This window comes from Podarcis pityusensis, assembly GCF_964106645.2.
Source record: "Podarcis pityusensis genome assembly, chromosome: 3".
NCBI classification, from domain to species: domain Eukaryota; kingdom Metazoa; phylum Chordata; class Lepidosauria; order Squamata; family Lacertidae; genus Podarcis; species Podarcis pityusensis.
The window spans coordinates 93,859,059-93,920,006 of NC_138026.1; the positions used below are offsets into that span (position 1 = coordinate 93,859,059).

Consider the following 60,948-nt stretch of genomic DNA (forward strand, 5'->3'; position numbering starts at 1 on the left):
TCGGTGAGGGCTCTTGAGCTAGCAATATACAGTGGTACGCCGGGTTACATACGCTTCAGGTTACATACGCTTCAGGTTACAGACTCTGCTAACCCAGAAATAGTACCGCGGGTTAAGAACTTTGCTTCAGGATGAGAACAGAAATCGTGCTCCGGTGGCGCGGCAGCAGCAGGAGGCCCCATTAGCTAAAGTGGTGCTTCAGTTTAGAACAGTTTCAGGTTAAGAACGGACCTCCGGAATGAATTAAGTACATAACCAGAGGTACCACTGTACATTACTTCACCTACTTCAAGATGAGAAAGAAGCCTGCCCTATTGGACAGCCGCTGCCCTCAAACCCAGCCCTGGGCTGAAACTGGCTTCCCACTGGCTGTAGCGCTGCTCTCTGCAAATCAAATTCCATTGGATTGATTCGTTTGGGTAATCCTGAATTCTAGTACTGTATTATAGAAGCAGGAAGTCAGGGAACCCTGTCTCTGTTCACATTATGATTTGTCAGATTGATAGCTCCAAGGAGCTCAAGGTGGCTTACATGATTCTCCCCACTCCTCCACAACAACAACCCTGTGAAGTAGGTTAACCTGAGAGGCAGTGACTGGTCCAAGGTCACTCAGTGAGCTTCACAGCTGAGCGGGGACTTGAACCTTGGTCGTACGTGAGTATCCATCAGTGCTATTTTTCTAGAAAAAGAAATGCCAGAACAGCAATGGTGCCCACTAGAGAGTTCTGGCTGAAAAAAAAGCATTATTGTTGTTGTTGTTGTTGTTGTAATAATTATATTATAGTAGTGGCACTTGCCCTGTGGAACGCCCTACGCCATCCCACCAGATATCAAAGGGAACAACAACTACCAGACTTTTAGAAGACATCTGAAGGCAGCCCTGTTTAGGGAAGCTTTTAATATTTGAGGCATTACTGTATTTTAATATTTTGTTGGAAGCTGCCCAGAGTGGCTGGGGAAGCCCAGCCAGATGGGTGGGTTATAAAAAAATATTATTATTATTATTATTATTATTATTATTATTATTATTCAGCCATTTGAGTTTTTCCTTGTGGTGAAATTGTTCCAGCTCCTTGACTTTAACAGAGAGCTCTATCTAGTTTAACTGGACAGGAAGACAATTGTTAGTGGTAAGAGCTGCAGGCAAACTGTTCCTTTAAAGCACATTTGAAGCACATTTTCCACCTCAAAGAAATCTAGGCGCTGTAGTTTATTTATTAAGGGTTGCTGGGAACTAAAACAACTCTACAAGCTTAGAGATCTATTACTACATCGTCTTATGGACTTGTACCTCCTTAATATTTTTGAAATATAATCATTTTTTAAAAAAATGGCTCCTGGAAATCGTAACTCTGTGAGAGGTAAACTACAGTGCCCACTGCCCAGAATTCTTTGAGGGAAAGAATTGCAATTTCCCGGTTAATATGCACACCTGTCCCCAAAGAGAAAGGTCACGCTGGAAAATGAATGTTCTGGCGCCGCCTGCTGGTCAACCGGTAATATTACAGGGTGCAATTCTAATACTGCTCTGTTCTATCTCGTTGTGCCGGCGGAGGGGAGGGATAATGTAAGAGCCTCTCAGTGTTAGTTTGGATGCAGACGGTTTTCCTCTGCAACAGAAACAAGAATGGACATTTCCTTAATGGCTAAGCAATGCACAAAAGGTCAAAAGTTCAGATTTGCTTTACTATAATTCAGGTTTATTAGACTTCAGAAGGACCTGAGATGCTGTCAGGTTGCCAGTGAATGATGGCATATGTTCAAGGAAAAGAACAATAGATGGAGCCAGGTGGTGGCTGCACTGTGCTGTTTGATAACCCATTACAAAAAATCAAAAAATAAAAATAGAAGAAGCCAGGTCATCATTTGCGGTTTCTGCACAGCAGAGCTCACCTGCCTCTGAAAACAGACAGTCCAAGAGTGTTGTTGTTGTTGTTGTTTAGTCATTTAGTTGTGTCCGACTCTTCGTGACCCCATGGACCAGAGCACGCCAGGCACTCCTGTCTTCCACTGCCTCCCGCAGTTTGGTCAGACTCATGTTGGTAGCTTCGAGAACACTGTCCAACCATCTCGTCCTCTGTTGTCCCCTTCTCCTTTCCCAGCATCAGGGTCTTTTCTAGGGAGTCTTCTCTTCTCATGAGGTGGACAAAGTATTGGAGCCTCAGCTTCACAATCTGTCCTTCCAGTGAGCACTCAGGACTGATTTCCTTAGGTTTGATCTTCTTGCAGTCCATGGGACTCTCAAGAGTCTCCTCCAGCACCATAATTCAAAAGCATCAATTCTTCGGCGATCAGCCTTCTTTATGGTCCAGCTCTCACCTCCATACATCACTACTGGGAAAACCATAGCTTTAACTATACAGGCCTTTGTTGGCAAGATGATGTCTCTACTTTTTAAGGTGCTATCTAGGTTTGTCATTGCTTTTCTCCCAAGAAGCAGGTGTCTTTTAATTTCATGACTGCTGTCACCATCTGCAGTGATCATGGAGCCTCCATTGTCCAAGAGTGTAACACAGATTAAAAATCATGCAGCTCTGCATCATAAGATAAGCTAGCTTGTAGTGCAACCCTACACATATCTAGTCAGAAGTGAGTCTCATATGGAGCTTCATGCCGGGTTGATGTGCATAGGATTGCAGCGTTAGAGAAGCTCAGTAGTACGACACATGTCTTGCCTGGAAGAGAACCCAAGTTAAAGCTCTGGTATCTGCAGGTAGGTCTGGGAAGGACTGCTGTCTGCAACCCTGGAAATCCACTGCCGGTGGATGCAGAGTGGAAATATTAAATGAGATAGCTGGCACAAGGCAGATTCACCTGGCAAATCATTCAGATCAGATCCCAGCCTTGCAAAGTGGTGCAGGCTGCCAGGGTGGCATGAGGAGCCAAATGCATAATGTCCCCTTAAAAGATGTGCCCAGGGCCATTGCCCTGGCAGCCTCTTCCACCACCCCACCACCCCCAGTACATAGAAGAAACTCATCCAAGCCCAACATAACGACGGCCCTTTAAAATGTCCTATTGCCTCCCCTTTTGCCTCATCACAGTCAAAACACAGCCAGGCTTCCTGCCTCCACTGGGACTCTTACGGCTTAAATTAATAAACATGTATGATTGTGTAGCTCATATACAAGCCCCTTAGGGTTGCCTTTGAGCTTGAATCTACTGAAGGGTAGATCAAGTCCTCGAGCAACTGTTTACCGCCTCGGCTCTTGTGCCGTTTCCTCTCCTCAAGCTCCTGTGGGCTTTGAAACACTTGAGCTCCCCCCCTGCTCAAAGGCAACTAGGAAGGAGGACGGAGAGACTCCCCCTTAGCGCTCACGTTGATTGGAGCTGCCACGGTGTGGTGTGTTGGTCTCCAGCTTGTAAAACTGCAGACCGCTGGCCTGGTGCTCTCTCAACCTCTGCGCTTCAACAGGCAGCACACAAAATGCCGCTGCAGCAAATTCCTGGGATCCCACGCCTTGGAAGCGGGGCTTGGGGAATGGCTGCACAGTCCATTGGTCTGGTACCTTGCCTGTGGAAATATTCATGATTCAAAGAGTGCGGTGCAAAAAGAATAGAAGGACAAGCTGCGCGCCATCTGTGATTAAGCCCTGGAGCAGGCTTCCTCACCCTCGGCCTGCCAGATGTTTTTGGCCTACAACTCCCATGATCCCTAGCTAGCAGGACCAGTGGTCAGGGATGATGGGAACTGTAGTCTCAAAACATCTGGAGGGCCGAGGTTGAGGAAGCCTGCCCTAGAGCAGGCAGGATAGCTCAGTTGGTAGAGTATGAGACTCTTAATCTCAGGGTCATAGGTGAAAGATTCCTGCATTGTGGGGGGAGTTGGACTACGTCACCTTCATGGTCCCTTACCATTCTGTGTTTCTATGACTATTATCCCTGCTTCTTCCTCTCCAGCCTCTTTTGATTCAGCCCTGATCATTTGCTCCAGACTCTTTCTGAAGACCTCATTTGACTACAGTTAACCCCTCACCTCCATTACTGACATTCCTATAGTCATGCAGGTTTATCCTCACTCTAAGTCTTAAGGATATGGTCTTGGGGCATGTCATGCAGCTGTTCTGCTGAAACTAAGCAGGTCTGGATCTGGTCAGTGTCTGGATGGGAGACTGCTTGGGAATCCCATGTATGCTGCCTTAATCTCCATAATGGAAGAGGGGAAGGATATGCATGCAATAAATAACTAGCTGATTGGCTGTCATTTCATGATGCGATCTTATTCTCATACTTGCAAAAGAGGTACCGGTATATTTTCCTACTTTCATTGCTTGCTTCTCTTCTTTTTTCCTTTGGTTGCAGTAATCTCTCATCTACATCTAACTCCTTTCTCAGTGGCTGCTGCTTCATGTCCCAGGCCTCCCCTCATTTCCCTTCTTCTGTGGCCCTTCTTCTATGGCAGAGGTGGAGAGCCTGTGGCATTGTTTGACCAAAACTCCCATCCTTCTCAGTCAGCATAGCCAATACTCAGGTATGATGGGAGATAAGCGCTGTGGGTTAAACCACAGAGCCTAGGACTTGCCGATCAGAAGGTCAGCGGTTTGAATCCCCACAACGGGGTGAGCTCCCGTTGCTCGGTCCCTGCTCCTGCCAACCTAGCAGTTCGAAAGCACGTCAAAGTGCAAGTAGATAAATAGGCACCACTCCGGCGGGAAGGTAAATGGCGTTTCCATGCACTGTTCTGGTTTGCCAGAAGTCATGCTGGCCACATGACCCGGAAGCTGTATGCCGCCTCCCTCGGCCAGTAAAGCGAGATGAGCGCCGCAACCCCAGAGTCGGCCACGACTGGACCTAATGGTCAGGGGTCCCTTTACCTTTACCTTACCCTTAGGAAGGAGACCATCTTTATTTCTCATGTTCAGTGGGCTAGGAACTTTTAGGCGACACCACTGCTTTTTTTCCAGATAAATAGGTACCAGCACTCACCATAAAGATGTTACAATAATTGTCATACTTTTTAACCAAAAAAAGGAGAGGTGACAGGACTGCATACCCTTGAGGACCCCTTGAAAAAAAAGCACTGGGTGTCATCAAGCCCTTCTTTGATCAAGTAGACATTTGAAGATAATTTTCAGAGGTCTATGTAACTTTACAGAGCTTTTGAGAAAATATTGCTGAACTTTGAAAAAAACACACAACAAATAATAAAGAATCTTCTGAAACTAGGCTTGAAATGTGTGGACGTGATTGGCGTAGGAGGGAGGACTACTTGGTTTTCAATGTGTTTAAAACACTTGGATTTTTACAAAGCCACTGTTTAAAACCATACAAAAACCTAGCTTTTTCCAGTCTTAGTATATGAGCAGCTCAGTGAAAAATGACTTTGTGTTGCTAGTGGGAATTGCATGGTTGGTGTTCGGAAGGCATGTGTAATGTACGCTCTGGGTTTCTTAGGACATTCAGACCCAGATGGAAAAGTAGTGGCTTTTATTTATTCTCTTGGTTCTCGGTGGCCTTCCCTTGCACATCTAACCAAATGTGCCAAGCGGAGAAGTCAACAAACTGTTCTTCCCTGTGAATGAAGAACAACCCGGCTGCTTTAGATGCCTATTTTTACACCTTCTGTTTGTTCTTTGGGGTGACGTTGTTCCACACGGTTCCACCAGCCTCCCATTGTTCCACTCCTCAAGAAGAATGTGGCTGTATTGATTGTTTGTGCGTCAGCCCAGATCTCTCTGGAGCTGCGCTCGGATGAAATTAGATAATTTCCATTAGTGGGACACGCATTATTAGTCCCCAGTGCCAAATGGAAAAGCGAGCCAAGATGACTATTTCTGGCCATGTTCACCTCAGGAAGGAACCTTCTCAGCTTTAATGGGCTTGTGCTATTGTTGGTCGCCTTCTGTTTGACAGAGAGCCAGCAAGGGTTGAAAATTGTTTAGAAAGCTGCATGAAATATAATACAACCTCAGCCATTTGCTGCAGCACATTCCAGGGCGATGTTTATTTTGAAAGAAGGGGGGGGGATTATTGTCTTTGGCAGGGATGGGGAAAAAACCTCTCCTTCATAACTCAGACTCAAGAACATAAGCTTCTCGTTGCTGTTTTCCTCAAAAGTGCTTTGCAGATGTCATTGAGCAGGGATGTCTACTGAGGTGGGCCGAGGTTACTCACAGAGTACCTCCGCTCATATAAGCCTCGATGTCCTAATTACTTAATTAATTAATTAATCAATTAATTTTATATACTGCTGAATTGATGAACCTTTCTAAGCTGTTTACATACAGACCCAAACTTTAAAAATAAGTAGACATAAAATTTATTGGAATATCAATTAAAACCAGCAGTTATAGAAACAAACATACCCGATACAATTATGTATCTGGGTAAAAGGTAAAGGTAAAGGACCCCTGAATGATTAAGTCCAATCAAAGGTGACTCTGGGGTTTCGGCGCTCATCTCACTTTTCAGGCCGAGGGAGCCGGTGTTTGTCCACAGACAGCTTTCCAGGTCATGTGGCCAGCATGACTAAACTGCTTCTGGTGCAATGGGACACTGTCATGGAAACCAGAGTGCAGGGAAACACCGTTTACCTTCCCACCTCAATGGTACCTATTTATCTACTTGCACTGGTATGCTTTCGAACTGCTAGGTTGGCAGAAGCTGAGAAAGAGCAACGGGAGTTCAACCTGTAGTGCGGATTCTGGGTAGGCTTGCCTAAACAAACCAAAACTTCTTAGCAGAGATAAAAAAAACAATACAATGAAAGTATCTGCCTAATATCAACAGGGAGGGAGTTCCAAAGAGCAGGTGCTTCCATGCTGAAGGACTGATTCCTTGCAAGTGCAGAATGAACCTTATGTGACACTGGTTGAAGTGCCAGTTTCCACACACCGAGTGGCTGGGTGGGCACAAATGGGCTAAGATAAAAGGGATTTACATACTAATAGTGGCATCTTTAATTTGGCCTGGATGACAAATCGGCAGCCAGAGAAGATCTCCAAGCAGGGCTGTAATACCTTGACAGGGTCTCACTCCTATTAGTGCAGAATGCTGCAATTTCTGGACCAAGCCCAAGGGAAAGCACCACTGAAGTATAAGTGGGTTCCCACGGGGCAAGACACAGTGATGACAACAAGAACCTTTATTGAACTAACAGAACTGGACAACATCAGCAAAACAACTGCTTATATACATTTTTGAAGTCCTGGGCCACTCCCACTCCCAACGTGATTGGCTGTCTAAACTTCCAAGCTGCGAATCATGACTCAGAGTTTAAGGGCCAATGGCAGAGGCCCAAATACTGAAATGTTCTGTGACTGGATATCATGTATTGAATCAAAACACAGGGGCTCAGAATCCTTAGTCCAGACTCAAGCTCAGGCAAACAGACCACTGAATACATAACAACCACACAGTGTGCATCACTGTCTTGCCATTACCAGTACATGGACTACTGTGGTAAAGCTTTCCTGATGCAGGAATGGCCACAGCTGTCATACCAGCCAAAACTGCTAAAAGGTGCTCCTGACCACGGAGATGGGTTCTTCCTCCAGGTGTCTTCCTTATCAGGAATTAAACTGGTGTTCACTTTCAACAATAGTGTGTCAGGGACTCAGGGCTGAACACAGGGCAATGAATGATGTGGAGTCAGAACGGTGACTGGAACAGGGAGTCAGGACCAAAAGGACTCTGGAACGAAGAGCAAGACCAAAAATGCAAGACACACTAGAGCTCAGGAAGACCTTGTTGCTCAAGCAACATTCAGTGAGACAGGAAGCCTGACCAGAAAGAGCCAGCAGCCAGCTTGGAGAAAACCAGTCCGGAAGGTTCTGCACTGAGATGCTGTCGTGATATGACTCACCACATGGGGGCAGCACTCAGCAGTACTGTGCTGTACGATAGATATCTAGCCTTCTACTGAGAGGCTGCAATGATGCAGCTTGCCACACAGAATCATAGAATCATGAGTTTGAAGGGAAAACAAATAACAGAATTAATTAATTAATTAATTAGTCTCCTAATCACCTTTCACTGCCACTTGGCAAGTCTGGGTCAAGGCAAGATGCGAACAGTGCAATCCTAGATGCTTCTTCCCAGAAGTAAGTCCCAGGAAAGTGGGCATTGGATTGCAGCATAAGGGATGAGCTGTAGGCTTTCCAAGACATTTGTCTGGCCACTGTTGGAAAGAGGATGCTGGACTCAATGGAGCCTTGCAGCTGTGGCTGATGCCCATTGTGGCTGGTAGGGTGAAAGGCAGGGAGACCAACAGCAGGGGGAGCCAGAGCCAATGACAGGCAGTGTCTGTTCAGTCTAGCTTTGTCCCCATCCTCATCCCTGCCAGGTTCTACAAGGGCAACACGGAGACTAAGTAGGAGGAGGCTGACAGCCAGGGCCATCCCTTAATCTGGTTGTAAATAAGGCAGGTAAGCAGGTGGGAAGAAAGAATGGCTGAGGGCATACTGAGGTTGGCCCCAGTAGCCCTAACAGAGCAGCCTTCTCTGAAGGTTTATCTATGATCTGACCTGCTCCAGCTGTTTGGTGCACAGGAATTTCCTTGGTTGGCCTCCTTTTAATAATAATAATAATAATAATAATAATAATAATAATAATAATATATTATTTATACCCTGCCCATCTGGCTGAGTTTCCCCAGCCACTCTGAGCGGCTCCCAATCGAATGTTAAAAACAATACAGCGTTAAATATTAAAAACTTCCCTAAACAGGGCTGCCTTCAGATGTATTTTAAAGGTAGGATAGCTGCTTATTTCCTTCACATCTAAAGGGAGGGTGTTCCACAGGGTGGGCGCCAATACAGAGAAGGCCCTCTGTCTGGTTCACTGTAACCTCACTTTTCGCAATGAGGGAACCGTGAGAAGGCTATCGGCGCTGGATCTCAGTGTCCGGCCTGAACGATGAGGGTGGAAACACTCCTTCAGGTATACAGGACTGAGGCCGTTTAGGGCTTTAAAGGTCAGCACCAACACTTTGAATTGTGCTTTGAAATGTACTGGGAGCCAATGCAGATCTCTCAGGACCGGTGTTATGTGGTTTCTTTGGCCCGAGCCAGGTGGTTGCAAAGACATGATTTCAAAATGGCAGGGTGGAATTGCAGAATCTGAATGGGGTTGCACTTCCGGGGTGGACCAAGATGTTGCAGCTCCTGAGGCAAAACACCCATTGCCATTACCATTTCACAAAGCTCCCTTCCCGGCCAGCAGCAACACTGGGTAATGGAACACCTCTGGCTGCCACTGACTCAGTAAGTGGGAAGCTTTGCCATGGGTCTTTCTCTAGACCTCGGAGGGGGTGAGACCAGCAGCAATGCTAGTCAGCAAAACACTCTGCTTCTCTGCCGCTGTCAAAGCCTCCCTTACCTGGGTTGCTTCTGCAGCGGTGGTGGGGTGGGCAAGGAGTCTGCAGGGGCGCCCCCTCTTCTGTTTTTGCCACCTGAGACCGCTGCTTCACTCCGACTTATGTGGACGCCAGCTCTGTTGCCCTTTTCCAAGACTTCCCAAGGTCAGGGAATGCCATGGGACAGGAGAAACTTGCCATGTCTTGGTTCCTGTTGTGAACCCAACCACTGTAGTGAGGATGCACCAGTCCCTTGAGAGGACAGATCCAAATAGCCAAGTTAGAGAGTCGGGATCATTGGATACAAATAAAGGTCTATAATGCAAGTGCATATTCAGATCTTGCTCTTGGTCTGCTGCAGGGGTTGTTAACATCCATGGAAGGAATGCAGTGGGTTCAGTATCAGCCCTCTAAACATTCCCCATTAACCCCATTTCATTTCCCTTCTCTCTCTTCCCCCCACCCAGCCTACTCTCAGCATGTACCTCGGTGGGCTCCCTAGACGCTAGTTTCTGAAAATTATTTGGAGCGCAGAGATGCTGGGAATGAGCTCGTTCTCAGCCTTGACAACTCCCCAAAGATCTATCTTTGTTCAATATAGCGTGGTTCTGCTCTGTAAATGTCATCTTATAACAATTCTTAATGAAAGCGGGATTGACTTTGGAAGAGAAAGTTCCTGATCTTGTGGCTTTTCCAACGTTTAAGGTATCTAAAGATATGCCAGTGCGGTGATTGGGAGGGGAGAGAGAGAACGAGAACCACTCTTTTCCTCTCCATGCTATGCATTTTGGAGAGTTTGCCTGAAGGAGACATTGTAGGCCCCTCCAGAGGCCCTATTTATTGTGCTGTCATGATGATTTGTGCTCATGATGCTATTATTATTATTATTATTATTATTATTATTTATTATCATCACTGATTTATTAATTGCCTTCTAACCCGCCCTCTCAAGGCAATTTATAAGATAACTAAAAAGAGAAACACTACAAATACTTTTTAGAAAAGACTGAAACCCTAAGAACTGGTCACCCTTGCTAAAGAACCATTTGCCCAGCTGGGAAAACTTGTCTTCAAAATGCTCCTGGAAAGTACAGATAGCAAGAGCCTGTTGTATCTCAGCAGGAAGCTATTCCACAGAACTGGAGCTGCAGCAGATATCAGGCTGTCAATACTGTTTACACCTGCAGAAGTTCCAGGGTGGTCACGCTGCTTCATTTCCAATCAGTGCACGTACCCAAACATTCTTCTGGAATCCCGTAACTCTTTTTGTTGTTGTTGTGCCCCTTCAATAGCACCATAGGACAAGATCCTCCTCCAGATCGTAGTGATGCAGGGACATTGGGGAAGCACCACGGAACAACTAATGAAACAGAATGATGTGTGGCTGGATCGTGATAAATCCACCATTAATGCATTCTTGTTGCTTAAAGTGTAATAGCTCAGTTGGTTAAGAGCACGGTGCTGATAACAGAAAGGTTGCAGGTTCGATCCCCATAAGGGGCAGCTGCATATTCCTACATTGCAAGGGGGTTGCATTAGATGATCCTCAGGGTCCCTTCTGATTCTATGATCAATGACATGTTGCAAAATACAACACCCCCCCCCCAAAGGCCACTCTGGAACGGCCCTGTATCAGTGACCAAACAAGCTTTTTTAAAAAACAACAACCAACAGGGATAGGTTTGAGAAGTGGACTACATTTCATTTTACAGCAGCCTCTTCCATTCCCATTGGCATTAATATTATATCGATGTTTGAGGCAAAAGGTGGAAGTAAAAATAGAAGAGATACACAGGATGAGGAATTGGAATAAAGACTTTTTCCCATATCAACAATCACCATAACTGGTTAGGAATGGTCAGCCAGCCAAAACATGCCCCCCCCCTCCATCCTCTGGTGTCTCAATATGCTGTGCTGCTTAAATAATAAGGATGATGAGGATAAAATTAGAAATTGGGGGCAGGGAGGAGATTGACTGTCATAAATCATCCAATTTTTAAGGTTGATGGGAGCAAATGTCCTCCAATTCTCAAAGGTATTGAGTCAGAAAAACCTCTTATGGGATGTTAGTGTTTGAGGGGGAAATAACTGAGGAAAACACAGCAATAAATCCAGAGAACGTGCAGTTATTGGGGCTTTAAAAATAATTGTCCTGGTGAGGAAAGAGAGCAACATAATAGCTTAATGGCCGTCTGATTCCTTATGCTCTGCCTCAATCCCCAAGATCTTCTGGGGCCAGGGGACATCACCTTCCACTCCCACAGAAAGAAAGAAAGAAAGAAATCCATCTCCACCCACAAGGTGTGAATCCTAGGAAAATATATTGTTGTGAGTTTTGGAGGGGGGGCAGTCTGTCTGTTGTCCTAAGCCCCTTCCAGTTATTGGGTTCCTGTATCTGTGGGGGTAGGTGGAAGGTATGAAAGCAGGTCCCTTGTTTAGGCAGTGGCTGGGGGAGACGAGTCAAGCACCATGGTTAGCATAAGCCAATAAGTTGCTCTGTGCCATAGGGCTCTCCCTCCACCTGGCTAGTAAAGGTAAAGGGACCCCTGACCATTAGGTCCAGTCATGACCGACTCTGGGGTTGTAGCGCTCATCTCGCTTTATTGGCCGAGGGAGCCGGCGTACAGCTTCCAGGTCATGTGGCCAGCATGACTAAGCCGCTTCTGGCAAACCAGAGCAGCGCACGGAAACGCCGTTTACCTTCCCGCCAGAGCGGTACCTATTTATCTACTTGCACTTGACATGCTTTCGAACTGCTAGGTTGGCAGGAGCTGGGACCGAGCAACGGGAGCTCACCCCATCACGGGGATTTGAACTGCCAGCTTTCTGATTGGCAAGCCCTAGGCTCTGTGGTTTAGACCACAGCACCACCCGCATCCCACCTGGCTAGTAGGTAGAAGAATAACAACCTGGGCCAGATCCAAAGTTGTGATGAATGGAGGAGCAAGATATTTTGGGGTGTTAATGCTGTGAGCCCCTCCATCTCAGGCTCAGGTCTCTGCTGACCTTCATTCCAAGGAAACTGAACCCTGCATAAGTGCCGGGAGCTCTGGAATCTCTCGCTGCTTGGAGATGGGGGTGGCGTGCAGCAGCAGACCCTATTTTCCAGATTTACAGAAGCCATCCCAGTTTCTGATTTGATCCCAGAATGTCCCTTATTTTCATCAGAGAAAAGTTGGAGAATATGGAGTTATCCGACGCCCGAGCCATCTGAAGGCAGTCCGGTATAGGGAAGGTTTTTTCAAAATGTTTAATGTGTTATTATGTTTTTATATATGTTGGAAGCTGCCCAGAATGGCTGGAGCAACCCAGTCAGATGGATTAAACAGTAAGATTATTATTATAATTATGGAACAGGAGGGCCCTACTTTCAACAGAGAAATGTTGGAGGGTACGCAACTGTATGCAAGATTTTTCTGCAGATGATCATTATTATCATGGATGTGTTCTGAATATTTCACCCCAGCACTGGCCGAGTCAGTTAGCCCCTCTTTGCTCTTCAAATGTTCCCCATCTGCTAAGTGGAATGGGGGGAATAACTTCCCTTTCTGGCAGGGATGTGGTGCAGGCAGCTGGAAGAGAACAGCAGAGATTTTCAAAGCCAGTGAAACGTTGACCCGCCAGATGTGGCAGGCCATGGAATCTCACTGTAGCCCAGAGTCCTTTGGGGCTACTTTCCACAGACTGTCTATCAACTTGTATCTACCAGTATACAAGGTCCATTCACCAAACTCGTTTCTGAGGCCCTTCTGGAAGCCGATGGAAAAGCACATAGTAAAACAGACATTTCTAGTGGAATAAATCTACAGTTCCTTAAGCCAGCGGCATGCGTCTTATTTCCTGCGCAAAGATGAGAACTAGAAGCATAAGCCTCCCTTTTGTGTTTACATTGCACGTGGAGTCAATGGACTACACTAAGGTCTCCATCTGGAGTCATTTTACGGTACAAGAGCTGGTCTCTTCTTAGAGGGAGCTAATATAAAAATACCAGTTTGAAGGAGGAGGAAAAAAGCAATATGTTTTATAGAGCTGGTAAGGGGGGGGGCTTTATTTGAGGGTCCCATGAACTTTCATGAATATATCCAAAGAGATTTATATTTTTGTAATGACTTCAAAGTCGTACGGTAAAACCGAAGTTGGTGGTTGTTTTTAATGCTGATGGTGGCAACATCATCGGTTGAAAAATTCAGTGCATTCGAAGGCCAAAGCTTTGCTCACCTACCTTCATGTAAATAGTGCTATTCAAACCACCCGTAAAGGATAGTGGTATATTTTTATAATTTTATTATTTATTATGTATACTGCCCTTCATCAGAAGATCAGAGGGCAATGCACAACACAAAAATACAAAATCAAAACACAAGAATACATAATGAAAGAAAAACAAGAATAAAAACAAACCAATAGCTCCCCTTCCACAAACACATTTTTTTTGGGGGGGGGGGACCACATAGAATGTTAATCAACCAAAGGTCTGGTTGAAGAGGAACATTTTCACCTGGTGCCTAAAGATATATAACGAAGGCACCAGGCAAGCATCCCTGGGGAGAGCATTCTACAAATGGGGAGCCACCACAGAAAAGGCCCATTTTTTGTTACCACAAGTATTTGTTTTCATGTATGTATCCCCTAGCTATAACTTTTTGAACCTTCAGAAGGGACTTGGGCTGTGATCCTGTGCATACTTGGTGAAGGGAATCACTTAGACTGTGTACACATGACCATTTGCTCCAGGCCTAGTGCTCTCCCACCATTGATGTCAGAAGCCAATTTCACATGGCCGTCACATCCACGCCATTTAAAGCACATGGCTTACCTCCGCAAAGAATTCTGGGGACGTTTACCTCTCAGAGCCATGATTCCCAGCACCCTTAACAAACTACAGTTCCCAGGATTCTTTGGGAGACATCATGTGCTTCAAATGTAAGGGGCGGATGTGACCTTTAGCCACAATTCATATGTACCTTTTCATTTCCTGATAAATACTCACATTTGATATGTTTTCCCTCAAACCAGCTTCCATCCCCTTTGAAAATGGAAGCCATCCATTGCACATGCACAGATGGTGCCTTCGTTGCCTGGGAGTTTGGGGAAATTGCAGATGCAGGGAAACAACCCAGGTAAGGTAAAAAAAGGTAAAGGACCCCTGGACAGTTAAGTCTAGTCAAAGGCAACTATGGGGTTGCGGCGCTCATCTCGCTTTTCAGGCCGAGGGAGCTGGTGTTTGTCCACAGACATACTTTCTGGGTCATATGGCCAGCATGACTAAACCGCTTCTGGCACAACAGGACACCGTGATGGACACCAGAGCACACGGAAATGCCGTTTACCTTCCTACCGCAGTGGTACCTGTTTATCTACTTGCACTGGCGTACTTTCGAACTGCTAGCTTTGCAGAGGCAGGGACAAAGCAATGGGAGCTCACCCCGTCGCGGGGATTCAAACCACCGACCTTCTGATCAGCAAACCCAAGAGGCTCAGTGGTTTAGACCACAGCGCCCCCCACTCCCCATAACCCAGGTAGTGGTGCACAGAACAATGTAAAACATGGCTTGAAACGCAGCGGAAGGGAACCAATCTGGCTGTGTTTTAAACTGCTAATGCACAATGCCCTTACTAGTAAGGCACATGCGGTGCCTGCAGATGTTGCCACCCCACCATTCAATCCCTGACATCTTTGGTTAAAAGGATTGTGCAGCAGGTTATAGGAAGAACATTTATCTGACTCCCTGGAGAGCTGCTGCCACCGCAAGTGGACCCTTCAGCTGGTGGGTCAGGATTCAACACCATGTGGCAGCTTGATCCAAGGTGGGTTGCAAGAGCAGCATGACCACCATGCAAATATGTAGCCAAAAAAAAAAAAAACTGGATCCCCAAATTCATGTTGGGCAAAAAGGAGAGTCTGAAAAAGTTAAAAGCCTGCTGGAATAGGTAATATTGGGATAGACAAATAGCTTGACTTGATGTAAAGCAACATCTCAAGGGTCTTCCTATATACTTGGGATTAAGGTGCACTGAATAAAATGGGGCTTGCTTCAAAGTAAATGGGCATATGCAGCTGATCATCTTGAGCACTGGCATATAGGTTGTATTGGTGGATTCCCCCAGATATATGGCTCTCCAGTCTCTTTGTGAACGTGTCTCAGGTGGCATTTGTGGCAATTTCTTTTAAGAATGTTTACAGGCATATTTATAACTTTTAAAAATGTGAATTTGCTCAGGACAGCCCCAGGAGAAAAGATTTGAAGAGTCCAATATGTTCTGTCTGCATAATTGCAAACACATGTTTTGAATTCCATGGTGAAATCAAGGGGGTGAATTTGGCTCAAACAGCAGATTATATACCATCTCCCACTTGCTCCTTCTACTTCCCTGGTCTAAAATCCCCCTCTCAAAGTGGCTTGGCTTTTCTTTGCCTTTTTTAAAAGGCACTGTTAACATGCATTAGCACATAATGTATAGCTAGCTCATTAATCACTAAACTAGGCTGGCGGTACCTACAATTTTTCATGTAATCCTCAACCTTTGTTATGCAAACCTAACTGTTCATTGACTATATTTTTGGAGCCATAAGTCTAAGAACAACAACAGCACCAACATTTTAGTGTAAGCTGTAATTCACAGAAGGTTGACATCTGCAGCCCATGTCAAAATTCTGTGGGGGGTTTTCTGCATTGCATAGGATTTCAAAAGACTCATAGTCTTGATGATACCCTTAAAAGAGCTGAAAAAGCAAATTTAGTACAAGGCCAATGCATGGGAGCTAGAATTTGTTGCTCTGATAGAAACTGGCGGGTGGGGACCTCAAAAACAACTGAATGATCAGTGGCCATAGAATGCTGATGTAGAGAGGGAAACAGAAAACCAGACAGGGAGGGAAAATGGAGTATCATTAAATAAGTCATGGCTGGCTGGCTGGATCGCAGAACAGGAGCAATCCACATTCTGCAACATTTTGTTGCAGTTCTCGTGTGTCTTTTATTAAGAATTGCATCACTGTGTCATCTGATACCACAGGCAGGATTAAGGATCCCTTACCTCCAGCCAGGCAAGAATCAGGGCCAGCAAGGATCACAGGTGTAGAATGTTAATATCTGATCATAATGCCAAATGGGTTCCAAGAGAAATAGGTTACACCCTGCACACTGCAGGCCTCCTGCAGCCCGACTGGAAAGGAAGCGGCTGTTGCATGCCTTTTAGCTCAGTGCCTGTTGGCTTGCAGAGAGCTGTGCCCCTGACGTGTCAGCCATAATGCATTCTCCTCCCCCTCCCCCCCACCTTTTAATTTTGTTGCCCTGGTTATTTCTTCAGTCCAGATGTTCACAAACTGGGATCTCCCACGATTAGAACAGGCAACAAAACAAAATTATCACACCGATTAATACATTTGCAACAGCTGGGAGCAATTTCTAAATCAGATTATAAAGCCGCCTGGGGAGCAGTTATAGCTGTCCAAGCTGTCAAAAGCTTTCGCAACATCCAGTTTTATAAGCTGCATCCCTGTAAGGAAAGTTCCCTGCAGAACATTCTATCTGAATAAAGGGTTCAGGCCTTCGGAATCCTGAAGCAAGAAGTCCCTACGCCATTTTGTCATCTCTGGCTCTCTCAGGCCAGACCTGCCAAATTAAATGCGCTGGCCTCAGGCAGCTGCTTCTCTCTGCCTAGTGTTAAGGCTGGACTGAGCACCCATCTTCCCCAGCCCTGCCTAGAGATACCAGGGATTGAACCAGGACCCTTTGCAGGCAGAGTCCGTCCTCTACCACTGAGAAGGAGGAGGAGGAGGAGGAGGAGGAGGAGGAGGAGTTTGGATTTGATATCCCGCTTTATCACTCCCCTTAAGGAGTCTCAAAGTGACTATCAATCTCCTTTCCCTTCCTCCCCCCCAACAAACACTCTGTGAGGTGAGTGGGGCTGAAAGACTTCAAAGAAGTGTGACTAGCCCAAGGTCACCCAGCAGCTGCATGTGGAGGAGCGGGGAAGCGAACCCGGTTCACCAGATTACGAGTGCACCGCTCTTAACAACAACACCACGCTGGCTCTCTGAGCTGCAGTGAATCCCCTTTACACATGGAGCTGGGAGTAAGGGTCATGGAACTCGGTGGATTCTGCTCCTGTGAAGGAACTCCCCCTCCTCCTCCTCCTGTGCACCTCCTCCCCAAATCTGTTCTGAGGGGTCCCCTGAATCTCCATAGCAGAATCAGGGGTGCAGGCCCAGGGAGAAGGAGGGAAAGTTCCACTGCATGAGCAGAGGTGTATTTATCTGGGGTCACTGGGATGTGTGTATATATGTTAAAGACCTGTTGCTCTTTCTGCAGCAGGTCTTGCTACCCCCAGTGTCCTAAAGCTGCCCAATCAGCATGAAAGGGGAGGTTTTTTTGAGCCACTGAGAACAAATCTCCTTACCTTTTGTGCTGACTGGAGCCAATCAGAGTGAAAGGAGGCTTGTCAGCCACTGAGGATTGGCTCCTACGGTCACTCTGGAGAAGAAGGCATGCAGGAAAAACCGTGAGGAGTTGTTGTTCGGCTTGCTTTAAAGCTAAGCATTTAGGAATACTGAAACCACAAGGTGCTTCTGTTTCAAGAGAAAGGTGTGCAAGTTCTGTTACATGCAATGGAACTTCAAGGAAAGCACAACTTAAGTCACGCAACTTAAGAAGATATTGGAGCACTCCAAATCATATAGCCATATACGTGCACAGAAAATAGAAGATATAGCTGATCTTCATTTATCATTAAACAGCATATTTAATTATGATTATTGTATAATTAGATGGTTATTGCATAACTTTAGGAGGTATAATCTTAGAAGGGACATGGCTATGAGGTGCTGTGGTTGGGAAAGAATGTGGCTGTGGCTATTGTGAGGGCACCCTGCACTACTGAATTCATCGGTAAAAAGGTGAAGGTAAAGGGCCCCTGGACGGTTAAGTCCAGTCAAACTTGACTATGGGGTGCAGTGCTCATCTCACTTCAGGCTGAGGGAGCCAGCGTTGGTCTGCAGACAGCTTTCCGGGTCATGTATCCAGCATGACTAAACCACTTCTGGCACAAAGGGACACCGTGACGAGTGCCAGAGCGCACACAAAAGCCATTTACCTTCTGAAGTAATCACTACACTACTGTCCATGGAAATAACTCATTTCATTTGCATAATGTCTTCACTGGATTCAACCCAATGGGGCATAATCGAGTAATAGGTATAGAATCATGCAGTCTCCTTCATTCCCATGGCAGATTGCTATTGTTCTTCATCAAGTCCATATCTATGCAGTGGACTGCAGGGAAAGAGCTGTATTCCCGAAGAGAATAATTTCGTATTAAGAGGTGTGAAACAGGACAATATTCAGCAGATGGGATGAAGTCTTTCCCGAGATGGAGTTTGTGAAAAGGGATCCTAGCAACCCTTGATACCTGGAGGTCCAGGCACCAGCCTAGGTGATGCAGCAGCACCCCAGGGCTGCGAATTTAGGAGCAAGAGGGGGGAAATCTTTACATGCCTGGTGAACCCCTTCAACAGCCTCTAGTGTGAGAAGATGGGCCTGACCTGCTATAAACTTGTCTCCCAAGAAAGCTTTGTTTGAAATGTGCAGTTGTATTTATTTTTTTGCAAAACCTCCGATGACATTTCTTTGCTTTACTTTGAGCAGTTCTGCTGAGCTTGACTGCCCTCTACATTTCAATAAGAGGAAAACACTGTAACTTGAATTAGGGACACACACACACACACACACAAACACACATCCTGTGATATCTATGTGTGCAGTTGACATTCATAATCAGAGATCTGGAGGATGCCTTAAAACACATAGGGTTGGGCACCAGCAGAAATGTGCCACCTTTTCATAGCAGCTCATATATCTTCGCATTCTCCACAACACCAGGTATGCACAGGAACCTTATGTATATGTATTTGGTCAGCTCACTTTATCAACTACAGAGACCACAGTGTTAACAGATTCCTTGACTTCTGAGGAAGAACCCTCAGGGGTCAAAACACGTTTGCTCTCTAATATAAATCTATTCCTTGTTTGTTGCATCAGTTTAATGCTCAGGCATTATTCAAGATAGATGAGAACATAGATTGTATTTCATCCACATCTGTAATATACTGTTACAAACAACCCCAGGTTTGAGTGGTGCGAGATTCCAGAAGCCCAGGAAACGAGGCACAATGAAGGTCGTGGTGCCTTTATGATATGTGGTTTATTTACACATACATACAAACTGAGCCTACAATGGAGGGGGCTGACAGCATCAAAACTCCAAGGGGGTATTGTTTCTCCCATAGCCGCAGCCTAGGATTCAAACAGAAATCAAACAAGCTCCAAAACATAGCTCTCAACCTCTCTCCAGCTTGTTGACTTTTACAGACTGTCACCTTTCCGCAAAAGGCAACCCTAAACTCTCCTCTCTTTGTCCCTGCTAACTTTCTTGGAGCTCAGTGAAAAGGAGAGCCTGTGACAATTCTGTTGAAATCATAAAGAGAGATCTGCATTGGCTCCCAGTACGTTTCCGAGCACAATTCAAAGTGTTGGTGCTGATCTTTAAAGCCTTAAACGGCGTCGGTCCTGTATACCTGAAGGAGCGTCTCCACCCCCATCGTTCAGACCAGACACTGAGATTCAGTGCTGAGGGCCTTCTGGCGGTTCCCTCATTGCGAGAAGTGAGGTTACAGGGAACCAGACAGAGGGCCTTCTCGGTAGTGGCACCTGCCCTGTGGAACACCCTCCCTTCAGATGTGATGGAAATAAGCAGCTATCTTCTCTTTAAAAGACATCTGAAGGTCTTTAAAAGACATCTGCTTAGGGAAGTTTTTAATATTTGATGCTGTATTGTTTTTAACACTTGATTGGAAGCCGCCCAGAGTGGCTGGGGAGACTCAGCCAGATGGGTGGGGTATAAATAATAAATTATTATTATTATTATTATTATTATTATTATTATTATTATTATCATCATCATCATCAATGTATGCAAATAATATGCTTGTCATGACAAATGGTGTGTTGTGAGAAGAGCCAGAAGACACAGCGATACCTTAATGCACAGGTGGGCGACCTGTACCCCTAAGGTTGCCTGCAGCCGGTGGAGGCAGGTCCATTAAAGCAAATGGGACACTGTCTGCCCAATTTCCATCTGACCTCAACGATCAGCCCCCAACACCCCTGTCCTCTTACTTACCTCCCATTCAGAGATAGCACTGCTGCCTGTCAGCTTCCTCCTGCTCAGTCTCAGTGTTGTCCTTGTAGAACTCAACTGAGGTGATAATGGGGGCAAAACTAAAGACACATTATGGCCAGGTAAAATCACTAGAGGAGGGTGGGGTGTGGCTGGGGGGGCCTGGTCTGGCCAGAGCTCCAAATACCAGATAGAGAGACTTGGAGGATCATGTATAGCCCTTGGATCTAAGGTTCTCTGTCCAATGCCTTAATTTTTCTTGGATTTCAGCTTGCATGTGTCTTCTGAATTCAGGCTTCCAGATGCAGCCCCAGAGTTTTGGCTGACTCTACGCATCTTCTCTTGGAAGCAGACGTAGCTATTATCCTGGCTCCACGAAAAGTTCAGGAATCTGAAGATGACATCCATGCACACCTATTACCTTCCAAGTGTCATGTGAGAAATGGATGCAAAGTTTAAGAACCTGGAAGCCCGTCTTCCCAAATGTTATGCCAAGATGCCCCCATGTAGGAAAAATATGCCATTGTAAATGTTTACACCGTCTGATTTAGAGCTATACAGTTTCCCTTCAGCCATAAACCAGAACAAATACTTAAAGATTTATTACATCCTTCCCTCCAGAGACCTAAGTAACTGTAGTTAAATAATTGAGCAGTTAAACAACACAGAGTACCATTATTCTACTTCCAGGATTCCTGAGAGGCATATTGTTTTCCAAAGGGATTAAGGTCTAAAAGCTGAGCCTCTAAATATGTCCTTTGTCATTCCCATTGAACAAAGGGCACATGTGTAATTTTTCCCCTTATGTGCTCCATCACATTACACTGTGCTTCCCCCATCCCCATAAACAGAAATGAGCTGATCTCAGAGAGACCTGAAAGCTTGCTTAGGGCTCATCTACACACTTTCTTTAACCATATGAAGACTGCTTGAAACTGACACCATATGAAGGGTGGCCTTGGCAATTATACAATAACCTTGAGCCAGTCACCCACTTTATATTTTACTGCGCACAGGGGGGGGGGTATTTGAACCAGAACAGTGCATTCCTGGTGGCAGCTGGTGCTGGCCTAGATAGGCTACATTTGATATGGAAGGGTAATGATGAAGAATCACCCCACAAAAACCACATGTGTATTCCTCATATTGATAAAGCATTTGCGAGGGCTGAACAGGGCCATGGTCTTTGCTCTCCTGCTATGTGATGAAGCATCAGAGCATAAAAGATGTAGTGTTGCATTCAACCCTGTCCTGCTCAGAGTAACCCTACTAAAATTAATGGGCATAAGTTAGCCACATCTCTTAACTTCCATGGGTCTGCCCAGAATAGTTCTAGCATTGAATGCCACCCACACTTTCCCATCTATCTCCCACAATGGGAGGTCCACTGAAACTGCAGGTCTGCTGTATAACAAAGTGCTATAAATGTTGACCAGGAATAAGCATTGCCAGCCATGTTGGCCATAACTTTTGACGGGCAAAATGCATGGTAATGACCCAGGATGTTCAAGGAATATCTGTCTATGGAAACTCATTGTTAAAGTATGGTATGTGTGTAGAAAAGGAACATAAGAAAAATGGGATGCTTTGCAACAGAGAAATGACTGAAAGACACAGAGTGCAAGCAGATCTGGGAACTGCTAAAGAAATGGCATCTGGGGCTGCAGATGTCTCTCTTTGAAGATCTGAGGTGTGGCAATGAATTTGATGGTTTTAGGAGTGCTATGCTAGCTGTCTCCTCCTATGCTCAGCTTATGTATTTGTAAATAAAGCAAATACTGGGAAATTGTAAGTTCTCAACGACCTTTCCTCCCAAAGGAAGCCAAAATCAGAGAAGCTTCACCCACCGTCACCCCTGAAATCATTCACCTCTCTGGGAAGTGGACACTAGGGCTGGGCGATATATCAATGTATCGTCCAACACTGGTTTGAAATTTGCATCATGATAATTGTTTCATAATATTTGAGCTGGCAATATACTGCGAATCACAATGTGTGTAAAAGCTAGGCGATATCTGGTTTTCAACATTGCAATAACTCACCAGCTAAACCTCACAATATCATCAGCTTAACATTGCAATCTAGCCAAAGTCTGAAATAAGGATGGGACTATACAGAGGTGAACAGGACAATGTCCTGGCAACTGCTACTACTTAGAGGTCTAAAACAGATAAATGACAATATTATCAATCATCACACACACAGTTTCATCAGCAGGCAAACTGAAATGCATCCCAACAGGACTTTTGGTTTGGGATGCATTTTGGCTTACCTGCTGCTGAAAGTGACCATGAAGTGATTGATAGTATCATTTATCAGTTTTAGACCCTTAAGTAGTAGCAGTTGCCAGGACATTGTCCTGTTCGCCTCTCTGTAGTTCCTTCAATATTCCAGCTATCGTGATATATCACGATGTTTAGCTGGTGATATATCACGGTATTGAAAAATCAGTTATTGCCCAGCCCTCGTAGACACTGCATAGAAATATTCAGTATGAGGGCTAAGTCAAAACTGAATGCCATAAGAGCTCACAAAAATTTGTATTCAGTACATAGAAGCACTTAATTTTATGCATCTGAAGTATACTTTTTTGTAAGTGTTTTTATGTATTTACATTTTTTAAAAAGTAGTTGATTTTCTGTTATGCGAAGTGGAGAGGTAACTCTTTAGGCTTTCAACTTGCTTTTTGTTGTAGGGTATATTAAGGACTATTTAGCTTCAGGAAGAAAAATTGTGTTCCAGACATCAGACATATACACTCAAGTTGCACCTACTTAAAAAAATAAGAAGAGTCCAGCTGAATGAGACCAAAGGTATATCTAATCTAGCATCCTTTTCCACCATAGTGGCCAACCAGGTGTTTATAGGAAGACCACAAGTCGGACATGACTACAACAGCCCTCTCTCCACCTGTGATTCCCAGCAGATGCAGACTGCCTCTGACCCTAAAAGCAATATATACCAATCATGTCTAATAGCCACTGATAGCCTTATTCTCAATTAATTTGTCTAATCTCCTTTTAAAGCCATCTAAGTTGATGGCCCTGACCACAATTTGGAGAACTGAATTCCACTGCTATGAACTCTCTGAAATACTTTATCTTGTCTGTCCTGAATTGTATACCATTCAGTGACACAGAATGACCTCATGTTCTAGACAGGGGTGGAATCACTCTACTCACTTTCAGCAGGCAAATTGAGGCAACACTACAGGTAGAGACCCTCTAAACTGAGCAGAGGAAGGGAGAGACACTGCTTAGGAGCCATGTGAAGAACATCAGGCACAGGGTCCAAATGTGGTGCACCAGCCCTATCTGACCCAGAAGACTCTGCCCAGACCATCCACCTCAGATGACACACCCTCATTGGCTCTGCACTTGCACCTGCCCCTACCTGGATGGAATGTGTCCTTGAGCTACACTAATACCTCTTGCTTGCCTTGAAGGAGAGTGGCTTGTGTCTAGCCACACCCACTTTTGCAACACCAACCAGGGCTATGTGACCCCTGGAAGGTTGTCCATGGGAAATTATCATAGACTTGAAGAGCTTGAAGGGGCCCTAGTGCAACCCCCTGCAAGGCAGGAATATTTAGCTGTCCCATATGGGGATCAACCCTGCATCCTTGGTGTTATCAGCACCACACCTTAACCAACTGCGCTAGAATGTGGCCACCAAACTGAAAAAGGTTCGCCACCCTTAACTGAGGGGAAATAGTCTAATGTGGAGTTTTTGCTGAAGGACTTAATATTTCACCCCCATGGAAGCATCTTGCAGGACTATCAACAGCCACTATTCCATCAAGTCTGAAGCTTTGGTCAGATATTGTCTGAGGTATAATCTTAGCGGGGACATGGCTATGGGAGCTACACTTCTAAATCTAGCACCACATCACTGCCTATCAGTGGTCTTTTCCTTAGCTTAAAGATTTGTGTTCTCCTTCCAGAAATCCAAAGGCCTCAAGTAGATAATTACTGCTCTACAAAAAGAAAAACAAGCAAAGGCGGAATCATGTTAACAGCCATTTGACAATAGTGTGTTTTTCAGCTGACTCACACATTCTCTCTCTCTCTCTCCCCCCCCCTCTCTCTCTCACACACACACACACACACACACACACACACACACACACAGCCTCTCTTTCTGTGCGCTTCAATTGGTTTGAAATATAGCCTAGCATTTATCTTGGCTGCATTAACAAGATCTGTTTTACCAATACATTTATATTTATGATGACTAAGGGCAGATTATAGCTGTTAAAGTTGGTCCTCCTGACATGAAAACACTACTTTGTCATTAATACATTTTCTAGTATAAACTGTGATGTCAGGTCAATGGAAAGGGTGAAAACTTTCCTAAAGTATGCACATGTCTTTTTTCCCTTCTTCTCCGAGCAATTGAGCCCTAATGGAATAACAAAAGGTCATAATAACAAACCATTACAGCTTTGGTCTTGGCAACGAGGCCTACAGAAGAATCTCCAAGAAACAGCCATCATTTCTCCAATGTTATGGCATGAGGGTGACAGGAACGGTACACAGATGTGGGCGCAGCATGGCGGTAGCTATGTGAAAGCTGAGCGATCAATTAGTCAGTTGTTTACCAAAAGCTTTCCTAACTGACGCTAACCAGAGCTCCAGGAAAGAAAGAAGATCCCTGCAGCTGTCATAGGGAGCCCACAGAGCATGCGCTCAAAGGCTAGCGAGGCTGCTATAGCCAGCCTACTCTTCTGAACACAGACCAACAAGCAAGAAGCTAAAATGGTGGCCCCTTTTTTATCTGTTTCTCCTGCACCAGCATTTCTTGGGTGTCACATCTATAGCTAAGGAACAAAAGGAGGGGGCCACCAGGTACAAATACAATTGATGAGACTTAACAGTGTTTCCATTTTGCAATGGGGGCACTTCAGAATATGGAGCATTTTTGTCTTGCAAAGATCTAAATCAGGCATAGGCAAACTTGGCCCTCCAGATGTTTTGGGGCTGCAACTCCCATCATCCCTAGCTAACAGGACCAGTGGTCAGGGATGATGGGAGTTGTAGTCCCAAAACATCTGGAGGGCCGAGTTTGCCTATGCCTGATCTAAATACCTTGGGCATATAAATTAATATATGGTGTCCATACAAAACTTGGAGGAATGCTACCATCACTGTGCTGCAGTGATTCCTTCTTAACCACTGCATTCAGTGGGACTTATACCTAAATAAGTGCTTTGGAATTGCAGCCAAACAGTGCAGTCCTATGTAGATCTACTCAGAAGTAAGCACCATTTGACCTTCAAGGGACTTACTCCCAGTTAATTGTGTAGGATTGCAGCCTCACAGTGTAACCCTAACTGTATATGCTCATAAGTAACTTGCGTTGGATTTGATGGGGTTTGCTCCCAGGTTAAAGTGGATTGGAATTGTCACCTCAGTCTACTTATGCAAGGACTAACACCTGAGGCTAATGCAATGCCATGCATAGATGTCCCACCTGCAAAGTCCAAATCCCAGGGTGGAAGTAAGAATGAGCATATTTACTTCATTCTTTTATTGTTTTAGGGCAGGGGTGCCCAAACTTTTTTCAAAGAGGGCCAGATTTGATGAAGTGAACATGTGTGAGGGCTGAACAAAGTTGGTTTTTAGGACTGAACTTTTTGAGCTTTTTGGGCCAGATTAGGCCCCCCAAACAGACTTTGGACATGCCTGTTCTAGGGGTTCACTCTATCTGGTATTTCACTCCATCTGCCTTCCACTTTAACTTAGATCACTAAAATTAATATTGGAATTGGCACATGAGCATTTTGCCATTTCTGTTCGCACCTTCCCCACCCCCAAACTCCTTACAGATTGATCTGAGTGTCCATCTAATAGTTTAAGCAGTGTGCCACATTTTATTTAGATCTGCCCTTAATTTTAAAAAATGTCTCTCTGTGCTGGGAGGAGCAGCACTGGGCTGCTGATAAAGTCAGTATCAGCTGAATCTAAGTAAGTATCAGCTGAATCTACTGTTCAGGTTTTCAGGAAGGACTCTCAAAGTTAGGTCTTTTCACAGGCGACACTAACAGTGTAATCCTACACATGTCTACCCAGAAGTACCTCCCAGTTCAACAAAACTTACTCCCGAGTAAATGCAATCACAAGCACACTTACTAGGGAGCAAGCCCCAATGAATTCAATGAGAATTACTTCTGAATAAACATGTTTAGGATTGCACTGCAAGAATGCCTTTTACAAAGTGCCTTCAAATGTATATATAACACAAGGATCACATGTTTTTTAACTGCAGTCTCTCTAATTGTGACTATTCATTCAAATCAAATGAACTTGCAGGTGGGTGCCATCTGTTCCCATGAACAAACACAGTCTTATCAAGCACATCATTGATCCATCAGTCTACCATTTATCACAGATTAACTCAGATTGCCCTCCAAGCACCATGGCCTTCCCTGCAGTAAGAATTATGAGCTGTGGCATGTCTAAATCATTAGGCCTGGACACATTTAACGTAGTTCATTATGATGCCATGTGCAGATACAATCAATTAACAGATATATATTTATTTATCTATTTTAAATGCTGCCTTTCCAAAACAGTGACCAAAAAACAAGAGAGAGACACTAAGGATAACACCATGGGTATAACAAAGTGATCTTGCCTAAAAAAAAAATCTGTTAGTCTTTATAGTATACCACAGAATACTCCTGTTTCCACCCCCATAAAGTTTCGGCATCTTTCGAGAGTTCAGTTCAAAATGTTGGTAATAAACAATTATCTGGTAACATTATACTAATCTGAGTTACAAATTACAATGCAGGTCTTTTTCTCTAAGAAGCCAAGTAAAATTATAACCGGCAGGAAGTATGGGCACAAATTAGCCAACAAATTAAACACTTGGCAAATGAATGAACAAGACACATAGGCGCTTAAATTTCTTTCACTGATATCAGCGGGAATTTTTAAATGCTGAGATTTGGCTGGTTTGTGCCCTATGATAACAACATTGCAACTGCTGAACAGACAAGCACTTTAAGGCAAAGAGTCCTCTGACCCCTCCCTAACATTCGATTATCTTATACACAGGGTCTCCAACTTTAATGGTTCCAAGTTTAGATACTGTGAAAAAGCTCCCAAACAAGGGGGCAGATTTGTAGAGATGCTTGTCCGCTGGATCACACATGCGGTAGCTGCAAAGAAAAAAATAGGACATTTATTAGTGAAATTATGGCAAAGGACTGTTAGTGTGTGAAGAAACGGGTTACATTGTGAGAAAAACACTGTTACCTTTAAATTTGCCCACACAGTGTGACTGTTTCTTCACACAGCTGCCCCACATTTTAAAACTTTTGAGGGGGCTCTTAGGACCCAGTTTTACATTTATTTATTTTTATCCTGCACTAAGGAGGGACCATAGCTCAGTTGCCAGGGCACCTGCTTTTCACACAGCAGGTTTAATCCTGGCAACAACACTCAAGAAAAAGTATTTCGCATGGCGACGTTCCAAGTCTGTAGCTGTAACAGTGGTACTTTAAGTGACGTGCAGAGTCTTCCATCTTTTGAGAATAGCGTCTCATTCACTTTCCTAAGGTGTCTTACAAAAGTGAATTGTGAAGGGAGCTGAAAGAGTTAAAATGGCTTTTAAAACCTCTTGGGTACTTTGAAATTTATTTCCCTGGCTGCTGTGGGCTTGTCAAGTAACTGATGGGGGGCATGGAGGGGTAGGAATCACTTTTGCTGTTTGGACATTGTGGAGATAGAGTGGTAGGAGAATTATTTTCTTTTCACCATTTACTTGGCTGAGATTTAGTGTCCTGTCATGCTAAACTCTCCCCACGCAGACAAGGAAGGCACTTTGCATTTGCCAGATGAGTTCTTGGGATGATTGCGGAAGACCTTCTCTCGCCCAAATTTATGGTGCCCCCCTTGAAAGTTTACACTTAGTTGTATTTATAATGGCTTAAAGGCTTAGCAAAATCCTGGACGTTGGCCGTCCTGCGTAAGACCTTCAAGCTTTATTACTGCAAATTTAGACGGATAATGTTATATGATAGACCAGATTATGGGACAGAAACCTGTGAGATCCTCTGTGTTATCATTAGAGCAGTCAGCCAAGCAAGACTTATTGGTTGATTAATAGTTTTAGAGGAAGATGATTAATTAAACAATACAATTAAATACATTTGTATATTACCAAAATATCAATAGTGCTGCCTTTTCGAGATATTGAGGGAAGCATGAGATAACTTTCAATTAACGTTCATTGCAAGAAAGTAACTGTTGTTTTTAAGGTACTCTTTTACATTTCCTATTATGGTAACCTGCTGGAACCAAAACTGACTTTTAAAAAACCCAAGTTTCCCCTTAATTTTCAGACCTGGCCTGAAATGGTTAATCAAATAATGCTTAGGACTGCAATCCTAGCTCCACTTATGTGGGAGTAAGTCTTGCTGAATTCAGTTAAAACTTACTTCTTGTTCAAGTTGTACTGTTAATTAATTAATCAACAAGCTCACACGAAATTACTGGGGAGCAGTATAGAAATGTAATGCAATGAGTGAATGAATTAATAATTGTTGCAGCACAATTTAATTAGTGTTGCACAACTGTACTACAATTAACTAAGAAAATGCCCTTCATATTCTGCTCTTCTAAGGGTACTATACTTCACAGAACTAAGAGGCATTATTGATGCTAAATAAATTTTTACAACGACAATATTAGAAGAAGTAATAGCAATAGTACTCCGTGCTGTTTCAGTGGGCAACACTCAGGCTAGTTTACATGTTAGGTTATGTAAGTGAAAGGCTACCTCTCCCTGTTTGTTGCATCTAGCATGGCTTGCCACATGGAGCCTCGTGTTTGCATCAAGTTTCCCATCAGCTTCAACTGAATGTAGAGATTACCAGTGCTGTCTTAGACATTCTGTATCAGGGGTGGAGAACCTTTCCAGATGCTGTTGGATCCCAACTCCCATCAGCACCAGCACACATGGCCTATGGTCAGGGATGAGGGGAATTGGGAGTCCAGTAACATCTGGAGGACCACAGAAAGCTTTAAGAAAGCCGACTTCATAAAACTTAGGGAAGTGCTGGGTGAGATCCCATGGACAGTAATACTAAAAGGAAAGGGAGTTCATGATGGCTGGGAGTTTGTTAAGAGGGAGATAGTAAAAGCACAACTTCAGGCAATACCAATGAGACGGAAACATGGAAGGTGCCTAAAGAAGCCAGGGTGGCTGTCTAAAGAACTTTTAACTGAGTTAAGATTAAAAAAGAATGTGTACAAAAAATGGAAAAGGGGGGAAACCACCAAAGAGGAATTCAAACAAATAGCCAGCACGTGTAGACACAAAGTCAAAAAAGCTAAAGCACAGAATGAACTCAGGCTTGCTAGAGAGGTTAAAAGCAACAAAAAAGGCTTTTATGGGTATGTTCGTAGCAAAAGGAAGAACAAAGAAACAGTGGGGTCACTCAGAGGAGAAGATGGTGAAATGCAAACAGGGGACACAGAAAGGGCTGAACTCCTCAATGCCTTCTTTGCCTCAGTCTTCTCCGATAAAGAAAACAATGCCCGACCTGAAGAATTTGGAGCAAATGATTCAGCAGAGGAAACACAGCCCAGAATAACTAAGGAGATAGTACAAGAATACTTGGCTAGTTTAGATGTATTCAAGTCTCCAGGGCCAGATGAACTGCATCCAAGAGTATTAAAAGAACTGGCAGATGTGATCTCAGAACCACTGGCAGTCATCTTTGAGAATTCCTGGAGAACAGGCGAAGTCCCGGCAGACTGGAGGAGGGCAAATGTTGTCCCTATTTTCAAAAAGGGGGAAAGAGAGGACCCAAATAATTACTGCCCAGTCAGTCTGACATCAATACCAGGGAAGATTCTGGAGCAGATCATTAAGCAAACAGTCTGTGAGCACCTAGAAAGGAATGCTGTGATCACCAATAGTCAGCATGGATTTCTGAAAAATAAGTCATGTCAGACTAACCTGATCTCATTTTTTGACAGAATTACAAGCCTGGTAGATGAAGGGACGCAGTGGATGTAGCCTACCTTGATTTCAGCAAGGCATTTGACAAGGTGCCCCATGATATTCTTGTAAAGAAGCTGGTAAAATGCGGTCTTGACTATGCTACCACTCAGTGGATTTGTAACTGGCTGACTGACCGAACCCAAAGGGTGCTCATCAATGGTTCCTCTTCATCCTGGAGAAGAGTGACTAGTGGGGTGCCACAGGGTTCTGTCTTGGGCCCGGTCTTATTCAACATCTTTATCAACGACTTGGATGATGGACTCAAGGGCATCCTGATCAAATTTGCGGACGACACCAAACTGGGAGGGGTGGCTAACACCCCAGAGGACAGGATCACACTTCAAAATGACCTTGACAGATTAGAGAACTGGGCAAAAACAAACAAGATGAATTTTAACAGGGAGAAATGTAAAGTATTGCACTTGGGCAAAAAAAAATGAGAGGCACAAATACAAGATGGGTGACACCTGGCTTGAGAGCAGTACATGTGAAAAGGATCTAGGAGTCTTGGTTGACCACAAACTTGACATGAGCCAACAGTGTGACGCGGCAGCTAAAAAAGCCAATGCAATCCTGGGCTGCATCAATAGGAGTATAGCATCTAGATCAAGGGAAGTAATAGTGCCACTGTATTCTGCTCTGGTCAGACCTCACCTGGAGTACTGTGTCCAGTTCTGGGCACCACAGTTCAAGGAGGACACTGACAAACTGGAACGTGTCCAGAGGAGGGCAACCAAAATGGTCAAAGGCCTGGAAACGATGCCTTATGAGGAACGGCTAAGGGAGCTGGGCATGTTTAGCCTGGAGAAAAGGAGGTTAAGGGGTGATATGATAGCCATGTTCAAATATATAAAAGGATGTCACATAGAGGAGGGAGAAAGGTTGTTTTCTGCTGCTCCAGAGAAGCAGACACGGAGCAATGGATCCAAACTACAAGAAAGAAGATTCCACCTAAACATTAGGAAGAACTTCCTGACAGTAAGAGCTGTTCGACAGTGGAATTTGCTGCCAAGGAGTGTGGTGGAGTCTCCTTCTTTGGAGGTCTTTAAGCAGAGGCTTGACAACCATATGTCAGGAGTGCTCTGATGGTGTTTCCTGCTTGGCAGGGGGTTGGACTCGATGGCCCTTGTGGTCTCTTCCAATTCTATGATTCTATGATTCTAGGTTTACCACCCCTGTTCCGTACAGAGACTTGGCAAATTACACTACTAGACATTTGAGATAAGCATGGAGAGGTTTCAAGCAAAAACAGTCTCCACATGGCTTAGCCCTGACCCATAGCAGATCCAAATTTGAACCCTGTTTGTTTGCATATTTCATAAAAAGTATACACTGTTCAATGGGGGGGGGGGACCCAAAGCAGTTTGCAAAAGATGAAACAGTAAAATCAAGGAAAATTACAACCCTACTTTAAATTAAACAAAAGTTAAAATACTAAAACAGATTAAAATTGCCTCAACTTTTGAAGCTTCCGGGTAGGCTTGTCTAAAGAGGAATGTTTTTAGCTGGTGCCAAAAAGAGTACCTTATTGATCTCAATAGGCAAGGATTGTTGCATTGCTTTTTATCCCCCAAATGGGATCTTCAGCATATCATGCAACAGGGGAGTTGTATGCAAATTGTTTACTATTGCATTAGATGCAGCTATACCTGTTTTCTGAGCATCAGTTTGAAGCTGAAGGAGGTTCAGTCATGAAATTACTATCAAATGGTAGTCTAGATCACTGGCTGCCTCTTAATACCCTGATCCAAAACTGAAAAGTTAAAGATATTCAACTCAGCGGACAATCCTTTGTATGTTTAACTTAGAAGTTACTCTGAGTTCTCTCTAGTCAAATGAACTCGTTTACCTTCAGTGCTGAACATAATGTATGAAGACCTAGAAATATATGTAGTAATGCAGGAAGGTAAAGTCGATGGACATAAATGCATACTACCCAAATACAGGCCATATTTTTAAATTTTTAAAAGTGGCATACACATCAGTCCTACACAAGGTACTTGGGTGTAAGTCTCAAGGAACACAGTACGTAGGATTAGCTTCAGAAGCAGTGCCACTCATCTACTGAGCAATGGTGTTTCCAGATAGGGGCCTAACTTCCAAATGGGTTATTGAGATATCACAAGCAGGTCATTGGCAACAGTGTTTTCCCTTCCCAAATCAATCCCACCCACCCCCCATAAAGGTAAACCTGGGTTAAATTGGCGAAGATACAGACCAGCATTTTGCTGCCAGCAATAAATGAGGAGCACCCCAACACTATGCCAGACGTGTAACTGTTCGTGATTGCTGTCATACTTTACCTTTTTAGTGTTTCCAGTGGCTCCTTTCTGTCTATGATGCCGTTTTCTGGGTCAACAGTTGTAAGAAGACACCTGCAATGGCAAACGACATTTTGTAGTAAACAGGATCAAACAGCTGATTATTCCCTTTGCCAACCCCAAGCTTACCTGCCACATGCCATCACCTCTCTCAGTTCCACATCACCAATTATAACTTTGCCCCAGGTGTCCTAAGGGAAAATCAAGCAACAATTTGTGTTTACTTTCATACTAAACCTCTCATACTCAGGTTCAACAGATTTCACCCCCTATTTGCTGATGTGCAGCTGCTTAAAACTAAAATGGAAATGATGTGTTTTTTTCTAATGAAAGGGTCAGATGTTGCTAAACCACAAGACTGAAAGAAGGATTATATTAGTACTTTTCTTTTGCATCATCTGGAATTATTTAGCCTAGCAGATGGGCTAGTTACTTACATGGACTGTTCTTCTGAGCCAGAAAGGCTAGTTATTACATTCTTCAAAACCAAATTCCCATGACTGGTTTTTAAGTGGAAGAGGCATCAAAAAGGCCCTTTCCAACCCAGTTTTCATGCGATAAAGTGGTTTTGTGGAAGCAACCCGATATGGTAAAACTTGAAAGTCGCCACATGCTGACAAAAACTTGCAATAGCACAGGGACAGGGAACCTGTGGCTCTCCAGGTGGGTTGGGCTCCAACTCCCATCAGTTCCAGCCAGCATGGCCAATGGTGAGGGATGATGGGTAGTGTAGTTCAGCAACATCTGGAGACTTGCATGCTTTTTACATGACCCCTATGTGAAGACAATCGTCGGTAGTATTCAGCTAAGTTTAAATCAAAGTAGACCTGCTGATATTGCCGAATATGGCCATGTTAGGTCCATTAATAACAGTGGATTTTAATCCCAACTATGTGGTCTAAACCACAGAACCTAGGACTTGCCGATCAGAAGGCCAGCGGTTCGAATCCCCACAATGGGGTGAGCTCCCGTTGCTCGGTCCCTGCTCCTGCCAACCTAGCAGTTTGAAAGCACGTCAAAGTGCAGGTAGATAAATAGGTACCGATCTGGCGGGAAGGTAAACAGTGTTTCCGTGCACTGCTCTGGTTCGCCAGAAGCAGCTTAGTCATGCTGGCCACATGACCTGGAAGCTGTACGCTGGCTCCCTTGGCCAGTAGAGCGAGATGAGCACCGCAACCCCAGAGTCGGTCACGACTGGACCTAATGGTCAGGGGTCCCTTTACCTTTACCTATATCTTAGTTGACTACTACCCTGCGTCACTACTTCTTCATTGTCCTGACATTATATCTAGTAAGTAAAGGGGAAAAGAAAGAGGGACACATAGTGTATATGTGGGCAGCTGGGTAGATGCTTCAGGAGGGGAAATGAGGGGAGGGAGCTGGCATGTAGATGCAGAGAGCATGAGAGAAGATTCTGCAACACACAACAAAGAAAGAAATGGGTTATGGAAGACAGATGAAAGAGAAGAACTGAATTGTGGGGAGGGGAAAGAATGAAGGGGAAGCTGGAGCCATTCTTCACCTCAGTCTCCAATGGCTCCCCAAATAGCTAGTCACCTTCACAAATGTGTGCTCACATGCACAATCTCATCCTCACTATGGCCTGGTTATGTAAAAGTTGCCATTCTTGTGGGAGGAAAGCCAGTTGTGGGATTTTGACAATCAGTGCAGCTGCTTCTGAGGGAAGGCTGAATGTCATTTTGGGTTGAATGAGGGCTTCACTGAATGTTTAGGCACAGGGCGGACACTCTGCCAGTTGCAGAGTTGGTGTGGGTTGACTAGGAAGAGGGACTAGGAGGAGGAGGACCTGAAGAAGTGAGGTAAAGGAGTAGGAGTCCACTTTGGTTAGAATGAGCTGTTTAAGGATCTGAAGGAGAGAGGCACCATTCTTTTACTCCCAGCTAAAAGCTCGAAATTCAGATCACATTGGCATGCTGCCAAAGCTGCTTCTCCCACACTTCACCACAAGATGGCAATATTACCACTATAAACTAACTAACCAAGCTGCAGTCTCCAAAAGAGCTGTATCATAATTCAGTAGAATCATAGAAGGAAACCCGAGGGTCATCTAGGCCCCTCTTGCAGGCTCAGCCTCAAAGCAGGAGCCTCCTTATCTCTGCACTGGTTCACCTTTGTGGTGAGACATCTGAGGGTGAAGAATCCACACCCCTGCCCTCCTATCTGGTACTTCCCAACACTTTTTCTTGCTGTCCTCATTTAAGTGGGTTCCTCATTTTAAACCCTTGCTTCCATCTCACCTTTGCACCCCTGTTGATCTCTTATACTGCCTTAATGTGAAACTGGTTATTAGCTTCCACTTTGGGCCCATTGTGACTCTAGCCCAAACTTTCCAGGACTTGCATTTCTGCCTTCCGTGTGCTCAGCTGCTGGTGCCCCAAAATGCTGAAGGGATATTAATCTGTCCCTAGACAAAGCCATTGTCTTTCGAACCAACCAATCAACCAGGTTAGTGATCAAATAAGCAAGGTTTCTGTTTTGTACACACACCCTCATTGTCACAATGCCTTCCAGAGACTATCATCATTATAATAGCAGTATTGTGCAAACATTCACAATGCGGGGGAGATTTGACACTGTGCCTTTTGCCTAGATTTGGCATGTTCTACCGTATTACACTGGAAAATCCTGATTCATCCTGACCTGCAACATTTCAGAAATAAGGAGGCGGCAGCAGAGAGAAAAATACTTCAAGGCCAAATGAGATAACCTTGGCTGAGAAGGTTGCAATATGGAACCAAATGCAAAGCATTTTCTCATAAAGAAAATGAGAACATAAAATCTCAACAGCAGGTTGTGTGTGTACGGAAATGGGAGGTGTTATTTTTAGAGGCAAACCCATAACAAACCGATATGCATTCCAGCTCTTAGCTCTGCTAGGAATGCTTAGAAAGTTTATATGGAGGGAATACTAGTTTCCCTTAGGGTAGCTGCCATGCAGCACCACACAACACTGGAAGTGCATCTGAGAAGGGTACTGACTGCTGAATTGTCTGCTAATATTTCTGCTAGCTATGCAAAGATTAACCAGTACAGTAACCAGTGAATAAAGTGGAATGTGCATGCAAGCCCCTAAGAAGGAGATCCTTTTCCAAAAGGAAATGTCACGCAGAAGAAACATTGAAGCTCATCACTTTTAGGGCTTGGAAATATACCTGCACAATGCCTATTACTTTAAATTAAAAAACGACACCAGTTCTACTGCTGTATATATATTTTTTCAGGATCATGGTAAGGAAGGAATGGGTTAAAATTCTATCCCTGTGCCCTGTGTCCTCTATCTGGATTACTTATTTTTAAATGAAAATGAAACCAGAGATAATGTCACTCCAAGTGAAACATTTAGGTTAGGTGCTCATTAATACAAATTGGTTCAATGAAAAGCCTATCTTACTGTTTGCATTTAAATCAGTGCATCTTGTAAATAGTCTGGAAATGGAAATGATTGCTTTCTCCTCAGTTACACATGTTGTAAATGTTGCCAACATAAAATCCTTGTAACTGTCTATATTCTAAGATACATACTGTATACTGCAGTTGCTACACTATAGCTCAGGTGCTTTTCCAAATGCTCGCATAAAATGTTTCTTTTTAAAAATGCACACATTTTGGATGAATTGTTTTAGAAACCAAAGGGAGACAAACAACATTTTTTCTACCTCCTCATAAGCTCCACAGCCTGAAACAGTAATGTTTGGTCTAAAATGTCGCATGTTGATTTTCTTCTCCATTCTGGAATTTAAATCTTCCATTGAAGCGTCTGAGATGATTAAGAGGGGGGCACAGTCACTATAGGGAACCTGTGTTGCAAAGATACATAAATATTACCAATGTCACTACAATAGCAGGTTAATAAGCATCTTGCTGGCATCCCTCTCAAGCATTCATCATGAGCACATTCCACAGATTCCTCAGCAGCAATAGCAAAAAGCTGCCTTGCCATTTATTATTAGCTCTGGAAAATCCCACCAGTTTACACCTCTTAATCTCTTCCCTCTTTTCGGTACTTAGAATGCAAGGAAGACGTTACAAAATTTGTGACATCCCATGCAATGAATAGCCCATGAAGTCTTATCTATCGATAAAACAGTCTCTCGGACTTTAACTTGTTTATTTATTGCATTTACATCCCACCTTTCCTCCAATGAGCTCAAGGTAGAATACACAGTTCCCCTCATCCTCCATTTTATCCTCACAACAGCCCTGTGAGGTTTGGCTAAGAGTGAATGACTAGGGCTTTCCCCCCAGCCTGAACTCAGTTCCAGCAGTTCTCAGATGGGTGCCATTGCCATTATAAGAGAACAAGGGAGGTGTTCATGGTGAGTTTAGGCACCTCCCCTCCCCCCTACAAAAATAGCACTGTCCATGACGGAGCAGATATTTAAACCTAGGTCCTAGTCTAGCCATTACACCACACTGGCTCATCCTCTTTCAGAAAGGCCAAGGGCTCCAAGTAAATTATTATTTATGTATTATTAATTATTATTATTATTTTATACACTGCCCATCTGGCTGGGTTTTCCCAGTCACTCTGGGCAGCTCCCAACAGAATATTAAAAGTACAATAAATCAAACAGATGTCTTCTAAGAGTCAGGTAGTTGTTTATTTCCTTGACATCTGACGGGAGGGCGTTCCACAGGGCGGGCGCCACTGCTGAAAAGGCCCTCTGCCTGGTTCCCTGTAACCTCACTTCTCGCTGGAAGGGAACCACCAGAAGGCACTCAGAGCTGGACCTCAGTGTCTGGGCTGAATGATGACTAGTCCCAGGCTAGTCCTGACTTACATTTTTAAAATCAGCTATCAATTCAGATGTAAAAATATGGCAAGGATTTATTTTTTTTAAGCAGGATGACAAATGATTAATGCTCACAATAAAACAATATTTATTTATCTAACCTCATCATTAGGTTGAAAAGGTTTGTGAATCTTTTCACATTTTCTTGGCGCCATGTCGGTCTCATAATGTACCAGCCGATATGGTTCTGACTTCAAGAAAGTGGTGAACCAATGAGCCACTTCATCACCACAGTCCCGTCCTTGAATATCAAGCCCAAACACCCTGTTGGAAATTACAAAATGGAGACAGGTGCTACACAAGGTAATACCATTGTAAGGACGTTGGTTTTATCCTCAGTTGAAAAGAAGACATTCTTGTAAGGGAGTAAAACTCAAATCTTCCTCAGGTCCACTTTACTAATTCAAGAGAACCATGTTGTTGTGTTTTTATTCCAGTTTTATTTTTAACCCCTTTGCTGTTCACTTTATTTTTCTCGTTGCACACCTTTGTGCATTCTCTCTTCACACCACTTCGGGTGTGTCTGAATATTTAAATTTGTTACAGAAAAACAAATCCCTCTCTCTATTGGCCCTCCCTCCTGTGCTCTACTCTTTTAACATACACTTCTTTTCTCTCAACATCACAAGGCCTCATCACTATTAGCTCCCTCTTTTTATCTGCACCCCCATCTCTACTCTTTCCTGCTGAGATGAGCGGTAGTAGCACTAAAGACTTTTATTCTCCAGGATGAAGCACACATTACTAGCTAGCTGAATGGGAAAGTTGGTGCCAGCTGCATCATGTGCTTTCAAAGAGGATGAACAGAACTAGTAAACAAGCATTGTCCTATTCAAACTTCTACTTTTGATGAACTTGGGTGAGCCTTAAGATACAGTGGTACCTCAGGTTAAGAACGTAATTCATTCTGGAGGTCCATTCTTAACCTGAAACTGTTCTTAACATGAGGTACCACTTTAGCTACTGGGGCCTCCTGCTGCTGCTGCGCCGCCAGAGCACGATTTCTGTTCTCATCCTGAAGCAAAGTTCTTAACCCGAGGTACTATTTCTGGGTTAGCAGAGTCAATAACCTGAAGCATGTGTTACCCAAGGTACCACTGTATTCATAGAATCATAGAATCATAGAGTTGGAAGAGACCACAAGGGCCATCGAGTCCAACCCCCTGCCAAGCAGGAAACACCATCAGAGCACTCCTGACATAGCCTCTGCTTAAAGACCTCCAAAGAAGGAGACTCCACCACACTCCTTGGCAGCAAATTCCACTGTCGAACAGCTCTTACTGTCAGCAAGTTCTTCCTAATGTTTAGGTGGAATCTTCTTTCTTGTAGTTTGGATCCATTGCTCCGTGTCCGCTTCTCTGGAGCATCAGAAAACAACCTTTCTCCCTCCTCTATGTGACATCCTTTTATATATTTGAACATGGCTATCATATCACCCCTTAACCTCCTCTTCTCCAGGCTAAACATGCCCAGCTCCCTTAGCCGTTCCTCATAAGGCATCGTTTCCAGGCCTTTGACCATTTTGGTTGCCCTCCTCTGGACACGTTCCAGTTTGTCAGTGTCCTTCTTGAACTGTGGTGCCCAGAACTGGACACAGTACTCCAGGTGAGGTCTGACCAGAGCAAAATACAGTGGCACTATTACTTCCCTTGATCTAGATGCTATACTCCTATTGATGCAGCCCAGAATTGCATTGGCTTTTTTAGCTGCCGCGTAACACTGTTGGCTCATGTCAAGTTTGTGGTCAACCAAGACTCCTAGATCCTTTTCACATGTACTGCTCTCAAGCCACCTTGAAGTGGGAAAGCACAGAAGGGGGAAATGGAATTCAGGTAGGGAACACAAATGAATCAAGCAGGGGCACATTAGCCTGTGGGCCTTATTATTTCTTTATTTATTTGAATCATAGACTCATAGTGTTGGAAGGGACCCCCAAGGGTAATCTATTCCAACCTCCTGCAAACTGGATTATCCATAAAACATTATCTAGAAAAATCTCAAAACAGCGGAACTCACGGTGATCAGGTCTGCATAATTAAAACAATATGTTTGATATAACCATCTGAGTATCATGAATCAGGTTTTAAGAGAGAGGTCCTAGCACAGATTATTTTGTCTTTGATACTGGACTCTTGTTCAGTACCATCATGAACAGTTAGGGACATGTGACACCTAACAACAAAGGCCAAGAAGGCAAAGAGAAAACAATATGTGGAAGTAACGTTTTCAGCCCAATTAAAAAAGAGAGAGACTAAAGCCTATTAATTCATCACCTGCAAGTCTTCACTGGATTGTTCTTAGGAGCAGTGATAGGGATGGTCAGTTCCTTCATTTCTGGAGCATTCAGGATTAAGAGACCATTTTCACAATTTACAGAGACCAGAACCAGGCGAGGCTCCTGCCGAGCTGTGACCATATGACCATCTTCCTTAATCACGAGCCAAAATCTATGATTAAACATAGAGAGAATTGTTAATCCTTTAAATGTTATACCTAAATTGCTGACAGGCCATGAGAAAAATATTGTTACCTGCCACCCCAATCTCCAAGCTGTGTAAGATTCCAGGACTACAAGGAGTGCTTATCTGCATTCTTTGATTCCATTTAGATCACGAGGCACAACAGAGACTGTGGTGTCTTTATGATATATGGTTTAATTATACAGGTTTATAAGGGGAGTTTACCATGGAGGGATCTTCAGCATTACATTCCAAGAGGTTCTGGCTTCCCCCATAGCCACAGCACTGGATCCAAAACAGACATCAGCATCCTGCTTTTTGACTCTCCCTCCAGCCCATTACCACTCCGTTGCTTGGCTCCTTACTGCCATTCTAAACTGCCACCTACCTAAAACACTGGCCTTCTATTTATGAACTAAACTCTCAGCTGAGGGAGGGAGGAAACCCACCCATTTGCAAATGAGATTTACCCTTTCATCCTTTGAAATGCTAACGATTAATTACTCCAAAGTAACACCTCACACAGGAGGCATGTCCTGGCTTAATTGGCTTTTGACACTTAGCTTAATTGAGGGATTAGCTAAATCTAGCACACAGTTTAATTACACACTGGGTCTGGCTTAAATCCACATGTGTCTAGCTTTGATGCCCCATATGCTAGCACCTATAAACCTATAGCAATATTTTAACACACTATCAAAGCAAGCATCCTTATTGATAAATGAAGTGGTTTGTTGCAGAACACAACTGGATGCCTTCATCTGACCCAGCTGCAACAAAACATGTCTCTCCCCTATCGGTCTCTACACCCACTGGCGGTGTAATTCTCCTTCAACCCCAAAGGCACACTCCATTGGCAGATGGATGCCAACAACAACAACAAGGCCTTTTAAACTGGGGGTGGTGCTGCTGTTGCTGTTACTATGTTATGCAAGGGATGCGGGTGGCGCTGTGGTCTAAACCACTGAGCCTCTTGGGCTTGCCGATTGGTGAGCTTTCGTTGCTGTCCCAGTTTCTGCCAACCTAGCAGTTCGAAAGCATACCAGGGCAAGTAGATAAATAGGTACCGATGTGGTAAGAAGGCAAATGGTGTTTCCATGCACTCTGGAACTCCTCACGGTCCTCCGTGCACCAGTAGAAGTTTAGTCATGCTGGCCACATGACCCGGAAAGCTGTCTGTGGACAAATGGCAGCCCCCTTGGCCTCAAGTGAGATGAGCGCTGCACCCCATAGTCACCTTTGACTGGACTCAGCCGTCCAGGGGTCCTTTACCTTACCTTACAATGTTATGCATTTTTGTGTTTTTATATTGCAAACAGCTGGTGATCCTCGGATGAAGGGCGGTATAGAAATTTAATAAATAAGCCTACAAACGTCATAGAATTCCAGATTGTAATTCCCCACGGACACCGCCTGACTGAAGCTCTGGGAGATGTGTAGCAACAGCAGCCGCACTCGGGGCAGAACGGGCTTCGCCTGCAGGCGCAAGGGTCCTAAGAAGCTTCGTTGCGCGCGGGTAGCAGCTGCAATAGGGCCGCCCCAGTCCCAAAAAAACGACGCGCAGACAACACGGTTCTCACACCAATAAGGGAGGGAGGCGCTAAACTGGCCTCATTTGTCTGCGCGCCAAGTTTGTCCCACGCGTGAAGAATTGCAGCGGCCTGCACAGGCGCGCGGGAGAAGGAAGCGGACGCAGCGGTCCGCGAGAGCTTTATGGTGCCATTAGAAGCCCGTTAGTCTTCAAGTCGCCACAGGACGGACTCGCCACACACGCGGCCCTTCTTCCGCCCCCGGCCCCACATTCCTTCCCCTCAACTCTCGAAAGGAAGCGGAGCCTCGTCGCCTCCCTCCCTCCCTCCCTTTTCCTCCCTCCCGCTCTTGCGCCCTCCACCCCCTCTCCTTGCCTGTCGCGCAGGTCTCCGCTGCGGACGCCCAGCTTGGTCAGCTCGGCGCTCTCGAGGGGCAGCCCCTGGCAGGACTTGACCGGGTAGACGGCGAGGCTGGACACGGCGCCCACCCGCACCAGCTCTCGGCGTGCGCGGCGCCGGCCCCAGCGCCAGGCCGCGGCGGCTCCCAGGCCCACCACGGCGACCGAGGCGCAGAACAAGGCCAGGCGGGAGGACGGCAGCGCAGGCAGCGAGAACCGGCCTAGCGACGCGGCCATGGTTGCCGAGGGGGAAACCGTGTCGCAGGCGGGAGAACTTTAACCCGAGGCGGGCCTAGGCCGGGCCATGCCTCCCTTGGCCCGGTTCCTTTGCCAGCTTCTCGCTTGGCAGGCGCCGTCGCTGCAGGCGCCCCCGCCTTTATCCAGACGCTATGGCAGCTGGTATTGCGTTCTTGGGCAGACCTACTCCAAAGCAAGCCCCACTGAGTTCAGTGAGACTTACTCCTGGGTAAGTGCCTACGGGATTGCAACCCAAGCGTGTGCATGTGTGCTTACTCTCACCGTTGGGTTTCTTGGCAACCCAGAGAGCTGTATTTTGGGGAGGGAGGAAACACACACACACCTCCCAAAGAAAACAGCTGAAAGAATAGAAACACTCCACTTTCAGGGCTCAGCATGAAAAAGTTATTAGGCAGAGACCTAAAAAAAACCAAATCAATGAGTTTTTACTCTTTGTGTTGGAACACTTTGCCACTTTCCTTTCAGGTCAGCCAGAATACCAGATTATACATCATGGTACCCACAGTGATGGATGGGACTTTGTAGATGCCCTAATTCTGTCACCTTCCCAAATCCACACATTCTTTCACTACAAATGGCAGAGAGGGAGACTAAAGACAGCCCACCTCTCTCCCAGTTCCCCTTAGGCACTGAAGGCAGCTCCCATATAGGTTCAAAAGTGCATCTTCCACTTGAAACATCCATTTCTTCCAGTTGGGTATTAACTGATTAATATGCCATATTTTCCAGTTTTGGGATCATTCCTGTGTGTGTGTATATGAAAAGTAAACTGATTGTTCCTTTCCAAAACTAACTTCAGGTTAAATCTGGGCATGTTGCCTGGTTTGGGGGGGAAATCATACTGGCAGACTTTGTAACAACATAGTGTATTTACATCAAATGAAAGAGTCCTATGGGGAGCTGAAATTTCCAAAGCCGCCTACAGAATTTAGGTAGTCATGTACACTCACATGTAAGGAAACAATCACATCTGAAGTAGTCCTTTTTAGAGCAATACCTCTATACATGCATACATTATAGCCCCTTGCTCCAAGATATTGAGGTAGAGGAATAATTTATTGACTGGAAAACACATGAAGGTGCTTCAAAGAACAAAATATTACAATGCTAATTCAAGAACCATTTTGCATTGGCTTTTGACATTTGAAGTGTTTTATTTTTCAGACCCACCTTATTTTCGTGATTGCAAGAAATTTTAACCCTTTTAATCTTGTGCTTCAATGTTGTAACCCACCCAGGGACCGTAAGGTGAATCTTAATAATAATAATAATTTTATTATTTATACCCCATCTGGTGCTGGATTTTCCCAGCTATTCTGGGCAGCTCACAGCATATATCAGAACATACTAAAACATCAGACATTAAAAACTTCCTGATACGGGGCTTAATGCACAGAAGACTATCAGGATTTGTTTTTAGAACAAGTATATTCAGCTTAAGCAGGAATCAACTATTTATGAGCTGTCCAATGACATATATTGGGATACTGCACAGCTAGATCAGAACAATTCCCTTGTGAGCTGCAGTTAAGACAAGTATATTTAAAAAAAACCAAATTTAATTACATTGGGCTTGAGTTGTGTTTCATTCTACATTAAACTTCTGCTTTGGAAAAAGTAACCATTTATACTAAGAACTCAACTCCTTTAATATTTCCCTTTCTCAGTGACAATCTGCTGGGAATTATACTGTTAAGAGTCTGTTGTTTTTGTAGGAAAAAACTATGGTGACAAAGTTCAGAGATAAAAGTTAAGCTTATTGAAGTCTTATCTGGTAAAATATAAAAGAAAGATTACTTGGGTGTTTGGAACCTACTGGCATAGCCCAGGCCTTTAAATGTGTTTTATAGTTAATTATTCCCAACAACATAGAATTGTAGAGTTGGAAGGTCATTTGAAGCTTATTCTTCTTGCTGTTTTTAAACTCCCTAACACACACAGACATTTATTAACATACCGGTAACTAAAACTGGCTGTAGAACGAAGTTGCTTCTCACCACCATAAAAGGCCTTAAAAAAAGAAAGAAAAGTATATAGCTGCACTATTTTGGTCCTTTTATTTTTTGGTGAGATACTGAAATAATTATTGCTCTTCTAACAGCTATCAACCTTTGCTACTCTTCTCCAAGACAGAAATCTGTCATTTTCACATACAAAGGAATACGCAGACTGGTGGTTTCTAGTTAACAGCACTATCTGCTGTACAGTATGCTTATTCAGAAGTATGTCCTACTAGGTCAATGAGGCTTACTCTCAGGAGAGCATACAAAAGACTACAGTCTTGATGTGGAATCCTATACATGTCTACTGAGGTGTAAGTTCACGATTTAATTCAATGGGGCTTAATCTCAGAAGTGTATAGGATTGTAACCTAAATTCCAGTTTCTTCAAGCTTCACTGTACATTTTGCTGGAACATTTGCACTGGGATATGAGGCAGCAGGGCGGTTGGAAAACGAGGCACATAGATACTTTTACCATGTGAAAAAGCTATAAAGACTCCACATTAGATACACATGTATACATTTAGTTCAGTTTACTAGCTACTTTGGGCAATGTTTTCAAATAATTTATCTCTGCTACTTCAGTCCAATGATTTTATGCAAGTAGGACACTTTTTATACATTCAAATGTTTCCCATATCAGATCACTTACAACAATTGCAATCGGTACAATTCTTCTAAGCACATGAAAGAACAAGGGGAGTCGGGGTGCTTAGGAAACAACCTCCAACATTCACAGGGTAGGATGAACCCAAAAGTATCAAAACGTGGCAAACTTTTCAACCCTGTATCAGGGTTTATACAAGTTATGGGGTGGTTGAACAAGATGAAAAACAAAACAAAGTCCAGCAATATTCTTTTCAAACCAATGGAACAATAGTTATCTTTTCTTTCTTCAACCCAGAAGAAAACTGAGCCTGCTATCTCCACTTCCAACTCAGTCTGTAAGCAGATCTTGTGGCTTTAACACCTGGCCTAATTTTTGTTTATTATTCCTTGTCCAGTCACCCTCTATCTCAACTTTTGCATGGTCTTGCCTAACGAATAGTTCTGGAGAACTTGAAATTCCGCCAATTTTGGGGGGGACTTTGGAATAAGTGAGCATCGTTCCAAACAAGCTTAGCACTACTACACACAACAGAAGATAATGCAAGCTGTGTTGCAATGAAAACGAGATGGTTGGATATTGTTCTCGAAGCTACCAGCATGAGTTTGACCAAACTGCGGGAGGCAGTGGAAGACAGGAGTGCCTGGCGTGCTCTGGTCCATGGGGTTATGAAGAGTCGGACACGACTGAACGACTAAACAACAACAACAACAACAAGAACATACCATAGTATAAAAGTATCTTTTTAATTTGCAAAATATGGATAGATAGATATCTTTTCAAAATGAGCGCAAGAGCATCAAGTGATACTCTCATAAATCAAGCACTAGTCATCTTGATCCTGAACAAGCATGCCATCATACTCACCTACAATAATAGCATATTACTGTCATTACTGAATGCTATGTCGACCAGAAGAGCAGCTTGAAGGACTGCATACGTGAAACAGATTACTTATTTATAAGATGTAATGGAGGTGCTGTTAGGTGAAAAAAGAGGGTAGCTGAAGAATGTTTAATGGCAAGTGAAGGATGTCAACTCGACTCTACATAAGAAATGATTCGGCAATGTGAAGAAATGATGATGATAGTATGTTCAGAACAAAAGCGGGAAACCTGATTTTAAGATATTTTATTATGTTAACTTGGTATGATTTTTAATAATTTGGAAAATTAATAAAAATAAATAAAATAAACCCATGGTTTGTCTTAAAACACCACATTTATTATTGTTGAATATAAGGTAGAAAAGATTCATTTAAAAAGGCCCCCAAACAATTATTTTTGGCACAGTTTTCATAAAAAACGTACAAAATAGTTCCTTTTATGATGTATTTTACACCATCAGATTGCCTTGTACACCGTATCTCCAACTTGAATTGTTCCTGTTTTATCAATTCCGAAATACCATCCAAAGAGAGGGTGTGTTCTGTATATGTGCCGTTCAGAAGTATCACACAGGCGGTAACTGTAAAGAAGATTAGAGAACAATAAGCCATCCACAAAATAGCTAAATATGCTTGTTTTCAAGTTAAGTGACTAAGAAAACATTTTGGTAAGAAGCTGATAGAAATACAGGATTTCCAAGCATATAAAAAGTTTCACTTTGTTACTTTCATGATTGGCAAATTAGTAACAATTACTTTTGGGAAAAATAAAAAAATCCTTCCAGTAGCACCTTTAAGACCAACTAAGTTAGTTCTTGGTATGAGCTTTCGTGTGCAAGCACACTTCTTCAGATACACACAATTACTTTTGGGAGTAGATGGAAAGGACATCTCACAGAGAGAAAACCACTGCCAAATTAATGTACTTACTAGAGAGCAAGCACTGATGAAATCAATAGGTCTTAACTTTTGAGTAAACCTGCTCAGAATTCCATTGCATGCTAGTTGCACGGAAACTGGTTGCATTCAGGTCAACAGGACTTCGTTTTGAGTGTTTTACTTACACATCAGAGGGCCAAATTTGTTGATTAATCAGAGCTGTTGTGAAAAACATAGCAAATGAAGCACACTTAATTAAGAGGCTCTTTAATATTTAGAATCACAGAACTAGAGATGGAAGGGACCCTGAGGATCATCTAGTCCAACCCCCTGAAATGCTTGTATATGCAGCTGTCCCATACAGGGATCAAACCTGTAAACTTGGAGTTATCAATACCATGCTCTAACCAACTGAGCTACTGCTTAAAATTTTTGCAGAGGATTACGCAGTGTTAGTCTTTTGCAGCAAAAACACCCAAGAGGCCTGTGGCACGTTAAATACTAACACATTTCTTATGGGATATGTTTTTGAGGTTTACTGTCCATGTCCAATCTGCATCTGATGAAGTAGCCTATAGTCCATGAAAGTCTGTGCCTAATACTGTAAATGTAAGTCTTTAAGGTGCCACAAGACGTTTTCTAGTTTTAAAAAATAAGGCTGGAGCCAAAGTGTTAGGGCATTTCAGCTCAAATCATAGAAATGTAGAACTGGGAGGTACCAGGAAGGTCATCTAGTCCAACCCCCTGCAAGGCAGGAAACCCAGACCATGTTCCCTTTCAAACCATGCCAGACCCTGCTTAGCTTTCCAAATGTGCTAGTAGTTTTATTGCTGCGCCACCACACAGCAATTCTTTGCACATTTATCTGGGAATGGGTACCACTGGACTAAATGAGGGTTACTTCTGAGTAGAGACTTGTACTAGTCATCTTGATCCTAAACAAGCATGCCATCATACTCACCTACAATAACAACATATTATTGTCATTACTGAATGCTTTGTTGACCAAAAAAGCAGCTGGCATGCTTCATTCTAAATATTAATTTGTTGTTTACTATTATATAATAATACTCGTTGGTTCAGCTATTACCATTAGATCATTAGGAACATTAAAGAGAAAAAGCAGAGCACATTGCACTCTTAAAAGTTGTTTTGTTGACAGATTTCATATTAGTAAGCATTCAGAATGGTCAGTTCAACAAATAATGTACTGTGGTGCCCCGCAAGACGAATGCCTCGCAAGACGAAAAACCCGCTAGACGAAAGGGTTTTCCGTTTTTCGATGCGCTTTGCAGGACGAATTTCCCTATGGGCTTGCTTCGCAAGACGAAAATGTCTTGCGAGTCTTGAGATTTTTTTCGCTCCCCCCCCCTTTTTCTAAGCCGCTAAGCCGCTAATAGCCTTTTAGCCGCTAAGCCGCTAAGCCTTTAATAGCCGCTAAACTGCTAATAGCGCTAATCCGCTAAGCCGCTAATAGGGTTGCTTCGCAAGACGAAAAAACCGCTAGACAAAGAGACTCGCGGAACGGATTAATTTTGTCTTGCAAGGCACCACTGTATTATTTTTAGTCTAGTTTTGCAAGTTTACTGCCTCACTAAAATGCAGAGAGAATTCCCACAGAACCAGGATTTCAAGACATGATCACATTTTGAGAGCTGCACACAGTCATTAGTCTACCTACTCAGATGACGGAGGAGGAACTCAGAAATTTTTTGTTACCTTTTCAAGGTTTCAAGAGGCTCTTTTCTGTCCATGATGCCAGTGTCTGGATCAACAGTAGTAAGTATACACCTGTAATGAAGAAACAGAATGAGGTAACAGCAACCTCAAGTACTTCCTTGCTTCTTCAGATGCAATGCAAAATTGCTTACCTGGGGCAGCCCATTGCACCTTTCATTTCTGCACCACCAATAGTTATCTCATCCCAGGTATCCTGTGGAAATATAGTGTTCACAATATTAGGTCATTTGTAGGCTTTGCATGTAGAATGTGTTTTATTTCGTATTTTTTATTTGTTTATTAAATTTATACCTTGCCCTTCCTCCCGAAGGAGCCCAAGGCTGCACTAAAGAGTTCTACTTGCATATAGAAACTTGCACCCTTATAAATACAAAAGTACTTTGCTCCAAGTGACAGTTTAAAAATAATACCGTAATTTGATTTTTTTGTAACACACACACCCCACCCCCAATCTGACTAGGTTGCCCCGGCCTGTCTGGGCGGTTTCCAACAGAATATACAAAAACACAAGAGAACATCACACAATAAAAGCTTCCCAATACAGGGCTTCAAATGTTCACGGAAGGTCATATAATTCTTTATCTCTCTGACATATACAAATGGAAAGGTATTGTTTGGTGAGGGGGATATTCCATGTATTACCTCCTCATGAGAACTGCAACCTGTGACCAGAATGTTTGGTCTGAAGTTGCGTATTGTAACTTTCTTATCCAATCGGGTATTTAATTCTTCCAAAGACGCTTCAGAAAGCACCATAACTGGGCTACAGTCAGGATAGGCAATCTAGAGAGAGAGAGATTGTTGCAAGACAGACAGCATTTAATCTGGCAGTGGTTCATTGCCATTTTTTTTATTGATTAAAACGTACATGGTTGTCCATTAACAGATATTCTCTGGGCTGCTTACAGAACAAAAAGGGGAAAACAACATCCCATATGCAGTGATTAAAAAAAACTTTCCTCCTAGCAGAGGCAGAATAAAGCTATTAACAGCTCAGATTTAAAAGAAAACAAACAAAAGGATCAGAAAGTTCAACGATTATTTAAATGTTTGCTTAAAAGGCCAGCCTGAATTGGTAATGAGCATTAAAGGCCCCTTACAGCAGAAGGTGTGGATAAAATATTTGACCACAGGTATAGGGGAAATGGGACGCGGGTGGCGCTGTGGGTAAAACCTCAGTGCCTAGGGCTTGCCGATCGCATGGTCGGCAGTTCGAATCCCTGCGGCGGGGTGAGCTCCCGTCTTTCGGTCCCAGCTCCTGCCCACCTAGCAGTTCGAAAGCACCCTTAAGTGCAAGTAGATAAATAGGTACCGCTTTATAGCGGGAAGGTAAACGGCGTTTCCGTGTGCTGCGCTGGTGCTGGCTCGCCAGAGCAGCTTCGTCACGCTGGCCACGTGACCCGGAAGTGTCTCCGGACAGCGCTGGCCCCCGGCCTCTTAAGTGAGATGGGCGCACAACCCTAGAGTCGGACACAACTGGCCCGTACGGGCAGGGGTACCTTTACCTTTATAGGAGAAATGGTTCTCAAAGATTTTTCAGTTTTAGTATTGGGTCTGTTGGATTTGTATGTAATGCCCTGGGCTAGTAGCTACTTGGAAAATGATTAAAAAGCTTTTCCTCCTTGTGAAGGAATCATGTTGTGTGATGGTGGTTTTTTTAGACCATTTATAGCGGATAGTAAATGTAATGGCTCTCAAGAATACTATACAAGTAGTGGTGTGGCAGAGAGCGTTCTCTAAGTTCAAATAGCAGCAATTAATTGATGGCAACTGCAGAAGTATTGGGCAACAGTAGCAGTTCCAAAGTCTTTAGCCCAGTAAACAAACATGCTAAACTAGGTCACTCTGTAGGGCAAGGGTAGGAAACTGGAGCCAAGGGGCTGGATCCAGAATTCCCAAACATCCCACAGGCAGCTTTTGACAGAACTGCCCATCAGGTAATTCAGCTTCAAAGAAATAATCAGGAGTATGCTCTAAGTGCACTCCTCCTTTCCCCTTTTTAATTCGGCTCTGTGGGTTTACCTGTCATGACATCGGGTGGGTGTGGTTTGGGACCAAACCATACTGTAGGCCAGGCCAGAACAAACTCGGCCCTCCAGATGTTTTGGGACTACAACTCCCATGATCCCTAGCTAACAGGAGCAGTGGTCAAGTATGATGAGAATTGTAGTCCCAAAACATCTGGAGGGCCGAGTTTCCCTATGCCTGCTGTAGGCCAAATGGGGAGGGATCTACCATGCCTCATTAGACCCATGGGATAGGTTCTCCTTCACTGCTCTAGGGCACTGGATAATTTCCCAATAGAAACTGAAACTCTCTGATGCAAATTACCTTATGCCAATTTTTCCAATTTGCATAGGAAAATTTTGCAATTTGGTTTTTTTCAAGAAAATCCCCAGCGCTGTATACAAGTGCCAACATTTTATTTATTTAAAAACCATATACCACCCTTTAACAAGGCTTCTAGGGAGATTTACAGAAACAATAAAATACACAATAAGTTACAATACATAAAAAGCTTGGGAAAATAAACACCACAAGCACCTTACACCACAAGCAGCTGCCAACACTGAGAAAACACTCAGCTTAAAGGTATAATAGGGACTTAAGGTGTGTACATTTTTGTTTAGGAAGACTTTCCCTGAGGTGTAACTCACGTCATTTAATCAAGTTCATCTCTGATGAAATTGTCATGTTGCTTCTAGAGCTGGTATGAATTGTTTTATTGTTTTTAAGTTAGTTGAATTTATTTTATTGTTTTCAGAATATGTTTCCATATTCTATTTTGTTCTTAGCATGTACACTGCTTCAATAGCTTTACGTTGTAAAGCAGTCTACAAATTTATTGAATAAATAAACAACTACTTTCCCAGGAACAGGACTACTTTAGTTGCTTATTTTTATATTTACATTTTTCATTATGAATTATTTGTATTGAATCAGATTGTTGCAGGACATGTGATCTTTGTTATACTCCCCCCCCCCCCCATTTCTATGCCTTATGTAGAAAGGCAGCCTACAAATTAAAAATGAAATGAGAATGAGAACTAGGAGAGCAGCATTTAGCTAATGAGATTATCAGGCTCATGGACTGCAGTTTAATGTAAGTGATCAACATTGTGCTTATCTCTGAAGAAAGCTTGACAACTGGAAACAACTGTCTGTTTAGTATCCCTCAACGCAACAGCCACCAAATATGTAGGAATTTCCCACTTGCTTTTCAAAGGCAGAGGTCACTAGTTTGGTCAAGCCAGTCTTTGGAAAACAAGTTTAGACATGATAAAACGGTGGGAAAGGATAAGCAAAGGATGTAAAGGATCTGTTAATGTAAAGGCAACATCTAACTAAAGCAACAAAAACTTCTTATAGCAAATGCCATTGTTCAAACAATATTCTATTGGAGCCAAAATCCAGTTATTTTAAGCTTGTACTAGGGGTCTTCCAGCACCAACCTGCACATATAACTTATTTGCCTGCAATCCATTTATATTGGTCATTACTACTCAGCTTAAACCAACAGTAGGTTGGTTGGTTAAACATGAGACAAAGAATATAACCTTTGAAAAGCAAATTCACACTACAAAACTGTGAGTGTGGCACGCTCCAAAGATCACTACAAAGTTGTTTCCTAACCTTATCAGTGGGTCGGAAAGGTTCCATAAGATCTTTTGAATTCCGAGGAACCATGTTCGGCTCAAAGTGAACTAAACGGTATGGTTCTGATTTCAGGAAGGTTGTGATCCACTGAGCTGCTTCTTCTCCACAGTCTCTGCCTTGGACATCAAAGCCAAACAGCCTGCAAGATTTGTGGGAGGCATCAGTACTATCTTTCCTAACAACTGTAATTAAAATAATTAATACTACAATGCTGGAGAAGAGGAGAAGCTAATCATTTTCTCAAATGGAAATCCCTACCCATACCTGTCATTTGCCCTATTAGAGAAAACATAGACAAAGCCAAAGACTTCACATGTTCAAAAACTACTCTTCCTAAAGCAGTTTAGGGTCAAATATAGAAAACCTCTACATACAAAAGCATAGTTTGTGGTAACTCTTCAGAATGGACAATAAGGCTCAAAACTTGAAAATCAGTTGCATCGCACACACAAAAATTAATGTCATTCACTGGTGTCCCCTTGTGGTTATTGTCAAGATTTTTTAGAATGGAGGGTTGCCTTTTAAGCCAACTCTATTGCTGTAGCTTGGTGGGGAGGGGAATATTAAGAATTATGTACAACACCTAAGAGGTGACATACAGGGAAGTCTAAAGCACCTGCAATTCTGAACTGGGTTTTTGACCGACAGTTGGACGGGAATACGAAGATCCTTCATTTCTGGAGCTCTCAGAGTTAAACAGCCATTTTCACTGGAGACAGAAATCAATACTAGCTGAGGCTCCTGCCGAGCGGTCACTGTATGTCCATCTTCTTTTATTACAAGCCAACACCTGAGTTAGAAACAGACCAAAATTGAAAGCTGATAAGGCTTTATACATCTGATGGAAATGGACAGTAGCCCACAAAAGCTTAAGACCTACATTTTCAGTCTTCATGGTGCCACAATACTTTTTTTGCTCTACTGAAAGGTGAAGCAGATGAAAGAAGAGGAAGAATACGCTTGTCAGTTTTTGAAACGGGCCCTTGTAGCTGCCCCTTTAACAACAGCACTTTCATCTGTTGCAAATAGCAGGTGATAATGTTTAATGCCATGTCTTGAAGAGCTTCCTCTGATGTTTTCTGTTTGCCAAAGCTCTGTTAAAAGGGAAAGAAGCAAGCCAAGCAAAAACCCTAAAGAGAAAGAAGCATGGTAAGTACAGTGGAGAAAGAGGGACAGGATACAGCCTGACAGAAAGCAAAACACGAACAAACAGGGGATGCCAGCACCAAGTACTGTACTGAGTTGTACAACTGGAGAAGAGGAAAGCCAGGGTGAAAGGTGTCAAGATTCAAAAGGTCTTACATTCTGAAGAAAAGAACAAAGGGTTAAGTCCCTACTCACAGTCTGAGTTGCACACCATAGCCAGGTAAAAATACCATTATATTCCACCTTCTGCCACTGCCCTTGTTTTCTTCCATGCAAAAGGCTCATGGGGGCAGGAGTCTGTGTGTTGGGGGTGGGGGAGTGACAGGAGATTAAGCTTAACTTGGCACTTTCAGGGTGTTTTGACCATGGTATGTGCTTCTCTTTTCACAGCAAAGTGCTGTTTAAAAGAACCTATTTCCAGAACAGGCACGGGCAGCTGTAACCTTTATCTCACTTGGAGCAGTTTCATTTTGCTGCGAATCAAGCAATTTATATGAAGGGCTGTCATGTGGAAGACAGAACTAGCTTGTTTTCTCCTGCTCTGGAGGGCAGGACTCGAACCAACAGCTTCGCCTTCTAAGTTACAAGAAAGGAGATTCCAACTAAACATCAGGAAGAACTTTCTGAACAGTAAGAGCTGTTTGACAGTGGAACGGACTACCTCAGGAGATTGTGATCTCTCCTTCCTTGGAAGTTTTTAAAAGCAGAGGTTAGATGGCCATCTGTCATGGATGCTTTGGTTGAGATTCCTACATTGGGCTACATGACTGTCGGGGTTCCTTCCAACTTTACAATAGGGCTGGACTTCTGTGTGGAAGGACTGTAAACTCATTGCACTTCTGCTACTCAAAGACAAATCCCTGATCCAGGAATTGTTAAGGGTATGTTCTTCACAACTGGCTCTGGCTGTGGCACTCAGGGTTCCAGTAAATACAGTGGTACCTTGGGTTACATACACTTCAGGTTACATATGCTTCAGGTTACAGACTCTGCTAACCCAGAAATATTACCTCGGGCTAAAGTGGTGCTTCAGGTTAAGAACAGACCTCCAGAACAAATTAAGTTCTTAACCTGAGGTACCACTGTAAATGGAACAGATCCTGCAAGCCTGCTGTACTAGACGATTTTTGTGGAAGTGTGCATAGGTGTAGCCAAGTGGGGGCAGCTGCCCCCCCTAAATCAATAAAATCAATAGAAATACTTAACTGAGGTTCAGCCCCCACTAACATGAAATCTCCCCCCCCCAAACATAAATCCTGGCTATGCCCATGAAAGTGTGCAAAGGATTTGCGCAAACAGCTACAATCTTATGCAAGCTCGCCTAGGGTGTTAGCTCCATCGAAATGCACACTTCGATCCTTTGCACACTTACCTGGGAGCAAGCCCCAAAATGCACTTAGTCCGAGTAAACATGCGCACGATCCTGGGATTAAAGGCGGTATCTAAATTCGATAAATAAAAATTTGACGCGCGCGTTCTTAAAACACCTGTCCACACGCTTCTCCAAAAGTTTGGGAGGAAAGCAAATTAGAAGGGAGGCTGGGAGGTGAGGTGTGGGGTGGGGAACCCACAGAAGCAAGAAAAAGCGACGCCTCCCGACTTGCACACCCACCTGTCGCCCAGGTCCCCGTTGCGGAGGCCCAGCTCGGTCACCTCCGCCCGCTCCACGGCCACCCCGCGGCAGGACTTGACCGGGTAGATGAAAAGGCCCGAGACCCTTCCCACCGCCTTGAGCTCCCGCCGCCCTGGACGGAGGCGCCTCCGCCGGCGCCAGGCTGCGGCAGCCCCCAGCATAAGGAGGACGGCCAGACCGGCGGAGGCCAAAAGCCAGCCGGGACGAGGCTTGGGCAGCGACTGAAGAGCGGAGCCGGTCATGGCGGTGGCGGCTGCAGCAGCAACGCTAGAGAGAAGCAACGCCGCGAAGGGGCAGCGCGAGTTTATATGAGAAGCAGGCCGCTCCCTCGACGCTATCGCTGCTGCTGCGGGGGGAGAGGAGACGCCGCCCCTGGAGCCCCACTGGAGGCCGCGGCGTTTGGGCGGGAATCTCGGCCAGAAATCAGGCCGTGAGATCCCTCGTTAGCCGTCCATGCAGAGGGGAAATGGTTCGTCTTAGGACTCTTGAGGCGCTTGTCGCTGAAGACCCAGGAGGAGATGGTGGTGTGACTTTTCAGTATTGTTATAAAATGAGCAGGGAGGCCCCCCCATGGCCAACCAACATCTGGAAGCGAAGGAAAAGCCTGTCTCGTGCAGGTGTGGCGAATCTCTGACCCTCCAGCTATGGCTGAACAACAGCCCAGAGCCCATGAAGCAAGGTGAGGCAACTGCCTCAGGCGGCAGGATCCACACGGGCGGCATATTTGGTCTCTAAATAAGGTACAGTGGTACCTTGGGTTACATACGCTTCAGGTTACATACACTTCAGGTTACAGACTCCGCTAACCCAGAAATAGTACCTCGGGTTAAGAACTTTGCTTCAGGATGAGAACAGAAATCGTGCTCCAGCGGCGCGGCGGCAGCAGGAGGTCCCGTTAGCTAAAGTGGTGCTTCAGGTTAAGAACAGATTCAGGTTAAGAACGGACCTTCGGAACGAATTAAGTACTTAACCCAAGGTACCACTGTATCCCCAACCGCCGCTGCTGCCGCCGCTGCCATGGCCTTGCGCAACTTGGAGGCTGGAGCTGCCACCTCCTCGGCACCCCCTCAAAGCCTCTCCACAACAGCCTCTCAGCGAATTGGGAGGCACTACTGGCTTCCTTCCACTCCAGGGAGAAAGTGGGGGGTCTCTCCTCTGGGGTCTCCTGGGTTCTGCTCCCCGCCAGAGTGATTCAGAGTAGGCCCCTTCCCCAGCCCACCTTTTTATTGCCCTCCCTGTTTCTGATGAAGATTTTCACTTCCCCCTTCTTCCCTGGCAGGGGGAGCACCATTTTGTGGTTCACGTCAGGTGCCAAAAGGTCTTGACTTGAGCCTGCTCATTTATTTATACCCACCCTTCCTCCAAAGCTCTCAAGGTGGCAGACCTAGTTTTTCCCCTCCCCTCTCCATTTGAAATATACTCGGAGTCGAGTGTGGATTTCATGCTCTTTATTCAGCTTATAGTAGTGAGGAATGAAAATTCCCCCAAGATATCTGCTTTACATACATTATTTACACAATGGGCTGCACGTGATTGGCTAATTCTGGGATTCTCCTGTAGGCCAATCAGGTTGAGGATTCACTTCCACCTGGAGCTGGATAGGGTGGCTCCTGCGGACCAATCATATTGCTGCATTGTTCTAGGACCAAGCAGACTGCTGCATTTTGGATCCTATTCAACTCCGTACATAATACCATTGTATCCTACCTGTGAGGTAGGTTAGGCTGAGAGAGAGAGAGATTGGCCCAAGGTCACCCAGTGAGCTTCATGGCCAAGCAGAACAAGAACCCTGGTCTCCCACTCTACCCATTGATCATGCTTACTGGAGTGGAAGGAGTTGTAGTCCAGCAACATCTGGAGGGCCAAAGGTTCCCCACACCTGATTCACTTCAGTATTTGAAGTGGATGAAGTATGCACATAACTACCTAAAGAGTCCCACATATGCATAAGGCCAATAAGATTAGAATGTATGATTTCAGAACTACGTTAAAGGAAAATAATTACAGTGACAGCTTCCAAACCATTTTGCTAGTGTGTAATAATGTCTACTCACAAACTAAGTTCTATTGCCAAACTTTGAGCAGCATGTTGAAAACTATGCTTATAGTGCATAATCCTTAAAGGCAGTTTGGCTCCCTCACTCAAGAATGTTGAAAATCCAGCTTGGCAGTGCCTTTATTTGGACTACTCTAGAAGACAAAGTTAGATTAGATCCTAACTTACAAATCAGGAAAATTGATTTCATAATGCTGCAAGCAGCATTGAGCAACTGGAGCAAGGTTTAAATAAAATATCAACTATTTGAATTATTTTCCTCAGCTAGCCAAGTTTTCAATATGCATAATGCAGTTTACATTGATGAAATGGCCTTAAAACATAATTTGTCTTAGCACTGAGATTTAGCCAGGTTTGGTTCAATTCATGTATATTAAATGCCACCTCCTCGTTCATTTTTCAAATAATATTAGAACAGCTTCAGTGGGTCAGGCCAAGAACCATCTAGATTCAATAAGTGTAGCCTTCCGACTGTGCCAGCTGGGTAAGAACATTGGAAACTGCCTTATATCAAGTCATACCATTGGTTCATCTTAGCGTCGCCTACTCTGACTGGCAGTTGCTCTCTAGGATTTCAGGCAGGAGTCTTTACCAATCCTACTTGCAGTTGCTGTGGATTGAACCAGTGTTCTTCTGCATGCAAAGAAAGTGCTTGGCTGAGCAACAGATCTTCCCCAGTGCATCTGAATGCTTAGCTCCCAATCAAAATATTGATGCAGGCACCCCAATTCTCTGAATGGCCCTTCCAGATAGGTGTGGTATCAGCACTGCTCATGTCTGCAAGTCCCACCTCCAGCATCCACAGGATGTCACCATCATCAGAATGTCAGCCCTATCTTTTTCTTTTATCTGGCTTTTGCCCCTTCAGCAGATGAACCAATATGGCAACAGAGCCTGTTAAATCTCTGCAGTCACTGCTGGTGTTGAAGTTTGTTAGTGCCTTCTTTTAGTGGGTGAGTAGTTTCTAAGGTGCCAAATGCACACACAGGAAAATCTGATCTGACTTGCAATATAAAGTCCCCATCCAGAAGCACACAAAGTAGAATTGTATGTGGTGTGAAATCCTTCCCCTTCCTCTGTCCCGAACCTACAGCAAATCAGCTTCATTAAGGAGACTTAAGGGCGGAAAGAAAACATATTTTTATTTCTTTCCAATCCCATAATGGAGGATAGAGAATAATTCTACTTTAGGAGTGGTATGAGGTCATAATGGGTGACCAGCTGTGGTTACAGATACTTCTGACATCACAGTGGATTCCTTAGCAACGGTTGAAGCATAAACACATAAACAATTGGTTTGTGAGCTCAAACTGCCTTTGGCTGGCTAAGCAAGGGTGGTATTTGATTAACTTTCCTGACATCTGAGCTTTGAGGTATCCAGAGCCTTGATCCTGAACTCCCAACGAGCCCAGGATCTTGAGCTGGAACCTCAGGCTTAAAACCTCCAGGGGCTTGGTTTCAAGTCCTTACCTCAATTCCTTCCAGGCTTTCATCTCAATTTGCACCATTTCATCAGTACCCCACAGGCTGATGTTACAGAGGTACTGAGGGTGGATGGTTCTCATGTTTGGGGATATTGTATTCAGCTAGATTTGGAAAGGCTTGCACTCTGCTTCAGAAAGAGCAAGTTCACAGCTTGGGGTGGGGTCTTCCCTGGATCAAGCTCTGTCTTTAGAGACCCATGTCACCCTCTGCGGCATGGAGTGAGTTTTACCAGCCAAGACTGATTCAGCAGCTGTAACCACTGCTGGAGCGTTTTGCAAAGGTTGCCCATGCTTTAGTAAACTCCCAGGTGAATTATTTCAATGTGCCATATGTGGGCTGCCTTCAAAAAGAGCTTCTGTTCAGAATACAGATGCTATAATTTTACTGGTACAGCTTGTCCAGATCCCATTTCTCAATTTTTTAACATGTATTTTAAGCTTCACTAGCCTTTTCCCAAGCCTTAAGCCTTAAATAGCCTGGGACTCAAATACTTGAAGGTGTACCTACTCCCATATTAACCTGCCTTCATTCTAAGGTCATCTGCTGATGCTGTTCCCTAAAACCTCCTCCATCAGAGAGGCAGTTCTCAACCAGAGAGCAAACTTTTTTGGCTGTGCATCCCATTATAAAAGTGCCCTTTCTAAAGAAGCTTCCCTGGTTCCAGTTTTTAGGTGTGAGGCAAAAACCATTTAACCACTTAAGCATTTTAAGTACTCTTTTGGATTTTTACAATTGTTTTTGGTATGCTGTTTTTATTATTCATTTGTTTTAGTGCGGTAACCCCCAACCCGGTGCCCTCCAGATTTTTGTTGGACAACATCTTCCATTGCTCTTAGCCATTGACCATCTCTGGCTGGGGCTGATGGCGGTTGGAGTGCAACAACATCTGGAGCACACCACATTGTGGAAAGCTGTTTAGGAGTATAACCCCTAACTCCAGCTGCTGCCCAGCAGGACTTAATGAAGCAGTGCATCTGCAGCTCTGCTGCACATGCCAGCCAGGGCATGGAAGGTGGAGAGCAGGCAAATTTCTGCACTAGCCTGGAGCCTAGCAGAGCTGGATAGAGTGACACTGCACCCCATTCAACACCATACCCAGTGGCAAAGGAGTATGGTTTGCTTTCTTCTTCTTCTTCTTTCTTTGGCGATCACTCATAGCCGAGTAAGATTGTCTTCCGTGGTTTTAACAATGAGTCTATAAGTGACTGTGGAGGCTAATTCTGGACCCACACATCCTTCCACAATGGGAACATTGGTTCCCAGGCGGGAGTTGATCACGGTGTGGATTTGCCAAGCGTGCCTTCCTCTTAGCACGTTTCTCCCTTGCGTTCTGAGTTCAAGTGTCTTCAAAGCCCATGACACCTTTGGTAAAGGCTGTTCTCCAACTGGAGTGCTCACAGGCCAGTGTTTCCCAGTTGTCAATGTTTATACTACATTTTTTAAGATTTGCCTTGAGGCAGTCTTTAAACCTCTTTTGTTGACCACCAGCATTACGCTTTCCATTTTTAAGTTTGGAATAGAGTAGTTGCTTTGGAAGACGATAATCGGGCATCCGCACAACATGACCAGTCCAACGAAGTTGTTGTTGAAGAATCATTGTTTCAACACTGGCGATGCATTCTAACTTTCTGCCTGATCTTTTATATTTCTGTAAACTAATGTTGGAGTCAGGTGTTTTTTTAAAAAAAGTAGTGTATACATATTTTAAAATTGATGAATGTATATATTTATATATGTACTTTTAAAAATATTTTAACATTAGCTGGAAAACAACCCAGTCCTGAGACAAAGAAAAGGCAGAACACTTGTCAAAGAAGAAATTGTGGGAGCCAAAGCAGGATGGGAGACTGGAAAGCCTACATCAATACAGTCCTGAAGGACAAAAACATTGAAGATGTAGCGATCGTGGGACATTCTGACAACAAATCTGTCTGGGCTTCAAAGCCAGGAGGCCTGCTGGCCGCCATCTCTCCCCAGGAAGTAGGAATAATTATTGGGCAGGACAGAAAGGCATTCCTGCAGACTGGGATCACCATAGCAGGGAAGAAGTGCAGCGTAATCCGAGACAACTTGTTAGTAGAGAAAGATGCTGTGATGGACACGAGAACCAAAGGTGGCGACAGCAGATCCATCTGTATTGGGAAGGGTGCCAAAGCGCTCATCTTTCTCATGGGCAAAAAGGGAGTCCATGGAGGGGCTCTGAATAAGAAGGTGCATGACTTGATAGCGAACATGAAAGCAAAAGGCAGCTAGAGCCAAGGATTTGTCTGGGTCACCTTTCTCCTAACTGATGAAACGTGGGGAAACTATTGCTGCTTTGAAATAAAAAGCATTTAGCAAACTCCATCCTGTTTCCTTGAGTTGTGAGGATGGGAAGGGCCATAGCTTAGTAGTAGAGCCTCTGCCTTGCATGTAGAAGGTTCCGGGTTCAATCCCTAGCGTCTCCTGCTCTTCTTCTGGCTCACCTATCTGACTGGTGCTAAGGGGGCTGCAGATTCTATCATGGGGGGAAAGATCAGTATTGGCTTCAGGTTTTGATGGGTCCTTCAGCAAGACACCTTCAGTGCGTCTGCCTGTATACTCTGCTT

The 60,948-nt window shown here is 44.1% G+C and overlaps 3 protein-coding genes and 1 long non-coding RNA gene across 4 annotated transcripts; 2 read left to right on the forward strand and 2 right to left on the reverse strand.

The window, feature by feature from the left end:
- Nucleotides 1-20,246: 20,246 nt before the first annotated feature.
- On the forward strand, nucleotides 20,247-27,537 carry LOC308474262. The gene is made up of 2 exons (XR_013984630.1): nucleotides 20,247-22,015; nucleotides 22,047-27,537. It is a non-coding gene; the product is annotated as an uncharacterized lncRNA (long non-coding RNA).
- LOC308474178 (mitochondrial amidoxime reducing component 2-like) lies at nucleotides 26,992-42,383 on the reverse strand. Its single transcript, XM_081000285.1, has 7 exons — nucleotides 41,989-42,383; nucleotides 39,899-40,072; nucleotides 37,727-37,889; nucleotides 36,489-36,629; nucleotides 32,941-33,002; nucleotides 32,794-32,865; nucleotides 26,992-27,638 (listed from the first exon to the last, which is right to left on the reverse strand). Exons 1-7 carry the CDS (start codon nucleotides 42,246-42,248, stop codon nucleotides 27,509-27,511), a joined length of 1,002 nt encoding a protein of 333 aa, XP_080856411.1. The 5' UTR covers nucleotides 42,249-42,383; the 3' UTR covers nucleotides 26,992-27,508.
- A 3,697-nt stretch (nucleotides 42,384-46,080) lies between these two features.
- Nucleotides 46,081-55,107, reverse strand: LOC308474179 (mitochondrial amidoxime reducing component 2-like). Its single transcript, XM_081000286.1, has 7 exons — nucleotides 54,799-55,107; nucleotides 52,657-52,830; nucleotides 52,017-52,179; nucleotides 49,026-49,166; nucleotides 48,515-48,576; nucleotides 48,363-48,434; nucleotides 46,081-46,345 (listed from the first exon to the last, which is right to left on the reverse strand). The coding sequence occupies exons 1-7, from the start codon at nucleotides 55,059-55,061 to the stop codon at nucleotides 46,222-46,224; spliced, it is 999 nt and encodes a 332-aa protein (XP_080856412.1). The 5' UTR covers nucleotides 55,062-55,107; the 3' UTR covers nucleotides 46,081-46,221.
- A 3,057-nt stretch (nucleotides 55,108-58,164) lies between these two features.
- PFN3 (profilin 3) lies at nucleotides 58,165-60,706 on the forward strand. The gene is made up of 2 exons (XM_081000341.1): nucleotides 58,165-58,416; nucleotides 60,123-60,706. The coding sequence occupies exon 2, from the start codon at nucleotides 60,200-60,202 to the stop codon at nucleotides 60,611-60,613; it is 414 nt and encodes a 137-aa protein (XP_080856467.1). The 5' UTR covers nucleotides 58,165-58,416; nucleotides 60,123-60,199; the 3' UTR covers nucleotides 60,614-60,706.
- The last annotated feature ends 242 nt before the right edge of the window (nucleotides 60,707-60,948 follow it).

Bases quoted from the DNA above. Each gene is read 5' to 3' on its own strand.
- LOC308474178 (XM_081000285.1), bottom strand. From the start codon at position 42,248: ATGGCCGCGTCGCTAGGCCGGTTCTCGCTGCCTGCGCTGCCGTCCTCC. The intron at 40,073-41,988 runs GCAAGGAGAGGG...GTTTAATCATAG, and splicing joins AGCGGAGACCTGCGCGACAG to ATTTTGGCTCGTGATTAAGG. The intron at 27,639-32,793 runs GTAAAGTATGAC...TTTTCTTTGCAG, and splicing joins CCACTGGAAACACTAAAAAG to CTACCGCATGTGTGATCCAG.
- LOC308474179 (XM_081000286.1), bottom strand. From the start codon at position 55,061: ATGACCGGCTCCGCTCTTCAGTCGCTGCCCAAGCCTCGTCCCGGCTGG. The intron at 52,831-54,798 runs GTGGGTGTGCAA...TTTCTAACTCAG, and splicing joins AACGGGGACCTGGGCGACAG to GTGTTGGCTTGTAATAAAAG. The intron at 48,435-48,514 runs GTAAGCAATTTT...TCTTCATTACAG, and splicing joins GGTGCAATGGGCTGCCCCAG to GTGTATACTTACTACTGTTG.
- PFN3 (XM_081000341.1), top strand. From the start codon at position 60,200: ATGGGAGACTGGAAAGCCTACATCAATACAGTCCTGAAGGACAAAAAC.